Source organism: Esox lucius, chromosome 1 (genome assembly GCF_011004845.1).
Source record: "Esox lucius isolate fEsoLuc1 chromosome 1, fEsoLuc1.pri, whole genome shotgun sequence".
NCBI classification, from domain to species: domain Eukaryota; kingdom Metazoa; phylum Chordata; class Actinopteri; order Esociformes; family Esocidae; genus Esox; species Esox lucius.
Window position 1 is genome coordinate 40,300,576 of NC_047569.1, and position 72,089 is coordinate 40,372,664.

Sequence of the window (72,089 nt, forward strand, 5' to 3'; positions counted from 1 at the left end):
TCATGTACTCTACTGCTTTGACAGCTGATCAAGAATTACTGCAGCTGGAGATAGATGTTTGGACACTACAAGGGTCTTTATTACAACTGAAACTAGTTTTAAAGGCAAAGAAAGCACATTTTATCATTTTTAATAGGTCCAAAAAGCTGGTTGAAAATACACTTGCACTCATGCTTACATGGCAAAATACATGTTGATGAACTCTGTAAAAGGCTAAACCTCAAACTAGGCTTCTTCTATAGAAACAGAACATGTTTGTCCTACAGAAATAGAAAACAGGTTGTGCACACTCCTTTTATGTCAGTTATAGATGATGGGGATATTATCTACATGCGACTTCATCCACACTTAAACCTCAGGATGCTAATTATCATAGTGAGACAGCGGTCCCAGCCAAGGGCTAAACCCACTGGGACAACTAAAAGAAAGTGGTTCCAGGCAAGGGCTAACACCACCGGGACAACTGAGAGAAAGCAGTCCCAGCCAAGGGCTAAACCCACTGGGACAACTAAAAGAAAGCGGTTCCAGGCAAGGGCTAAACCCACTGGGACAACTAAAAAAAAGCGGTTCCAGGCAAGGGCTAACCCTTTGGGCTAACCGTTTGAAGAAATAGTTTTCCGATTCCATAGCGCTGACCTAACAAAATCTAACTGATAGTCCAAACACTTTGCTGGAGAGGAAGCTGGTGTAGCGGGACATTAGCTGGTGACGCAGGATTGTGCATGGAAGTATGTAACCACAAACATCTGTCAAAGTAGCGATCGGGTGGAGAATGTGTCCAGACAAAGCGTGACAAAAGCTGAAAAACGCTTGAGCCAAAGGCACTATAAAGAGTAGGTTGAAAACATTAGCTAGAAGGCAGGAACTATTACAATCTCAGGTGGAGAAGCAGCAGACAAACTGCGTCAGCGTCCTCTCACATCCAACAGGAAGTAACGGTCAAAAACTTTAATGCAGAAGTCTATTCAAAAACCTGTTAATGCAGAAGTCTAGTCTTATCTAGTCAAAAACATGTTAATGCAGATAAGAACAGAAAAGGTATTACGTCATGGGCATAGGAACATAGGTAAAGATACTGAAAGTAACTTTGTGTGTTTACAATGTTAAAGATGAACAACAGAGTGTTTGGTCTGGTTATTGTCTTTTTATATATTGTTTTGGGCTGTTGTTTATTTAGCTTGCCCCACGCTTATGAAGTATTAACAATGACAAGAAAGGTCTTGGTCGATACCGATAGCTAATATTCATGTACCACAATCGATCGGTTCAGATGTTTTGTCATTTCTGTAACCTGGCATACATTTTATAAAACTTTGTACTTTTGATGATGCATTTTATTTCTACAATTGTAAATTCAGTCATAAAAAAGTTATCTTTCTATATACCTTATATTTTAATTACAAAACACTTTTCAAAATAAGTCTGATAATAAATATTAAATGTATAAATTAAAGGATAAATACACACCCTGAGCAAAACAGACGGTGAAACAAATTCTTAATTTTTTCTCCTCTTGATCTTAAGGGCAAAGTACACATTACCTTTAATTGCACAATGGCTGGGTATAAATCTAATAATATTATAAAAACTGCTTTTACTAATGCCATTGTTCATCTTTGGATAGGGAGTCATTTGTTTGCATTAGCTGTGTTTATGAAGATCGTAAAGTGCTCTGACATAGCCTTGGAAGCACTTCATTCTTCTAGGCATGGCATCAAGTTAACTTTTTAGTACACCAGCAAATGTGCCAGGGAGATTCAAAATCTACCAGCCACTCATTTTGTCAGCCAATCCCTTTACATCATGAAACACAAAACTTATGAATATGCCTGTAACAACTCATTATTACACTGCAATAACCTGACAAAATGTAATACATTTTCACTTCATTGTCTAATAACACCAGCATTTTGCAATAATCTGCTGCATTTTCTAATAAACAGCTTGAGCTCTATAAGTAATTCATTTTGTTTTGTAATAAATTAATACCTAATGTGATGGTTATTACAAAATGTGGGAGTTGAACTCTTTTTTTAAGGAAATTTAGTAATATGGTGCATTATGTAATAACCCAGTGCTCCCCAAACCTCTCCTGGGGCCCCTCCAGCCATTCCATTTATTAGATGATTCCCAGAGTTAGCACACAGGGCTATTCATAAAAGAACCGGCATCTTTCACCAACAGATCAGTGATTCAACCACTAAGTTTTAGGTGAAATATAATAAGTACATTAGTAAAGTCATCATAAGAAAACTCAGTTCAGTCATTGTAACAACCAGTTAGTTCAAGAACAATGTAAGACAGGGTTTTCAAAATGACTCTTGGATGTTTTATAACTCTTGATGTACACTATACATCACAATTGACAGATTTTTTCTATCCCATAATGGTGTAGTCAATGAAGACATTTTCTACAATCACAATAATTAAAAATGGTTTTTTTTGTCTCATCAAATGTAACAAATATTGTCTGAAAGAAATGATAGAAATCTTGATGTTTAGCACACCACACTAATTTGTATTGATACTTTCTTCTCCATTTGGACATGATGTCTTGTCCACGTCACAATTAATATCTTCATTGTTCATGCACTGCAAACAAAATCTTTTGGCCTGGCAAATCCAAACTTGCCATTGGTCACCAGTGATGTCATGTCATGGGTTATCCACGAGCTGTAGGAGGGTGACATGCTCATGGGGATGGTGGTCATCCACCATGATGGAACAGAGATTATGGAGGCAGGTCTAGGGTCCGCTCACGTGAAACCTACTGGGACATTGTAATGAATACTATAGACAAGTCAGGTTGTTGTGCTTCCAGGCAGTTTATTCCCAAGGTACAAGGATCAGGCAAATCGAGTAAACAGTTCACACAGGCTAGGTAGAGAACTCAAGGTGTTCAGGTCGAGACAAACTCATCTCTACAGCACGGTTTATAATTAGGTGTAGCCTGGCCCGGGGGCGTGAAGGTGACCAGTAGGCTTGATACTGTCCACCCTTGCTGTATTGCCAGGTGGGCTCTCGTAACCACTGGGATTCCCTCCCTCCAATACCATTTGGGGGCGGAGTCACTGGCTTGTTGTTGTCTCTCTGTTGCGCACTTGTGCAGTTGGGCTGTACGCTGCTGGCAATACTCGGCCCTCATTCAGGGGGGTTGTGGTTGGTGGGTGTCCCTTTGGTTGATGCCTGGCAATGTGGGTGGATTGATTTCCTGCCTGTTGGGCCCTGTCCAGGGCCTCCCCTGGGTAGGGCCACAGTGTCGCCGGACCTCCGTCTCAGTTCCAAAGTGTTACGCTGCTATATTATTGTGCTGGGGGATATGAGGAATGCACTTTCTAACTTTTCTCAGTCTCCTCCAGTTTTACATTTTAGGAGATGAGGTCCTGGTCCACACCTGCGGAGTACCTGGTTTGGGGGGCCCGTTGCTGTCCCTGTCCTTGTCCACCTGGTCATACTTTTGACCTAGTCTAGAATCAAATAGACTCTGGATTTAGCCCAGAGAAATGTATTTATTATTCTAATTGGACTCTTAATATCTCACCCGGCACAGCCAGAAGAGGACTGGTCACCCCTCTGAGCCTGGGTCCTCTCTAGGTTTCTTCCTAAAGGTTTTTCCTAGCCACTGAAATTCAACACTACTGTTGTTTGCTCCTTGGGATTTAAGGCCGGGTGTCTCTGTAAAGCACTTTGTGACAACTGCTGTTGTAAAAAAGGGCTTTATAAATACATTTGATTGATTGATTGATATTAATTGAAATGTTTACATTTTGATAATTTATGCAGACTCTTATCCTGGGTGGCATACGGTGGTGAGTGCTTAAATTTTTCAAATCCTCACACACAGATGGGAATCGAACCCACAACCGTGACATTGTAAGCACCAGGCTTTATCCCCCGAGGTACACAGGACCATAAGATTTTTTTTTTTTTACAGAAAATCACTACAGTCAACTCCAGAAGTATTTGGTCAACATTTTGGGCTCCGGTTTACATTCATACAATAATGTATTAATGTTTACTTCATGGTCACATATTATGACTGATGTCTGTGACCACAGAGATTCCCAGATGCCGGCTGTCTCCCCTAGTGAGGCTCTTCCAGACCTGCTGGATCTGACCTTCTGTCTCCCCTAGTGAGGCTCTTCCAGACCTGCTGGATCTGACCTTCTGTCTCCCCTAGTGAGGCTCTTCCAGACCTGCTGGGTCTGACCTTCTGACCTTCTGTCTCCCCTAGTGAGGCTCTTCCAGACCTGCTGGGTCTGACCTTCTGTCTCCCCTAGTGAGGCTCTTCCAGACCTGCTGGGTCTGACCTTCTGACCTTCTGTCTCCCCTAGTGAGGCTCTTCCAGACCTGCTGGGTCTGACCTTCTGACCTTCTGTCTCCCCTAGTGAGGCTCTTCCAGACCTGCTGGGTCTGACCTTCTGACCTTCTGTCTCCCCTAGTGAGGCTCTTCCAGACCTGCTGGGTCTGACCTTCTGTCTCTGCGATATATGTGGTGTTCCAGCGTGGGTTCAAACATGACTTATTGCCTTTCAACCAAAAATTCTCTCTTCTATATTTTCCCATTCATTTCATGTTCAATAAAAAAAGAAATGGCTCAAAATAATTGTTAAAGGGGCACTGTGTAGAATCCTGCCTCTAAACAATAACACGACTTGCCTCCTGGCCTTCCCTTAATGAACAGACCCGGTTTGTTACTGGCTAGCCCAGAGTTAAAGTCTATTCACTGTACATGGAACTGTGTGTGTGTATCTGTACTTACCTGTGGTTGAGTTGTAGGCTCCTCCTGTGTTAACGAAAATGCTATTATACTTCAGAATAATATCGCTGTTGACCAACATCTCCAGCGTTCCCCAGAGATGCAGCAAACGCCACATCTTTCACTTCACAACACCAAAATAGAATGTTACCGAACAGCAAACAATGGTTTTATCATTGTAGTTCTGGCTGTTTTAGTGAACATATGGCAACAATTATGCAGCTCACTTGAAATTACTTCTTGGATGCTAGAATTTCCAGGGGCATCTAAAGGCATCTCCTGAGAGCTAAGATGAGCACTGAGTGTTTAAAGGGGTAATCTGTAGTTCCAATGTTAACAAAATCATTACTCATTTCTATTTTAGTAGAGGCACAAATGTTTCGATTCTCAGCTAAAACTTCTTCTAAATTAATACAATAGTAATGTTATTTATTTAAAAGGTTATTATGGTACCATTCACATATGCCCCTTTAAAACTAAAAGTGAAAGAACAGTTTGACTACAAGGATTTAACCTATGTTGAAAATGCTGTCTACTTTTTCATTACGCTACTTATAATTATTTTATTTATAACTACACAGGCACAGGTGTTTTGTAGTTTCAGTTAGTAAATAATTGGAAAAGGTAATGTGTAATTACAATTTAAATAAAAGGTAATGTGTAATTACAGTTTAAACCTGGAACTAATGATTTGTCATTAAAGATTTGTTCATTTAAAGGGGGCTAAATCAGTCACACAGGAAGTTTTAGGTACTCTTAAACAAATCGATTTGGAAGAAATGGTAAATACTTTAGACACATGATTACAGCCCGCTAATACCTCCTCATCGTCCCTTATCCAACTCTAATTTTGCACAAAACAGTGGCGCTGGACATGTAATACTTTAATAGCATAGAGCATGACTGAATCTAAAGGGGGGTGATGAAGGAAATAGGAAATGCTGACCAGATCCTCTGGTTCTGGAGCACTAACTGTGTGAAACTGCAGTGCTGCCAGTCTAAACTGTTGAAAACTTGCTCTGCCCTCCGCTTCTCGATTGGTTCCATCTCTACTCTGCCCTCTGGCATAGATAAAGTGTTTTGTCAGCCTGTCAACATGGATGCCCTGTTGTCTGTTTTTTGTGTCATTATAACATCTATGTTTTTATACGACAGGGCACTTCTAACTCAGAACTGAATGTCTTATCAGTGTTTCCAACACATTGATTACATTTCCCACTTTGAAAGAAGTAATTATTCTTGAGGTTCACATACTTTTCCAAGCCTTTGCTGCTTATCTTTGTTAAATCACAATGTGTTCATGTATTGTTGGGTGATTTAGATGAAGATTACTGAAGACTATTTTAGGAGCCATTTTGGCAGGAAATGCAGAAGGGTCCCAAAAGTTCTCATAACTGTATTTTATAGCTTGGTTTCCAAAATGTCTGCCTTGGACTGCAAAGCTGCTTGGGTCACAGTGTCTATGCAGTGTTTATTGCATACCTGTTTGTCAAGGGAGAGAGAAAGTATATTATTTATTGCAGCGTTAGAAAGTCTTGTTCATTAGGTTACGGACATGGTCTTCCTTACACAACCTCAATCTCATCTCTTCTTACTGTAATGTTGGTTACAAGCTGATATATACAGGTGCTGGTCATACAATTTGAATATCATCACAAAGTTGATTTATTTCAGTAATTCCATTCAAAAAGTGAAACTTGTATAATGTATACATTAATTCCACACAGACTGATATATTTCAAGTGTTTATTTCTTTTAATTTTGATGATTATAACTGACAACTAATGAAAACCCCAAATTCAGCATCTCAGAAAATTAGAATATTGTTTAAAGGTTCAATAATGAAGACACCTGGTGCCACACTATAATCAGCTAATTAACCTAAAACAACTGCAAAGGCCTTTAAATGGTCTCTCAGTCTAGTTCTGTAGGCAACACAATCATGGGGAACACTGCTGCCTTGACAGCTGTCCAAAAGACGACCATTGACACCTTGCACAAGCAGGGCAAGACACAAAAGGTTATAGCTAAAGAGGCTGGCTGTTCACAGAGCTCTGTGTCCAAGCACATTAACAGAGAGGCGAAGGGAAGGAAAAGAGGTAGAAAAAAATTTACAAGCAATAGGGATAACCGCACCCTAGAGAGGATTGTGAAACAAAACCCCTTCAAAAATGTGGGCGAGATTCACAAAGAATGGACTGCAGCTGGAGTCAGTGCTTCAAGAACCACCACGCACAGACGTATGCAAGACATGGGTTTCAGCTGTCACATTCCTTGTGTCAATCCACTCTTGAACAAGACACAGCGTCAGAAGCGTCTCGCCTGGGCTAAAGACAAAAAGGACTGGACTGCTGCTGAGTAATGTTCTCTGATGAAAGTAAATTTTACATTTCCTTTGGAAATCAAGGTCCCAGAGTCTGGAGGAAGAGAGGAGAGGCACAGAATCCACGTTGCTTGAAGTCCAGTGTAAAGTGTCCACAGTCAGTGATGGTTTGGGGTGCCATGTCATCTGCTGGTGTTGGTCCACTGTGTTTTCTGAGGTCCAAGGTCAACGCAGCTGTCTACCAGGAAGTTTTAGAGCACTTCATGCTTCCTGCTGCTGACCAACTTTATGGAGATGCAGATTTCATTTTCCAACAGGACTTGGCACCTGCACACAGTGCCAAAGCTACCAGTACCTGGTTTAAGGACCATGGTATCCCCATTCTTAATTGGCCAGCAAACTCGCCTGACCTTAACCCTATAGAAAATCTATGGGGTATTGTGAAGAGGAAGATGCGATATGCCAGACCCAACAATGCAGAAGAGCTGAAGGCCACTATCAGAGCAACCTGGGCTCTCATAACACCTGAGCAGTGCCACAGACTGATCGACTCCATGCCACGCCGCATTGCTGCAGTAATTCAGGCAAAAGGAGCCCCAACTAAGTATTAAGTGCTGTACATGCTCATACTTTTCATGTTCATACTTTTCAGTTGGCCAACATTTCTAAATATCCTTTTTTTGTATTGGTCTTAAGTAATATTCTAAATTTCAGAGATACTGAATTTGGAATTTTCATTAGTTGTCAGTTATAATCATCACAATTAAAATAAATATATCAGTCTGTGTGTAATGAATGAATATAATATACAACTGAAATAAATCAACTTTTTGATGATATTCTAATTTTATGACCAGCACCTGTACAATACGGGTGTGTCTACCTAGCAAAGATCAGGTTTCCAAGACAGTAACCCCCATGCCAAATGGACAGTAACCTCCATGCCAAATGGACAGTAACCTCCATGCCAAATGGACAGTAACCCCCATGCCAAATGGACAGTAACCTCCATGCCAAATGGTCAGTAACCTCCATGCCAAATGGACAGTAACCTCCATGCCAAATGGACAGTAACCTCCATGCCAAATGGACAGTAACCTCCATGCAAAATGGACAGTAACCTCCATGTCAAATGGACAATAACCTCCATGCCAAATGGACAGTAACCTCCATGCCAAATGGACAGTAACCTCCATGCCAAATGGTCAGTAACCTCCATGCCAAATGGACAGTAACCCCCATGCCAAATGGACAGTCACCCCCATGCCAAATGGTCAATGTGAACATTCCTCTGGTTCTCAGAGCGCAACCTACAGAGAGAAAATCTAAACAGAGAGGTTTCTGTTGTTCTCATTCTCTAGGCACATTCACCTACAATGAAACGTTCATTCACATTGTAATTGTTAATGCTCAGATTCCACACAACCCTTTCAAGTCCAGGAAAGTTTGTCAAGCCCTGCTACATACAGCGGGCATCAGAACCCGCGTAACCAGATTCAGTTGGTCCAGCACCGACACTCTGGTTTTGGGCTTGTCAGATCACATAGCAGTTGGATCTTTGTGTTGCTCCTTGAAAGCAGACAAATGGGCATGAGGTGCTAGTTTTGGTCCAAGGTGATGAGCACTTACAATTCTGCACATTACAGTAACATTCCGACAGGTGACGTATTTAAGGAAACACTTGAATAAATGGAACATAACAAATGTAGATGCTTCCATACAGGTGAACTGGATGATACAATTCAGCAATTGACATTTTATCATGCTCTGTGGCAGGTACAGTACCAACATGCTGAGCAGGCCCAGTTTACCTTGATTTCTGATGAAGAGGCAAGAGGAAAGAATCTAAGTGTTAGACTGAGCTTTCCATCACCACCATCAAATCACCAAATGAGGGAATATCTATTGGAATAATGGTGTTCCATCCCTCCAGTAGAGTCTAGAGACTCATAAAATCTATACCAAGATGCAGTGAGATTTTCTGGACGTGTCTCCTGGCCCAACACCTACCTGAGTCACGTTATTTGGGGATTTTTCTTTAATTTCTCATCCGTCAGTATTTTTCACCAGTAAAATTATGAGATGGATTCGTTTGGTTCATTTTCAGAAATGTATCAGAATTGCCACAAAATATATGTACATTGAACTTACAGTGGACAGACAGGCCTACAGCCCAAACCAGCATGAAAGCAGACAGCAGCCCCAGACACATCGCACCAACTAGGAACGGTCTCTTTCATGCATTTTGTGTACCAGAAAATAAAATAGCGGTTCACAAAAATCAAGATTCATATAAACTGTATGCATTGTAGATAATATCAAGATGTTTTAACAAATTATTATGGATTAACTACTTCCACAGATTTGTTTGTTTACTCAGCTTTTTGGGTTTAAGTAAATAACATTGTAAATTGCCCCAAACTATCAATTCCATTTAGCATTCAGTGTTTACTTGTCACTAATGTTCAATCAAATACAGGTAACGATTAAGGTATTTTCACCAAAAATGTTGTGGAATTTAATACTAAATAATAATTTGCTGAATAATTATATGTTGAGGCCACCAACACAGTCTAGTTAGACATATGAGATAACAATCTATTTGATGAGAGACATTCCAACACCTGACAGCAAACTAACAACAAACCACATTTCTCTACCTGTAACCACACAACTCGGTAGTAGTAAAGAGATCCTACTCAATTATCTGCAAAAGTCTGTGCTGAAAAGAGGCAAAAGTGCGGCACAACAAAAACTATGTGCAGTACAGTGATTATAACCTTACAACTGAATAACCCTGGAAAAAACCTGCTAATTCACATCATACAAGATAAGATCACCTTAATTTTCATACGTAACAATGCTGCATCGTAGGTGTCCAGCACCTCAAATTTGTTCTTGTTGTCCATTAGACTTTGGGGTCTGTGTCCATCAGTCACCAAACTGCACACATGGACTTCAGAACTTCAGAACATTTATCCTGGCAGTACCACTGCCACGTGAAGTCAAACCATGCATCAACAAACTGAACGTGAGCGCATATGTGTGTGTGTGTGCTTAAGGGGGATCACAATTCAACAGGATCTCAGTAGAATGATTAAAAGATTGATGAAATACACTGCGGGAAGTGAAATCCCAAACGCTTAGCACAGAACCTAACTTATCTTGTACCCTAACACCTTACCTTTCTGATGGTACCATCGAGCTGCATGATTTCGAGGCCAAGTTGACTCTCCAGTGGTTACAGCAGAAAAGGTGAAGGTTCTGGAGTGGCCATCACAGTCTCCTGACCTTAATATCATTGAGCAACTCTGGGGAGATCTCAAACGTGCGGTTCATACAAGACAACCAAAGACTTGGAGGCATTTTGCAAAGACGAATGGGCAGCTATACCACCTGCAAGAATTCCGTGCCTCATAGACAACTATTACAAAAGACTGCTCGCTGTCATTGATGCTAAAGGGGGCAATACACAGTATTAAGAACTAAGGGGATGCAGAACAGGGGTCAGTTATATTTTTTCTTTGTTGCCATGTTTTGTTTTATAATTGTGCCATTCTGTTATGACCTACAGTTGAATGTGAATCCCATAAGAAATAAAATACATGTGTTTTGCCTGCTCACTCATGTTTTCTTCACAAACCAAAATTTCAATCAAAATTTATTTATAAAGCGCTTTTTACAACAGCAGTTGTCACAAAGTGCTTTACAGAGACACCCGGCCTTAAACCCCAAGGAGCAAACAGCAGTGTTGAATTTCAGTGGCTAGGAAAAACTCCCTAAGAAGGTCGAATTTTAGGAAGAAACCTAGAGAGGACCCAGGCTCAGAGGGGTGACCAGTCCTCTTCTGGCTGTGCCGGGTGAGATATTAAGAGTCCAATTGGAATAATAAATAAATTTCTCTTGGCTAAATCCAGAGTATATTCGATTTTAGACTAGGTCAGAAGTATGACCAGGTGGACAAGGACAGGAACAGCAACGGTCCCCCCAAACCAGGTAATCCGCCGGTGTGGACCAGGACCTCATCTCCTTCTAAAATTTAAAATTGGAGGAAACTGAGAAAAGTTAGTAGTACATCCCTCATGTCCCCCAGCACAATAATATAGCAGCGTAACACCTTGGAAACTGAGACGGGGGGGTCCGGTGACACTGTGGCCCTACCCGGGGGAGGCCCCGGACAGGGCCCAACAGGCAGGAAATCAATCCAACCACATTGCCAGGCATCAACCAAAGGGACACCCACCAACCGCAACCCCCCTGAATGAGGGCCGAGTATTGCTAGCAGCGTACAGCCCAACTGCACAAGTGCGCAATAGAGAGTCAACAACAAGCCAGTGACTCTTCCCCCGAAGGGCATTGGAGGGAGGGCATCCCAGTGGCGACGAGAGCCCACCTGGCAAGACAGCAAGGGTGGACAGTATCAAGCCTACTGGTCACCTTCACGCCCCCGGGCCAGGCTACACCTAATTATAAACCGTGCTGTAGAGATGAGTTTTTAGTAGACACTTGAAAGTTTGCACTGAGTTTGCATTTCTAACCTTAATTGGCAGATCATTCCACAGGAGTGGAGCTCTATGAGAAAAGGCCCTGCCGCCAACTGTTTGTTTAGAAATTCTAGGTACAATTAAAAGGCCTGCATCTTGCGATCTAAGGTTACGTGTAGGTATGTATGGCTGGATCATTTCAGCAAGGTAAGTAGGAGCAAGTCCATGTATTGATTTATAGGTTAAGAGTAAAACCTTAAAATCAGCCCTAACCCTAACAGGCAGCCAATGTAAGGATGCCAGGACAGGAGTAATGTGTTCAAATTTTTTTGTTCTAGTTAGGATTCTAGCAGCTGTGTGCAGCACTAATTGAAGTTTATTTATTAATTTGTCTGGATAACCAGAGAGAAGAGCATTGCAGTAATCTAATCTAGAAGTAACGAAAGCATGAATTAATTTTTCTGCATCAGTTTTTGATAGAAAGTTTCAAATTTTTGCGATGTTTCGAAGATGAAAATAAGCAACTCTTGAGACATATTTTATATGTTCTTCAAAAGAGAGGTCAGGGTCAAGGGTAACGCCAAGGTTTTTTACAGTTTTTTGGGATACGACCATGCAGCCGTCGAGGTTCACAGTGAGATCTGCTAACAACGCTCTTTGTTTTTTGGGTCCTAAAAGGAGCATTTCTGTTTTATTTGAGTTTAAGAGCAAGAAATTCTCTGTCATCCACTTCCTAATATCTGAAACGCATGCTTCCAAAATAGCTAATTTAGGGGCTTCTCCATGCTTCATTGAAATATATAACTGTGTGTCATCAGCATAACAGTGAAAGTTAATATTGTGATTTCGGATTACATCGCCCAGAGGGAGCATGTATAGTGAGAAAAGTAATGGGCCCAGAACCGAGCCTTGAGGAACTCCAAAGCATACCTTTGACTTGTCAGAGGATATGCCATCCACACTAACGAACTGATATCTTTCAGATAAATAAGATTTAAACCAGGCTAGAACATGTCCACGTAGCCCAATATTGGTTTCCAGTCTCTCTAAGAGAAGGGAGTGATCAATAGTGTCAAAAGCAGCACTAAGATCAAGAAGCAACAGGACGGATGCGGAACCTTTGTCTGAGGCCATTAGAAGGTCATTTGTTACCTTCACGAGTGCAGTCTCAGTACTATGATGAGATCTAAAACCAGACTGGAATATTTCATAAATGTTTTTTGTCTTTAGGAAGGCATTCAGTTGTTGGGAAACACATTTTTCTAAGATTTTTGAGAGGAACGGGAGGTTCGATATTGGCCTATAATTGTTTAATATGTCGGGATCTAGATTTGATTTTTTTAGAAGAGGCTTAATTTCCGCAATTTTTAATGAGTTTGGTACGCATCCGGAGGAAAGGGAGCAATTTATAATGTTCAGCATTGGCTGACCTAGCACAGGAAATAACTCCTTAAGTAATTTCGTAGGAATCGGGTCTAGCTGAGAGTTTGTGGGTTTAGAACTCATTACAAATTTTGTAAATGTGTCGAGCGATACAGTATCAAAAAACTCAAGTGTCCCCATAGACACCTGATCAGGGAGGTTCCGGAAATTTTTTGGACAACTGAGATTTTTAGGACCATAACTATTTAAGGATTCAGTTATTTGTTTTCTAATGGTGACGATCTTTTCATCAAAGTAGTTCATGTATTCATTACAACTAAAGTGAAGACCCACTTCACTTGCTAAGCTTTGCTTTTTTGTTAACTTTGAAACTGTATCAAAGAGAAATTTTGGATTGTTTTTGTTCGCCTCAATCAGGTTGGAGAAATAAGCTGATCGAGCAGACGTGAGTGATTTTCGGTATTGTACTGTACTGTCTATCCAGGCTAGTCTAAATACTTCCAACTTGGTGGAGCGCCACTTTCGCTCCAATTTTCTGGAGGCTTGCTTAAGTGCTCTAGTATTGTCGGTGTACCAAGGAGCAAGTTTCTTATTGCGTATTTCTTTAGTTTTTAGTGGTGCAACTATGTCTAATGTATTTCGCAGTATTGAGTTTAGATCCTCGATTTGATCGTTTACAGATTTATTTACTCTGTCATTTATGAGCGAACTAGTAATTTAATTGTACCTAGAATTTCTAAACAAACAATTGGCGGCAGGGCCTTTTCTCATAGAGCTCCACTCCTGTGGAATGATCTGCCAATTAAGGTTTGAAATGCAAACTCACTGCAAACTTTCAAGTGTCTACTAAAAACTCATCTCTACAGCACGGTTTATAATTAGGTGTAGCCTGGCCCGGGGGCGTGAAGGTGACCAGTAGGCTTGATACTGTCCACCCTTGCTGTCTTGCCAGGTGGGCTCTCGTCGCCACTGGGATGCCCTCCCTCCAATGCCCTTCGGGGGAAGAGTCACTGGCTTGTTGTTGACTCTCTATTGCGCACTTGTGCAGTTGGGCTGTACGCTACTAGCAATACTCGGCCCTCATTCAGGGGGGTTGCGGTTGGTGGGTGTCCCTTTGGTTGATGCCTGGCAATGTGGTTGGATTGATTTCCTGCCTGTTGGGCCCTGTCCGGGGCCTCCCCCGGGTAGGGCCACAGTGTCACCGGACCCCCCCGTCTCAGTTTCCAAGGTGTTACGCTGCTATATTATTGTGCTGGGGGACATGAGGGATGTACTACTAACTTTTCTCAGTTTCCTCCAATTTTAAATTTTAGAAGGAGATGAGGTCCTGGTCCACACCGGCGGATTACCTGGTTTGGGGGGACCGTTGCTGTTCCTGTCCTTGTCCACCTGGTCATACTTCTGACCTAGTCTAAAATCAAATATACTCTGGATTTAGCCAAGAGAAATTTATTTATTATTCCAATTGGACTCTTAATATCTCACCCGGCACAGCCAGAAGAGGACTGGTCACCCCTCTGAGCCTGGGTCCTCTCTAGGTTTCTTCCTAAAATTCGACCTTCTTAGGGAGTTTTTCCTAGCCACTGAAATTCAACACTACTGTTGTTTGCTCCTTGGGGTTTAAGGCCGGGTGTCTCTGTAAAGCACTTTGTGACAACTGCTGTTGTAAAAAGCGCTTTATAAATAAATTTTGATTGATTTTGATTGATAGTAAGAATATCAAGGAATTTATTTGTAATCCGAGAATTTATAGTACGGCTTTTGAAACTCATTGTTTGGGGGGCAAGTGGATTTCTTGTTTTAACGGTAAATGTAATAAGACAGTGATCCGATAATCCAGGATTTTGGGGGTAAATTATTAGATCTACAATATCTATTTCTCGTGACAGGACTAAATCTAAGGTATGATTGTGGCAATGTGTTGGACCTGAGACATGTTGGATGAAACCCATTGAGTCGATTATGGCTTGAAAGGCTTTTTGAAGAGGATCATTGGGGTTTTCCATATGGATATTGAAATCGCCAAAAATTAGAATACTATCTGCCATGACTACAAGGTTAGACAAGAATTCTGGAAACTCATTGAGGAACAATGTGTATGGCCCGGGGGGCCTATAAATAGTAGCTATGTAAAATGATTTATCGGCCTGGTTAACTTTCATGAGTAAAGCTTCGAAAGAATGAAACTCTGTGATATGTTTGAGAGTAAGTTTATATTTACTGGCATAAATATTAGCGACACCCCCTCCTTTTCTGGACGCACGAGGGATATGATCACTAGTATAGCCAGGAGGAGAGGCCTCATTTAAGGCAGTGAATTCATTAGGCTTTAGCCACGTTTCACATAAACCAATAGCATCTAGTTTATGATCAGAGATTAATTCATTTACCGCAACTGCCTTTGGAGCAAGAGATCTAATATTTAGGAGTCCCATTTTGAGATGCGAAGTGATACAATTATTTTTATTTTTGACCGAGGTGGAGGAAGGCTTTATCTTTATAAGGTTGTTTTTGTTAGCACTACCTTGTTTAACTTTTCTCAGCCTGGAACGAGTCACAGTGGCAATAGGTAAAGCTGTACTAACTACTCTGGCTATGCTATTGACAGACTCCACTATGCTAGCAGGCTGGCTAACAGCCTGCAGCCTGACCTGCACCCTATCTCATGTTAAAGCTATAGGAGTGAGACTCCTGTCAATGTTCCTAGACAAAAGAAGAGCACCACTCCAGCTAGGATGGAGTCCGTCGCTCCTCAGCAGATCAGGCCTGGCCCTATTTCTGGGAGAGTCCCAAAAAGAAGGCCAGTTATCTACAAACTCTACCTCCTGCGACGGGCAGAACTCCGTTTTCAGCCAGCGATTGAGTTGCGCAAGTCTGCTGTAGAGCTCGTCACCACCCCTAGCTGGGAGGGGGCCAGAGACAATTACTCGATGCCGACACATCTTTCTAGCTAATTTACACGCTGATGCTATGTTCTGCTTCGTAACCTCTGACTGTTTCATCCTAACATCGTTGGTGCCAACGTGGATAACAATATCTCTGTACTCTCTATACTTGCCAGTTTTAGACTTCGCTAGCACCAACCCCAGATTTGCGGCTACGTCGGTGGCTCTGCCCCCCGGTAAACAATGTACGATCGCCGGCTGATTCTTTAGTCTAATACTGCGTGTGATGGAATCGCCAATGACTAAAGTTTTCAGTTTTTCAAGTCCACCGGTAGAACATGCCTGCCGACCATTCCCCTCCGAAGACGGCTCGGGCCTTGACTCCGACTCCAGTGGGGAAAACCTGTTAAAAGTCTCAGTTGGTTTTAGCAACGATTCAGGTTTAACTGGTCGACGGCATTTCTTCCCAGTGACCAAGAGAAAGTTATTGCCCGGCTGCAGGAGCTGTGCCGGGGGGCTAACAAAACTATCGTTTCTACCTGGTGGCACTGACGCAGATTTTTCTATTTCTACACTAGCATAATCCTTGCCTGGCATTTGCGTCAGAAGCCGAGCCTCTAACTCTGCTATCTTTAACTTAAGACGAACATTCTCCTCCGTGTTGTTGCTACAACAATTACAGTGAAAAGGCATTGTAATGATACTTAGCCTCCGGTGTTCAGGGGTGAGTAGTTCTGTTAATTATGTCCAAAAAGAGTCCCGGTGTAGAAAAGTTGGGTAAGAGGTCAACAGATAAATATTGCGTTGGAAAAACTCTAAAATAGAATTTTGACCAATTAGTTTATATCGAGTAAATTCGAAAAAGTTTGGCAGGTAGCCAGGTAGGTAACAGCAGGCAGAGTACAGCACGTCAACAATGAAGGCAAAGGGAGAGTGATAGAGCAATCAAAAGTAGATACTGTATATTACCAATTCACCAATATACACATTTTGAGTGTACTTGTTAGCCACAAATGAGCTAACTGTGGGCAGACCTGCTTCAGATCCCAGCCAGCATGAGAACATAAAGCAGCCCCGGAAACACTGCTGTAATTACTGTTGTTGTTTGCTCTTTGGGATTTATAGGTTGAGTATCTTTTCTAAGCACTTTGTGGCAACTGATGATGTGAAAAGTGCTTTATAAAACACTGGCGCAGCAATTTAGACGATCCAGTCTGGATCTCACCTCCCCAGGGCAAGAGTGCCAGGTTCAGGACCCAAGGGGGGGAACTGAAAGAAGTCAGCAGTTTCGAGAGGAAGCTCCTCCCTCACCCAACTTCATTTGTTGGGTGTTGATCTCTTGTTGGGTGAAAATCCTTATCTAATCCACAATTTGTAATAAAGACATTCCAAATAAATGACACAAACAAAAACATAACTTGGAGTAAACATTTCCTACAGCCCCTAATCAATCTCTTCTTGTTATTTTTCTTGTGGCTCTTGTGGGCAATTTCTGTTACTGCTAGCAAAGAGTTGGTTACTTACCTGGGATTTAAATTACCATGGGACACAAAGTCTCACAAAAAAGGATGTAATAACTAACAAAATATTTATTTATAATAACTTTGTGTTCATTCTCCTTATTTTGTAACAAACACCAGGACCAGAGTTGTGTGGGTCCAATTGCAGGAGTGCAATGGTAGATTTATTTTTCGTCGCACAAGGGAGTAGGCTAACACACAAACGATAAAGCCAGGCAGAGAGTCGGGAACCAGAAGATCAGTCCTAGAGGGCGAAGGCACAGGCAGGGATGAGCAGAGACGTGAAACCGAAATGCAGGCCAGCAGGTCAGGAAGCCGGGTGATCAATCAGCGGAGACTACAGTACAGCTGGGAGAGACGGTAAGGATATCCAGGGGCAGGCAGAGGTCGGTGATCCGGGAAGGCAGTCCGTACAAGTAACTACACAGGGAGGGTAGGCAGGGAGAGACACGACGGGGCAGACGAACAGGTCAGGACGCAGGATACTGTAAACGAGGAGAGAGGACGGGACAAGAGGGTAGAGAACACAACAGGCTGGGAATCAACAACGTAATGAGAGCGTGCGATCGATTGCTTGGCAGGTCCACAGGGAACAATACCTCACGCTGGAGGGGAGGAAGAGCACAGGCTAAATAGAGGGGTTAACAGGGCACAGGTGTTCAATATTCAGGTGATTGGGATCTGGAGTGTTGGGTGCGTTCATGCGTGCTGGGAAGTGAACTGGTGGCAGGTGCGGAGCGTGGCAGGGAGGAGTCGGACCGGGAGTGATGGGAAGACCTCACAGAACCCCCCTCCCTACGGCCGGCCCCCGACGGCCGAGACCGCCGCGGTGGACGACCCCGCGGACGGGGAGCAGGACGATCCGGGCGCGCAGCATGGAACCGCGCAGTGAGGTCCGCGGCCAGGACGTCGCGAGCGGGCACCCAGGCCCTCTCCTCCGGGCCATAACCTTCCCAATCCACCAAGTATTGCAGGAGCCCGCCTCGGCGGCGGGAATCCAGGATCTCCCGCACCGCATACGCCGGTCCCCCATCAACGTCCAAAGGAGGCGGGGCAGGATGCAGGGCGACCGGTGGATGTAGGGGGCTGCAATGAACCGGCTTGAGGAGAGACACGTGAAATGTAGGGGAGATCCTGTACTGGCGGGGCAACTGAAGACGGTAAGTAACGGGGTTTATGCGTCGTGTGATCTTGAAAGGCCCGATGTACTTGGGGGCTAGCTTACGGCACGGGATGCGCAGGCGGATGTCCCGAGTTGACAGCCAAACCCGCTGGCCGGGGTGGTAGAGGGGAGACGGGCGCCGGCGCCGATCAGCGTAGGTCTTCTGCGCACTTGACGCCTGTTGGAGATGCCGGTGCGCCGTCTCCCAGACTCTCGCGCTGCGTCTGAACCACTCGTCTACTGCAGGGACCGGACCGGGTTCTGTATCCCATGGGAAAAGAGGGGGTTGATAACCGAAGACACATTGAAAAGGAGTGAGCCTGAGGGAGGAGTGAATGAGTGAGTTTTGTGCGTATTCTACCCACGGGAGAAACCGGCTCCAGTCGTGTGGCTGCTGATGACACTGTTGTCGCAGATACTTTCCTATATCCTGGTTTAGTCTATCCGTCTGACCGTTGGTCTCAGGATGGTACCCGGAGGATAGGCTTACTGATACCCCGAGTCGGTCGCAGAAAGCCCTCCATACACGGGAGATGAATTGGGGTCCCCGGTCCGACACGATGTCCTCGGGAATCCCGAACTGCCGGAACACCTGTTGGAAAACAAGGTCTGCCAATTCTGTGGCATTGGGCAGGTTAGCTAGGGGTATCAAACGGCACATCTTAGAAAAACGGTCGACTACGGTTAGAATCGAGGTATATCCATTGGAGTCCGGTAGGTCCGTTATGAAATCCATGGCGATATGTGACCAGGGGCGGTGAGGAGTAGGTAGAGGCTGTAGCAGCCCCTCGGGTAGGTGACGGGGACTTTTCGATTGGGCGCAGACAGGGCAGGACAGGCCACAGTCTTGCACGTCGTCGGACTGAGACGCCCACCAATACCGCTTACCCAGGATTTTAGTTGTGCGGGTGATGCCCGGATGCCCAGTCCCCAAAGTGTGGCACCATTGCAATAATTGTGGACGAACGGCTGCAGGAACATAAATCTTCCCTGGTGGGCAGGTAGGAGGGGCCGGATCCGTCAACAGGGCCTCCTCGATGGTGTCCTGGATGTCCCAGCGTATCGGTCCGACACGGCAGGTGGAAGGCAGAATTGTTTCGGGCGACGGAGGGCAGGTCGGTTGCTCGAACAAGCGGGAGAGGGAGTCAGCCTTGGCATTATTTTTCCCTGGTACGTAGGAGACTGAAAAGCGAAAGCGGTTGAAGAAAAGAGACCATCGAGCTTGACGGGGATTTAAACGTTTAGCCGACTGCAAATATTCCAGGTTGCGATGGTCCGTGAGTACCAGGAAGGGATGAAGGGCTCCCTCCAACCAGTGTCTCCATTCTTCCAGGGCCAGTTTAATCGCGAGGAGCTCTCGATTCCCGACATCATAATTCCGTTGGGCGGGGGTGAGTTTCTTGGAGTAGAAGGCGCAGGGGCGCAATTTGGGGGGTGTGCCAACGCGCTGTGACAGAATCGCCCCTACTCCCGTTTCCGAGGCGTCCACTTCCACTACGAACGGGAGTCCGGAATCAGGCTGGTGGAGTATGGGAGCGCTGGTGAACAGGTCTTTCAGTCTCTCAAACGCTGATTTGGCCGCGTCTGTCCAACACAACGTCCGGGTTTTCTGGCTGGTCAGAGCGGTCAATGGGGCAGCGATGGTGCTGAAGTTCCTGATGAACCGTTGGTAATAGTTAGCAAAACCCAGGAATCGTTGCAACTCCTTGACTGTTTTTGGGGGTGGCCACTGACGTACTGCCGATACCTTGCTCTCGTCCATCTGGACACAGCCCGGCGACAGCACCGATCCTAGGAAGGCCACCTTGGAAACGTGGAACACACTCTTTTCTAGTTTTACATACAGTTTGTGTTGCTGCAACCGCTGTAGAACTTGTCGGACGTGACCAACGTGCTCTGTTAGGTTTCCGGAATAGATCAGGATGTCGTCGAGGTATATTATTACAAACCGGTCTATCATGTCCCGGAATATGTCGTTCATGAATGCCTGGAAGACAGCAGGTGCATTGGTAAGGCCGAAGGGCATGACTCGATATTCGTAGTGGCCGCGTTGGGTGATGAAGGCGGTTTTCCATTCGTCGCCTTTTCGTATGCGCACGAGATGATACGCACTCCGCAAATCCAACTTGGTGAAGATAGAGGCCTGTCCGATTTGTTCCAACGCTGCCGAGATGAGAGGTAAGGGATAACGGTTCTTGATGGTTACTGCGTTCAGTCCTCTGTAATCTATGCAGGGGCGTAAGCCGCCGTCCTTCTTTCCAATGAAGAAAAAGCTGGAAGCAGCCAGGGACGTCGACGGGCGGATAGCCCCTTGACGCAGAGACTCATCGATGTAGGTATTCATGGCCTCGGTTTCCGGGACGGACAGGGGATACACGCGTCCCCGCGGAAGCGGAGCTCCCTCGATCAGCTCTATGGCGCAGTCCCACGGGCGGTGTGGTGGTAACTCTGATGCTTTCTCCTCGCTGAAGACCTGTCGGAACTGGGAGTAAGCGGACGGGGGTTCCGGCGGGGTTGAGGGCGTGGCGCTTTCCACTGAGGTGGCTCTGCAGGGAACACTCAAACAACGAGATAGGCAGGTCGCATTCCAGGCCGTCAACTCACCTTTACTCCAGGAAATGTCTGGGTCGTGTAGGCAGAGCCAGGGATGCCCCAGCACCACCGGCTCATGGGGGGAGGAAACCACTAGCAACTGAATGCATTCTGTGTGCAATGCCCCCACCTGCATGTCTAGTGGTTCCGTTTGATGGCGAACGTAGCCGGATCCAAGCGGACCCCCATCCAGGGATTTCACGCGCAACGGCGGTTCTATGGGGTACAGTTTGATCCCTAGCTGTTCTGCCGTGTCCAAGTCCATGAAACTCCCTGCGGCTCCCGAGTCGACCAAGCCCTCCAGGCAGAACGGATTCCCCCTGACAGTGAGACACACAGGTAGATGCAACTGCTTATGAGTGACGTTGAGGAGGTGGGTGCTTCCTACCTGGTGGTGCGCTGAGGTCTCTCTCTCTCCGGGGCGAGGCGGCCTGATAGGGCACCGGGAGGCGATGTGTCCTCTTTCACCACAGTATAGACAAAGGCCCTCGGAACGGCGACGATGGTGCTCCGCGGCGGACAAACGGGAACGACCTAGTTGCATAGGTTCGGGCTCTGGTGGTGTCGCTGGGGGCGTCGACACCGAGGAAGTCGAAAGGGGCCGGTCTGGTTCGTAGGGTGGCCGTCCTCTTTCGGTCCAACAGCAAGTTGTCTATGGCGATGGACACGTTGATGTATTCACTGAGGGAGGCTAGGTCACCCCTGCAAGCCAGCTCTGCCTGCAGCTCCCGATTTAGTCCCCTCCGGTAAACCGTGAGCAGGGCGGCCTCGCTCCACCCACTCCCGGCAGCCAAGGTGCGGAATTCCAGGGCGTATGCTGCCGCGGTGCATGTCCCCTGCCTGATCTCGACCAGCTGATCCCCGACATTACGACCCGAGACGGGGTGGTCGAACACTTCCCTGAATAGGGCAAGGAACTGAGCCTCCGAGCCTAGTTCGGGGCTGTTTGCGGACCACAAGGCTGTGGCCCAGTCCAGGGCTTTGTCAGTGAGCAAGGAGATGACGAAGTCCACCTTGTTCTGGTCACGGCTGAACTGGCCCGGGTGATAGGCGATGTACTTCGAGCACTGCATCAGGAACCCCTTGCACTTTCCCGGAGACCCGTCGTATTTGCTAGGCAGGGATATGTTAGGAGCGGAGGCGGAGACAGCAACCATACCGGACGGAGGAGGCGTGGGCACTGGATGTCGAAGCAGCCGCATCATCTCCTCAATCCTCTCCTCTTGCTGCGACAGGCGCGCATGCAGCTCTGCTGGATCCATCGATAAGGTGAGGTATTCTGTAACAAACACCAGGACCAGAGTTGTGTGGGTCCAATTGCAGGAGTGCAATGGTAGATTTATTTTTCGTCGCACAAGGGAGTAGGCTAACACACAAACGATAAAGCCAGGCAGAGAGTCGGGAACCAGAAGATCAGTCCTAGAGGGCGAAGGCACAGGCAGGGATGAGCAGAGACGTGAAACCGAAATGCAGGCCAGCAGGTCAGGAAGCCGGGTGATCAATCAGCGGAGACTACAGTACAGCTGGGAGAGACGGTAAGGATATCCAGGGGCAGGCAGAGGTCGGTGATCCGGGAAGGCAGTCCGTACAAGTAACTACACAGGGAGGGTAGGCAGGGAGGAACAATACCTCACGCTGGAGGGGAGGAAGAGCACAGGCTAAATAGAGGGGTTAACAGGGCACAGGTGTTCAATATTCAGGTGATTGGGATCTGGAGTGTTGGGTGCGTTCATGCGTGCTGGGAAGTGAACTGGTGGCAGGTGCGGAGCGTGGCAGGGAGGAGTCGGACCGGGAGTGACGGGAAGACCTCACATATTTAATCAAATTCCAAAACTCGGCTAGATTTAAAGGTTACTTAATAATCCAGAGTATTTTAATAACTTATTGGTTCAGAAGCTTTGGGATTCATTTTTTGCTGCAATATCCCTTTGCTGTGGATAGCCATTCTGTCAAATTATTGAATTACCATAAACAGGCTCTGGTATGCATGTCTTTACTTTGAAAATATTTTTTCACCACAATGAAGTTTTACTTTGAATAACTGTGACATTAAAAAAACTGAAACAAGATACTCGTTGTTCATATTTGTTTCTATAATGATATTAGTAATTTAATGAATTAACATTTAAGGCCATTCATGAAGTTAAAATGAATTTTTGGGAAAATACAACCATAAGACACTTCACAAGGAATTTGATTAAACGTAATTAATGCTCAAATGGGATTACAACATTTGTCTGAAGCTCAACTTTTTGTTAACACAGACATGCATTTTGATAATATCATGGGCTTCCATGTAAACAGCAAATTATTTTGTGTTAAATTAACACTGTTCAGAGTGAATGCAAATGTTAAATTAAAAAACTAAGCAGTGTTAAAACATATATGCCAGACATATATTTCCCAGAGTGCCTTGTCTTTCAGGTGTATTTTAGAGATTGCACCCATGGCTGTATTTCTTAGTGACAGAGACATGGTTGTTGCATTCATTCCACAATTTATTCATTTTTTATTATTTTATTAATTAACATAGGAATGCTTTGCTGAGTACTGTGTTAATGTAACAGTAACACCACAAAACTGGTGGGCAATGTGTGCACATGGAAATAGTTATAAGTTGAGTATGCTAATGAAGCATTTCCCACGGTACTAATTTGATGGATCATAATATGACTGTCATAAAAACTACAGCTAAATGCTTTAAATATATAATTAAGACATTCTGAAACTCAATCTATCTAGAAACTTTAAAATTGAATATGTCTATGAACGACAGTAAAAAATAAATATTGTGTGCCAGTACAAGGGTGGGATTTATTTTGTGACAATTCAATGAATTTAGAAGGTAAATGGAAATAAAAAAACTGAATTGTTAAGTTTTAGTATTTCCAGAATAATTTGGACTAATTTGGACCCCAACCCAACCATTATGCAAGTTGGCCAATCAGCTGCCTCGTTCATCTGGGAAAGTGTAAGTGGCCAATCAGATCAGAGAGTGAAAAGAAGTTGACCAGTGAATGTGATGTTGCTGGTACTGTCGTCAAAGAACCAGGTGTATGGATACAGCTGTATATAGACCTGATCTCCCACCTCCAGTGCCAGGGAGACGCTGTTGGAGCCTGTTTCATAGCGTCTAGAAAAAGCTCTAATAAGGTTGAAGATTGATACCACTTGAACGCCGTTCTTCATCAGCCACAATCCCACAACTCCCATGGATAGGCTGTGTCCAGAGTGTATGAAGAAGTAGACTCCTCTGACAGGAGCTGTGAAGACGCCTGAGGGAAAACAGGTCAGAGGGGACATCATATGGAGATCTTTGAATTAGTCAGTTATTGAACTGAATGGTAATAGTTGAATCTATGTGTTGAATTAAATCATTACGGAATTCTAGTGAGTGTGTGTGATCCTGGTTTTAGTATGGTAAAATCTGACTGCTCAGTCCCGTAAATATTTGTTTATCTGGTGCCAACAAGGGAATAGACTAGAACCAGCTTTCACTTTTGAATTTTAATTGATAGCTATCCACTGTTGACTCAGTTATTTGGTTAAGGCAAGGGTTGGGGGCACTGTAACTGTGGTTAGGGTTAGGTTATGTGTGGGACGAGGTACTCGTGGTTAGGGTTAGGTTAACTTAAGGGTTTGGGTGAGGTACCTGTGGTTAACGTTAGGATAAGGTTAGTGTTGGGGTGAGGTACCAGTGGTTAGGGTTAGGTTAAGGTGTAGGGTTGGGGGTGCTTTACCTGTGCCTGGGTTATAGGCTCCTCCACTGTTAATGAAGACATTCTTGTAGACCATGGTGCCATTATTACTAAATGGACCATAGTTTCTAGGGTTTCCCAATGAAACAGAAAACGCCACCTGACTCACTTCACATTAAAGGACAGAATAAGCAAGACTTAAACATTAATACATTATCAATATATATAATAACAATAATGATAGCTATGATATAACAGTTGTGTGATTCACTTTAAAGGATGACCTCTTGGATGCCAAAACATGGAGGGGTTACAGAAATGTTAAACCTAACCTGTTATTGCACATAATAATGATTTAATCTTTCAACATCTTACAACATTACTGAAGTGGTTTCTCCGCTTCTATTTTGGTAGAAAAGCCACATTGAAAAACAATGGAGGGGAATGCACTTTTGTTTTTGTTTCTAATGGGCTATGACAGTTGAACGAAAGCTCATTCTGTATATAGTTATATCATATAAAAAAAAATTAATATCTTGGAAAAGGTCATTTTATTCCATAATTCAAATAAAAAATGTAGAACTTCAAATATTCTAAATTCATTACACATAAAGTCAAACATTCCAAGCCTTTTTTTGTTTCATCTTGATGATTACGGCTTACAGCTCAGCCTATCGTTGCAGTTACCTTTGGATTTTCGACTACGACCCTTGCTTTGGAAGTTTTCGCCGACTATGCTTTTTTGCCTTCGCCATTTCTGTACCCTCGCCTGGTCCCATATGGAAAATAAATGTATTTTAAATATATTTTTCAATACATTTGGAAAATATATTTCCGAACACATTTGGAAAATATATTCCTGAATACATTTGGAAAATATATTCCTGAATACATGTGGTAAATATATGTCAAAATGTTTGAAATTGGCTGCTTAAATATATTTATATTTAATATGTATATATAAAGTGCACATCTAACAGGTGGTGTTTTGATCCTGCAACCTTATGTTTCACAGTCAGGCACACTAACCATTACTACAAACAGGATTGTAATGATGGAAGAGGCAATTAGTGGTCTTATCAAGTTTGCCTTAGAACATTAGACTATATTTTTGACTGTAAGATGACATTTATTTTGGTAATGTATATCTATAAAATGTTTTACCCAAATGTGATATAACCTATATGTCAGTAATTACATTTCAACTTTTTACTTTCACAGGATCTGAAAAATGCATTTAAATATTGGCTTCAAAATACATTTTGTAATGTATTTTCTATAATGCATTACAATTGTAATGAGAGCTTTGTGAAATACATTTGAACAAAACTGAAATGTATTTATACATTTTTAAATACATTTCAGAATAAAAGGTGAAATACATTTTTATACCTGAAATGTATTTAGAATAAAGATACATTTATTTATACATTTTTAAATACATTTCAGAATAAAAGGTGAAATACATTTTTATACCTGAAATGTATTTAGAATAAAGATACATTTATTTATACATTTTTAAATACATTTCAGAATAAAAGGTGAAATACATTTTGATACCTGAAATGTATTTTGAATTAAGTTAAATGTATTCGATATATATTGATCATATATTCGACATACATTTTGCATTGCCAAAATATATTTATTTTCCATATGGTGATTCACCGTCCTCGCCCGTGTCTGATCCCTGCCTGTCCTCCACCTGGTTATTGCCTCGACCTACTTGTACCTCTGCCTGCTGTGTAGGACCCTGTTTGAAAACCACCATGTCTGCCTCACTGTGTCCAGTAATCAACATAGTGCACTCTGCACTTGAATCCTCTTCCTTGATCCCTTCCTTCCTTCCTTACTCTCAGCACCTCAGTGAAACATTTGGGATTTTGGGTTGTGATGAAATAAGCTGAGATAATGAAGGACCTATGTGGTTTCACCTCACCATTATTCCTGGTCTCAAGAGCAGCAATGTGTCTCTCCATTGCCGACACCTTGTCCATATTAACCATTAGTTTGGCTGTCAGGTTCTGCACCTTCATCTCCAGAGCCGCCCAAGTCACGTCAGCATTCGCGTCTTCGGTTTGAGTGTGAGGGTACGAAGGAAGGGAGCAATGCAGAATGACACAAAGTATGCTAGTCAGTCCAGACTCATTTATTCCACTTTGGTTCATGTGTTGCTTCTCAACTCACATAAACATTTAAAATACAACATTTACATAATTTGTGGTCGGCTTGCCAGCTTGTTTACAATGGAAATAATGTTGTGTAAGACTTTAAAGCTGGGGTCATGTAACCATTTGAAACATTTGAAAAGTTGGATTGGTTGTCTCTGTCAAACTGGTACAAGAGATACTGTTAGTGGTTACATCTCTTGAAAGTATTCAAAAGAATGTAGTCACAGTTGATTAAGTTTGAAGAATGTAAAGTTGGTGGAATACCTCCTGACTTACCCAATGCTTTTGTGCCCAGTTGGAGAAATAATTATTAAATACAATCCAGTCTTTTAAGAAAAAGATCATGGAATGGCCTACACAGTCCTCATACTCACACCCCATCGAGATGGTTTGTGATTAAATGATTAGAAGGGTGAAAGCAAAGCTACCTACAAGTGCAAGACATTTGTGGGAACAGTACTGGGAAGAACTTTCCGAGCAGACTTTGATTTCCATTGTAGAAAGAATGTCACAAGTGTGTTTGCCTGTTATGTCTGCAAAAGGAGACTACTTTGATGAGTCAAAAATGTTGATTACATTTTGTTAAACAAAACGATTCCATGATTTCGTTTTGTCTCCAATTGTTTATTTGTTCTATGCTTTCAGAGTACATTAAGACATTAAACTGTGTGAATGTCTATAATACCTGGAGAAATTGAGGTGTTCTAAAACTTCAGAACAGGAGTGTTAATCCCTTGTTAGAGGTTTTTATATACCATGATGAAGAATGGTCTTCTAAACAAGAAACCAGGCAAGCCTAGTTCAGCTGGCCCACAATAAAATAAAAAAATGGAGATTGCCCACTCGAAAATTGAACCCTTGTCGCCCACACAAAATACATTGTCATTACCCGGTACCCCACCAGCTGGGCATTAGTATAGCGTCTTCCCATTATATTATTTTCACTCATTAACGTCAAGCCAAGGTTGAATATTTTGTGAGACACCATTAACCAGCGTGAAACTAAGTAACGTTTCTTATTAAGTTTACCTCCACCACAGATAGTATCTATGAACTGTATGACTTTTGCCACTGGCCACTTTAAAAGCTTATTAGCAAGAAATATGTCGCTAGCAGGCATTATATTGTGTTAAAATGAGTAACGTTTCTTAAGTTTACCTCCATCTCAAATAACATCTATGAACTTTATGGCTTTTGCTACTGGCTGTTTAAACAGCTTATTAGCCAATCGTGAATGACATTGATACAATAACTACTGTAACAATATAGGCGACGATAACAGACTTTTTCGTCAAGTGAAAAGACAAGAGAATCGTGTAGCCAGCGAGGTTTTTGTCTATCCTGAACAAATCCTCTTTTGCCACTGGCCGTTTTAACAGCCAATAAGCCATTTGTGAATGACATAGATACAGTATCTATCAATATAGGTGACGGCCATTCGGTGGCTTCCTTAGCGTTATTTTAGTAGCAGGATATTATGCTGGCGGCACTCAGATTTTCATGATCACACTAAGACCAGAGAATCGTGTAGCCAGCGAAGGGTTTGACTATCCTGAACAAATTCCAATATCCACAAGAACCGCTTTATTTTAGGCTTCCTATTACGTAGCTACGAACCTGAACCTCAGGCATAATGCGTTATGCGTTATGACTGTTGCGGGAGTCTAACGCAGGACCTGTTGTTCCGGAGCCTGCATCTCTGACCACTACATTATTTAACAAGGGGTGGGTGGGCGGGTAGTCAGGCAGTCACTCAATCACTCAGACATTCGCTCTTCTTAACCGGCTCCGCTTACGCGGTCCAGCAAAAACAAGTGTCGGAGGGTGGGTTTGTCTCTCCAGACGATGTTGAGGTTCCATTTGAGCTTCTTTTGGTCAAATATATTAGATTACATTATATTTTGAACTTACAGGTGACATACAGGCCGATGATCCCTGCCATCAGGAGAAGGCACATGAGCCCCAGGCACACTGCAGCAACTAGAAAGCACCTCCTCCACAAGCCTTTATTGTAGGCACCAGAAATCCCTGAAAGGACAGTGGAACAACACCCTGCTCCTCAAGAGGTACGTTCATATACAAATGTTTCTGAAAACGACATTACGTTCAGTTTCGATATATGAGGACTGTATCAAAACCCAGACTCTCGGGGGCAGTTGTGCTCTTAGTTAAATAGAGCGACTGTCTCCTAGGGCCTTGTGCTCAGGAATGGTAACCCGTGACTTTCACTCTGATGGTTTCATGCTTAATTCCATCAAGAGTCTGGACTTGTTTTGTTGGGGAGAGGTGACACTTTTCTTCTGTTTTTGTAAAGTTAACCATCCTAACCTTAATCCTAAACTCAGTACTGTGATGTCTATCCTTAATCCTAAACTCAGTACTGTGATGTCTAACCTTAATCCTAAACTCAGTACTGTGATGTCTAACCTTAATCCTAAACTCAGTACTGTGATGTCTAACCTTAATCCTAAACTCAGTACTGTGATGTCTAACATTAACCTAACTTTAAACCTGAACTCAGTACTATGATGCCTAACCTTAACCTTACCTTAATCCTAACCTCAGTATTGTGATGATTAACCGTAATCCTAAACTCAGTACCGTGATGCCTAGGTTTTTGGGGGTTGTGGACACAGATCTCCAAACAATAATTGTAAAACCTGACAATTCAGTCCAAACAAGCTCTTTTTAGCCCGTCCCAACCAGGATTAATTATATTATAAACGGTTTAGGGAAAGTCCTTTTTCTAGTCGTAACAACTGAAATAGAAAAACAAATGTGTGTGTGTGTGTGTGTGCTCGCCTTACCTGAGATTTTAGGCTGTAGAGGGCTTGGAATCACTGCAACCTTAGTCTTGGTGTTTTCATAAATAGTCTCCCCCGTCCTCATGTCTAGTGAGTCCATGCTGGGACTTGTTAATGGTGAAAACTGACAGGGAACTATCATACAATATAAGGAAGGTAATAGTGGCAGGCAGAAAATGGAAATCAGTTGCAGGTTTTAAATTCATTTGTAACAGCCCTAAACCAATTCAAAGGGTTTGCGAGTGTTTCATTGGATTTCCATAGGTATTGGTTGTATATACAATCATTTCACATATACATGAAATCAGAGACTTATCCAAAGTGACTTACTATTTGTACAGTCAAAAAGATAAGCTAGGTTAATCGACCACACAACTTATTTGAGCATAGCAAATTCTCTATTGGTAAATTAACAGTATTAAAAGCGGACCCACAGTACCAGTCAAAAGGTTGGTCACACACCTCATTGGCTCACACTTTGCAATCACTCAACAACAGTGGGACTACGATTTGGTTTTCAACAGTGCAGTTAGCAGTAAGGTAAGAAATTGCATAATTCGAATCAGACTGGCTTTAGGACCACACGCTACTAGCAACTGTGATCTCTGGCTCATGTAAGTTTGGTCAGATCAAAGTCAGATCTGAGGATCGGCTTTCCATGCGTGCATACCGCTTTGCAAATTTTCATCCCAGGGTGTGTCCATGTAAGGACACTTCGGCCTGGGCTCACCACGCTACGCCTGTGTTGAAATCAAACCTACGCCCCTGACCCGACCTCAACCAAAGTGAGATCGTTTGGGATTATTTGGGCAGCAGAGTGAAGGAAAAGCAGCCGACAAAGGCTCAGCCTTCAAGACTGTTGAAGAGAAATTCCAGGTGAGTATCTCATGAAACGGGTTGATAGGTTTACGATTTGTATGGTCTTCTTTCCAGCAGTGATCTATGCCGATAACTAATTAATAAAGTAGTATGCTACTACTAAACTGTCTGGTTGTTCACATTTTATGTGAGGCACGGTGGTTGGGATATGAATGAATGGTCCAAAACAATAATCTGCATGAAATGGTTTCATGTGAGCTGTGGCTTCAGGGACAGATATGGAAATTATCTGTTAGTAAAAGAGAACTGACGATGCAACAATCAAGACCAAGCGAACGCCCTTAGTTGCTAGACAATGAAATAAAGCTATTTTTAAAACAAATAGAACAGGAGAGTGCATAAAAGGAAGTGTATTATAAAATATTTCCCCAACCTTTTAAAGACAGATCATGCATTGTCAACTATGAAACAACACAAACCACTCTGTCAGAAAAATCTATATTATTTACATCAATCCAGTCGCCATTTGATTTCCCAACTGCATTTAATTTGAAAGGGAAGACCATTTGTCTATTGGCAAACACAGGGTCCAACCAAAACTTTCCTTTTGCATTTGATTGAACCCAGGTCCTTGCAGATTAGAGCATCCTGCTCATTACCCACATATCCAAGCAACACAGCATACAGTTACAGTTTACAGTAGTTTGATAAATAACTCTGTAAAAATACTGTAAAAATTGCAGAGTTAATATAACTCTCCCTGAGAACAGTTAATGCCAATAAATTATTTTAATGTCATATTTAATGTTTTCAGAGTTGTTTTTAACTCTGTTAAAAGTTGTATTACTCTATTCAAATTCAACTCAAAATACTTTTGTCTACCATGAAAAATAGTAAAAGAAACATATTAGACACTGAATCCACACTAAAATCTGTCTTTAATAGCACTGCTTAGTGTTAAATCAAACATTCCCCAGAGTGACCCATCCTTTAGTAATGGACATAGTTGTGGTCAGTGACAGTCTATTGTAGTGGACATATTGTGGTCAGGGACACCCTGATGTTGTGGACATATTGGGGTCAGGGACATCCTAGTGGACATATTGTGGTCAGGGACACCCTGATGTTGTGGACATATTGTGGTCAGGGACATCCTGTTGTAGTGGACATATTGTGGTCAGGGACATCCTAGTGGACATTGTGGTCAGGGACATCCTGTTGTTGTGGACATTGTGGTCAGGGACATCCTGTTGTAGTGGACATATTGTGGTCAGGGACATCTTAGTGCACATATTGTGGTCAGAGACATCCTAGTGGACATAATTTATGTATAAAATGTAAAAAAAAAATCATAAACCCCATTTTGTAATAAAGACATCCCAAATAAAGGACACAAACAAAAACATATGACATCCTTGTGTATTTAACAAAAGTGGTTTATTTCACAAAAGGTCTGATTTCATACATGCCAAAATATGTGAACCCCTTGATCCAATAACTTGTGAAACCTTTCATTAGCAGCGATAACTTGGGGTAAATGTCTCCTATTGCCACTAATCAGACTCAGCTTTTTGACCAGTCCTCTTTACATAACTCAGCTTTTTGCCCAGTCCTCTTTACATAACTCAGCTTTTTGCCCAGTCCTCTTTACATAACTTAGCTTTTTGCCCAGTCCTCTTTACATAACTTAGCTTTTTGCCCAGTCCTCTTTACAGAACTCAGCTTTTTGCCCAGTCCTCTTTACAGAACTCAGCTTTTTGTTCAGTCCTCTTCACATAACTCAGCTTTTTGCCCAGTCCTCTTTACATAACTCAGCTTTTTGAGTGAGGTTTGAGGGGTGTCTGGCATGCACTGCCCACTTCAGGTCCTGACATAGCATCTTGATTGGATTAGGGTCTTATACTTGGCCAATCCAAAAAAAAAAATCTTCTTTCGCCTGAGCCATTCTTTGGTAGATTTGCATGAATGCTTTGGGTCATTGTTTTATTGGAAGACCTATTTTCATCCCAGCTTTAGGTCCTTGACTTTATGGCCTGAAGTTCTGTTCAAGAATCTCCTGGTTTACCTCAGAATTCATGGTTCCTTTGATGATGTGTAGTCGACCAGGTCCAGAGGAGGAAAAGCAGCCCCAGATCTTGACATGCCCACTACCATACCCAAGGGTTGGGATACAGTTCTTTTGGTCGTAGGCAGTGTTGTGTTTTTTGATTTTGAGTGTGAATATAAATGTAAATTTTTGGACTCATCTGTCCAAAGAATGATTTCCAGAAACCTTGAGGCAGGTCCAGACGTTCTCTGGCAAAGTTAAGACAGGCATTTTTTTTCACAGAGGCTTCTTCCTAGCAACCCTCCCATGAATGCCTTTTCGATGCAGTGTTCTGATTATTTTTGAACCATGCACAATAACCTGTGATGCAGCAAGGGAGCTGTGCCATTCTCCTGATGTTATGTTTGGGTTGGAATTTACCTGATTTATTATTTTTCTTGCAGCTCTTGGGGATATTTCGGAAGGGCGTCCATTTCTAGGCCAAGCTGCTGCCACATAAAAAAGACTGGTGCTGATTAAATAAAGACTTCACGGTGAACACTACACACATCAAATTGCAGAAGGGGTTCACATACTTTCAAGCAGCTTTGGATTTTACCAGGTAAGCACGAATGAGAACACATTTGCATTTCCAACAGGACATCCTTCCGCCCCAAGACTGTTGAAGGTAACCTAGGTAACCTGGTCCGTAGACATCTGCTCCAATTCCTTCATCCAATCACAGGGAGAATCCTCTTCGAAGTCCCTGGAGGATGTTAGAAATGTTAGAACTGTTCTATAAACAATGGAAGCACAAATGTATAATATCCACCTGTCTGTAAATAAGGCCAACAGACACTTGGCTTTAATTAATGCTAATAAACACTTTTCTGTGACTGAATGAATGGAAGAGCTCTAAGCAAGATTATCGATCTACTGCATTCAATGATCCGCCTGTGGTCCAAACAGCACCCGTTTCCCAACAGGTCGCGCTACATTTGACCAAGGCTGTGTATTGGGAATAGTTTGCCATTTGGGAGGTTGCATCTGTTTGGTCTTCTGGGAGGACTCACGTGTCCTCGTCATCAGAGCGCGGTTCCAGCCTGTCCTCGTCCACAGTCATGTCCTCCTCCACCTCCATCCGTCCGTCGGTACTGTCACCTCCCCTCGGAGACAGGGGACCCACCAGAGGATCCTCACCTGGGAGGAGGACACAGGGTTTGAGAGACACACAGTCCCCTTTGGAAGCTCAATCCAAATGGTTTTATGCTTTGGCTTTCGGTGTTACTGGAACCCTGGCATTCAGAACCCAATTGACCCTTGTAAATAAGAAAATAAACAGAGAAATGGCATTGACAAGATCACTGACACCCCAGACTCAGTATTTGGTGGCACATCCTTTGGCTGTAACTACTGCAGTCAAATGCTTCCTCTAACCTCTGTACGGGCAATTTGGCCCACTCTTTTGCACACCGCTCCTGTTCAAAAAGCTGTCATTTGTCCACCACAGGAGATAGTGGCAAGTGAAGGCGTGTTTTGGAAAATTGCAGCCAGGCTTTCCTTACGTCTCTCTCAGCACTGGGATCCAGGGTGTCCCATCAGACAACCGCCCTTCGCTGAGTCGAAAACCGGTGGCGGTCAGCTTGAATCTGTGTGGCAGTGTAATCAAGGTTCTTTCTCCACCATTAGAACAAAGTTTCGCTGGACCTCAAACCCCTTGCCAATAGGAACATCAGGGTTTCAGAAGTTGGCCTTAAAGCGTTCAGTGTCCACGCTTGGCCACAATCTTGTGTCTGACCTCCGCAGACAGTTCTCTGTCTATCTTTCTTTTATCCAAACTCATTTCGGTACAAAGAGACACAACACAGAAGAATGAGTCTTTTTCTCTGTTCAAACTGGCTGAATAGAGGATTGTCATATGGTAGGCTCCTGCAACTCACCTCAGGTGACCTCAATTCCAAAATGTCTAACTACTTTTAGAAGGTGCGATAATACTGCCTGGACAGTTTTAGGATTTATTTGTTGAATGAGTCAACATTCAGATCTGCTCAACTGCAAACCAAAATAAATCTTATGGTGATTTTGGAATTTCAACTATTTTCTAGAAGAATGATTAGAATTATGTGCAATGCCTTTGGTCATGACTGTAACTAATTCAACATAATATATACAACATTTATTTAAAAATAAATTAAGTCTATAATAAAATCCGGAGAAAATGAAATGTAGAATTAATTGTGGAAACATGAAGACAGATTTGCCGTTTACAGGGCCTTGGGAAAGTATTCCAGTATGTTGAAACTCAACAGTCGTGTTCCTACCATGCCTGTGTATGGAGTATGTCCTGAATGCAGTGCTGAGCTGGGCTTTCTGTAGAAGGCTGAGGAGTCTCTCTGGGGGACTCCTGTCCCACTGCCTCCTCCCCCTGGTCTTCCCTGGTGGGTCCTCGTCAGACACCTCTGTGGAATCAATGGATTTTTATTGATCCCTCTAACATCTATGAATCAACAGGGACGTCTGGAGCGATTTTCTAGGACTTGATGTGTTGATGCTTTGGTGAAACAAAATGTTTTGTGTCACAACAACCTGCTCTGCTTCGGCGTGCCTGTATATCTTGTGATGTTGGTTAGTACTGAGTTTCCCTTCTTGTTAACTCTATTATAGATAATATAGTGGCCAATATTGGTGGATCCGTTATTTCATCTTAAGGACCTTTATGACTTTAGACTAGAAGTCTCCTCCAGTTAATCTTTTGTCTCTGGCCGTCTAACGGGAGAAAATCTGTTCATGATGGTCTTGTGGCCTGGTCTTCTCAGCCCATTGACGATGTTATGCACTATTTCCTCCACCCTGGCCAGTTTGCCAGTGTACCTTTTGCCATATGTACCTGGGTGTGTGGGTGCCAGGCTCCCAGAGGTGAGGAGATCAGCATTGGCTAACACCTGTAGAGCTGTGTTTGAAGGCCCGGGGACCCACTGCTTTCTCCTGCTGTCCTCACACAGGGCCTCGCGGGACACAAGACCTTCATGGGGGAATAGGGGGACATGACGGATTACATTAATAACATTTAGCAGATTTTTATTCTGTCATCCAGAACGCTAGTGCCTGGGTTTCACTGGAGGGGATTAAAACATTTCATCACGCTATGATACGTTATAGGAGTTGGCACCAGCATGGAGGGAAAAGTATTTTAAAATAGTAATAATTTATTACTGTTAGTATTGGTGTGTGTATCACTTTTGTTGGTCAACACTGACATTCACAGCAGCTTTAATCCCAATCAACCATTCCAAGCAGGGCTGCCAAACTTATATACCATATTTGAATTATATTCAAAACCAAGGGGGAACAATTACATTCAAATGCTAAAAATGATTTTGAAGTGTAAAAACATCTGTCAAATTGTGCTCCACAGTAGTGTGACAAGTTACTCAGTGGGCGAACAAATGAATAAAATTTCCCTCATGTGTGAGTGACGATTTTAACCCCAAAACAACAGCTAAGATGCTGTTTCATAAATATTGCCTCTGAATTGTTTAGTTTAGCTTTGTTTCTGGAATATTTAGTCAATGTGCCAACTAGCCCTGGACACAGTCCTGTAACAGCAGCTACTTCGGGTGAAAATGATATTGCCAAAGAAACTGGATGAAAACTCTAATTGTATGGCCTTATTCGTTGGCCCCATTGAAGGCTTTAGATACAGCTGTGTTGTTGGGCTTAGCTGTGGATACAATTACACATGAGGCCACAGTGTTTCGGCAGCTGACATTAACATTGCGTCACGTAACATTGCCCTCTACTGGACACAATGGGCACCACACTGAACATAGACAAAAATACATTTTCACACATAAATTATAGATATTTAAATATCATTCACAATAATTGAATGAATATTCTAATGTTGTTTTAGAAGCATCTTGACAGCCCTAGCACCTAGGTGTTATATTTCAGAACATAAAGGGTTACCGCCCGACATTCGAAGAAAACGTGATACATCCACCTACTCACATCCTTCTCATGGTCATGTTACCTTCGCACCTTCACACTCATTTTTAAACAAGACACACTCCATTTCATCCGATAACCAAACAAGTAACGTCTCCTTACCGGGATCTTCCATGGTAGAGGCTGTCATGAGGGTCTTCTGGCCCAGCATCGAGGCTACCTTCTCCCCCTCCTCTATCCTCCATCTCCCTGTTCTCCTTTCCTCTTGCAGCTCCTACACATCAGAGCAGGATAGCAACGTGGTGGTGTGTGAGTCACAATACAGACATAAACACAGTTATGGGATCACATTAAACTCTAATCCAATCCTTGTCATCTACCCCCAGTTCTGACACTAACCATAACTCCATAGTCAACCCTTCGAACACTAATCCCAATTATACGCTTTAAGCCAAACCCCTACTCCAGAACCCTAATCCTAACCAACCCTACTCCAGAACCCTAACCCTACTCCAGAACCCTAACCCTACTCCAGAACCCTAACCCTATTCCAGAAGTAGCCTTTCTCCTTGCAGAAACTGGCAACAAATCTTATTACACAGGTGACTGACCTAGTCATCATAACACGTTCTGGTTGGCCAGGTGACTGTGATCCTGTCATCATAACGCTACCTGGTTGGCCACGTGACTGTGATCCTGTCATCATAACGCTACCTGGTTGGCCAGGTGACTGTGATCCTGTCATCATAACGCTACCTGGTTGGCCACGTGACTGTGATCCTGTCATCATAACGCTACCTGGTTGGCCAGGTGACTGTGATCCTGTCATCATAACGCTACCTGGTTGGCCACGTGACTGTGATCCTGTCATCATAACGCTACCTGGTTGGCCAGGTGACTGTGACCCTGTCATCATAACGCTACCTGGTTGGCCAGGTGACTGTGACCCTGTCATCATAACGCTACCTGGTTGGCCAGGTGACTGTGACCCTGTCATCATAACGCTACCTGGTTGGCCAGGTGACTGTGACCCTGTCATCATAACGCTACCTGGTTGGCCAGGTGACTGTGACCCTGTCATCATAACGCTACCTGGTTGGCCAGGTGACTTTGCAGTAGCCTGGCTACGCGGTGGGATGTCAGAATAGTGTGGATGGATGGGCGGTCCCTGGGGTTGGTCTTGAACATCTGTTTGATGAGGTATTGCAACTCGTAGGGCAGGTGTGGGGGTAGGGGGGGGTATGAACCCCGACACACCTTCATTATCAGAGACTTCCAACTAGGAGCCTGGAACTGAAACAGAGAGGAAGAGAGTGGGAGGGGAGTTAGTGGAAAAGTATGAAGGAACAGGGAAGCAGAAAGCAAGGAGGTGGGGTCAGAAGAGTGGGGGAGGGGAGGACAGAGAGACGGACACAGGGAGGTGGGGTCGGGAGAGAGGGGGAGGGGAGGACAGAGAGACGGACACAGGGAGGTGGGGTCGGAAGAGAGCGGGAGGACAGAGAGACGGACACAGGGAGGTGGGGTCGGAAGAGAGGGGGAGGACAGAGAGACGGACACAGGGAGGTGGGGTCAGAAGAGAGGGGGAGGACAGAGAGACGGACACAGGGAGGTGGGGTCAGAAGAGACAGACACAGGGAGGTGGGGGCAGAGAGACAGACACAGGGAGGTGGGGGCAGAGAGACAGACACAGGGAGGTGGGGTCAGAGGAGAGGGGGAGGTGGGGTCAGAACAGAGCGTGTACCGGATGCTGGAGGGTACAGAGCTCATAAAGGACACAGCCAAGGGACCACACATCACTGGAAAAGATAAAAGATATATTATCACACACAGAAGAGAGAACACACACTGTAGAGTCATTTATACCAAAGCGTTTGTTTAGGCCAGAGGTACACAACACTGGTCCTGAAGAGACAGAGGACTTAGATTGAAGCTAGCTGGAAGCCCAGTTGTTTAGAATTACATCCGTCACTGAACGGATCCATAGCTTAAGTTGCCATCTCCTGCTCTAGCCTAAATAATAACTTTTTTTGTCCATACATTTGGGATGACACATATACAGTATCTCACAAAAGTGAGTACACCCCTAAGTGAAAATGTCAAAATGTGGTCCCAATTAGCCATTTTCCATCCCCGGTGTCATGTGACTCGTTAGTGTTACAAGGTCTCAGGTGTGAATGGGAAGCAGGTGTGTTCAGTTTGGTGTTATCGCTCTCACACTCCCTCATACTGGTCACTGGTAGTTCAACATGGCACCTCACGGTAAAGAACTTTCTGAGGATCTGAAAAAAGGAATTGTTGCTCTACATAAAGATGGCCTAGGCTATAAGAAGATTGCCAAGACCCTGAAACTGAGCTGCAGCACGGTGGCTAAGACCATACAGCGGTTTAACAGGACAGGTTCCACTCAGAACAGGCCTCGCCATGGTCAACCAAAGAATATGAGTGCACGTGCTCAGCGTCAAATCCAGAGGTAGAATGCAAGAGGGTTAAGGCAGTGCTGGAAAATAATGGTGGCCACACAAAATATTGACACTTTGGGCCCAATATGTACGTTTTCACTTAGGGATGTACTCACTTTTGTTGCCAGCAGTTTGGACATTAATGGCTGTGTGTTGTGTTATTTTGAGGGGACAGCAAATTTACACTGTTATACAAGCTGTACACTCACTACTTTACATTATAGCAAAGTGTCATTTCTTCAGCGTTGTCACATGAACAGATATAATCAAATATTTACAAAAATGTGAGAGGTTAAACTAACAGAACTCTACCTCTTGTTGTTGTATGGCTGGTTATCCCAGATCTCTGGAGAAACGTAGTAAGGCGTTCCAACATATGTATGAGCATAGACCTTCGCGCTGGCATAGAAATGATCCGAAAATTAGTTTCCTGTATAAGCACACCCAATGGACATCAACATCTACAGCCCCATAAAGGAACAAAAGATACTTCTTTTTATTCTCTTTATTCTCAATACCTATTCAGAACACACGCAGAACCAAAGTCCCCAAGCTTGACTGTTCCTTTGTCAGACAGGAAGATGTTCTAGGAGTGGGAGATAAAGGAAGCGATGAACAGAAAGGTACAGTACTTCACATCCCTTCCATTATTCATGCCAGTTACTCTGTCCCTGACTTAAATTAGAGAGATACTAAATCTATTTTTAAAATACTGTTATTAAACAACATCACGTTTTATTATTATTATTATTTAGCCACTTTTACCAAACTAAATAAACAGATTTTTTTTTTGGTGGATGTCAAAATAAAGCTGTAGCCAGCCACCGGACGTTAAAACGACACGAGTCCAACACAGATGGTAAAGCCAGGATCCTGCATTTACCTGTAACTAAGTGATCAACCCGGCGGTTCTATTGTCAAATCTCAGGGAGGGGATGGAGAAATGGACCTGCATTCCTTTCAAAACACAGCACTTCGAACGCAAAGCCTGACCTTTCAAGATGTAATCTTATCTATGACTTATTAAGGGCAATCAATGGGCATACAATACATTAATCAATAGTCCAAAAGTCCAAAAATGTGAAATTCTACTAAATATTCCAGCTTTAGAGGACATAAGTCGCCAACCGGAAATGTAGCCATTTAAAACCTTAAATTTGTGAGCGTACCTTGGACTTCAGATCCCTGTGTAAGACCCGTTTGTCGTGAATGTGCTTTGTACCAGAACACATCTGGGCAAACCACTTGAGAACCTGACAACAAAGAGACAGCCAGAACGGTGTGTGAGATGGGACACGGGCCTCACAAAGTGATTCCCAAACAACGCGGTCAGTTACTGGTCTAGTATTTTAGATCGACCAATGGCTGAATTGGGTTATTAATAGATTAATTTGTGCATTAAAGAATATGCCACACTGTGTCCTGTGGGAAATGCTTGTTCTTCTGCTGCAGGATTCTCTGGAGCAGGTCTCCTCCAACACAGAACTCCATCACTATGTAAAGATGACCATCACCTGAAGGAGACAACGCAAAAGCAACACTTTGTTTACCATTTGAATGTCCCCATTTTTTAACAGGTAAATGAGAGTTTATTTACAGGGGAAACAATAAGGATGAATGAGCCAGCTGGATGCTGGGTACGGCCATCCGCAGTCACTCCTACTACTACAATAAGTGTTGTGGGATATTTCAGGACAGCAAAGTCTAGACAGCTGTTAAATGTCCCATTGGAGTAGCCCACAAGGGCAATATCCCAAATCAAAGCTGTAGGATCTCCTTAGACCAGAGGAGATGACTGCCTCCTAACAGGGCAGTCACCAGGAATTCTGGGCCACCTGAAAAGATGTATGCCTGGTATACACTCTTAATTATAGACGATGGTGATATTATTATGATCAGCCCCGTGAATCATACCCACCTTTCCCGCATTAGCTATAGTCCTGCCTTCTACTAGGCCTCTAAAATAACTTACAGCAGCATCCAGGAACTAGAAAAGAGCTAATTTGCTTATCTCCAGTGACAAGCTACCAGTGGGAAACGTGCCATGTTGTTGGCCTGTATAGCATTTACTTCGTAACACTGGACAAATATCACACTATCAAAACAATCATTTAATTCAAGAAAATCGTCAGTGAAAAGGACCTTCGAAAGAGGCCTTGAAGGACACGATGTTGGGGTGCTTCATCCTGGACAACAGGACCGCCTCTCTTCTGGCATTCTCCATTTTTGACTGAGTCTGAAATAGGGAGATATTATTTAGCTGTGGTCCAGGATGTTGCATGACCTGAATGTTCTTAAAGAAACCATGAAGAAGGCTCAGCCACGTGTAGACAAAGACACAACGACATTACATTCTCTGGTGATTGTAACCTACCTTTGGGAGGCGGATCTCTTTCATTACATAAGTCTCCTGGTTGGATCTAGATTGGACCAGCAACGCCCGACCGAAGGAGCCTTCACCAACCACATTATGGACTGTGTACCCATCCATGGTCACACTGGCAGTGGTCTGTAATAAGATTACCAGCATTATCTGTTGTGGTGGGCAGATTCAAGACACTGTAATAGAAAATTACAAACTTAAGTGAGAGACTTTCTAGCAATCTCAATAATATGTTATGGCGCCTGCTTTGAACTTTAAAATACACAAAAAGCATGTAACTAAAAATAAGAAAACTGAATGTATCTACACTGAACAAAATTATAAAGGCAACACTTTTGTTTTTGCCCCCATTTATCATGAGCTGAACTCAAAGATCTAAGACTTTCTCTATGTACACAAAAGGCCTATTTCTCTCAAATATTGTTCATAAATCTGTCTAAATCTGGTTTAGTGAGCACTTCTCCTTTGCCGAGATAATCCATCCACCTCACAGGTGTAGCATATCCAGATGCTGATTAGACAGCATGATTATTGCACAGGTGTGCCTTAGGCTGGCCACAATAAAAGAGAAGCTGCACACAACTGAAATAAACTACCAGAAGATTTTAGACGTGCCCCAAACTTATACATTTTTAAATCCTGATTCAATGTATTTTTATATTTCTCATTTTTCTTTTTATTCTATTTATAATTTTCTTTGTTTTACCAATCGTTTAATAATTTTTCTGTAATGCAAGTTCTGGTGCTATCAATAGAATAACCTCTGTGTAAATTTAACAATCTGCTGATGACGGATAATGCAAGTTCTTGTGCTGCTGTTTAGACATGGATGTAGGGTTTGATTTCACAAAAGGACTGGCGAGTTTATCCAAGCGCTGGTGTGAGAGAATTGAGATACCGGGGTGGTTAATTAAACAGTTCTGGGAACTGTAATTAATTGAGTATACCCCTCACATTTTTGTAAATATTTGATTATATCTGTTCATGTGACAACACTGAAGAATGACACTTTGCTACAATGTAAAGTAGTGAGTGTACAGCTTGCAGTGTAAAGTTGCTGTCCCCTCAAAATAACTCAACACACAGCCATTAATGTCTAAAACCGCTGGAAACAAAAGTGAGTACATCCCTAAGTGAAAATGTCCAAATTGGGTCCAATGTGTTAGTGTTACAAGGTCTCAGGTGTGAATGGGGAGCAGGTGTGTTAAATTTGGTGTCATTGCCCTCATGCTCCCTCATACTGGTCACTGGAAGTTCAATATTTTGTTGCCAGCAGTTTAGACATGAATGGCTGTGTGTTGTGTTATTTTGAGGAGACAGCAAATGTACACTGTTATACAAGCTGTACACTCACTACTTTACATTGTAGTAAAGTGTCATTTCTTCAGTGTTGATATTTACGTTCAATTATCAGTTATAAACATGTCTTTATGATGTTCCTGCCTTGATAAAATTGTCTCTGCGAATGCACATAGATGATCGGAGAACTGAGCTGGAGGACCTGGTATGAAGCATGTGATCATGTTGTAGTAATCCGCCGTCAAACGTTCGAGACCATACGAGTCACTAGAAAAAAGGACTCGTAAGTCCCGAGTCACTAAAAAGATTCGTTCAAAACGAACGAATCGTTCGCGAACTGCACATCACTAGCCATTTCACACCCGCATGTCGGGCCAAGGGGCTTGAGTGGAGGTTGGTTTCTAAGCATGCACTAGGCGGTTGATGCACCCCGCGGGTTTGTTCTTAATCACTTCAATGCATTCTATATCCACGTTAGTATTCGCGCAAGTTCGCGTGTAGTGTGTTTTACCCTTCAGATGTTTATTATTTCATTCAACAGGTAACGGCTAGGGAGCTTAAGTGGTAACTTTCCCTTTACTTGACATCTATCTGTTCTACTGGTTCTTACAGAAAAAATCGCATCTTTAGTCGAGGGGTCATGTAAAATCACTTTAGCCTTGGTTTTACTGTAGTTCACTCAAGGAAAAATGTCAGTGCCGACGCATCGTAGATATTTAGCGAAAAATTAAATGTACATACTTTTGCTTGTTATTTAACTGGGGTTGTGACCACACGCGTTTGCTCTTTGTCCAACACTGCTTCCGTATTATTCTATGACGTGTGGAAGGCGTGGTCTGCACGTTCAAAACAACTCGAACATTTTTAAAGAACAACGTCAGCGTTATTCCGGTCAGAGCTCTCTGACCCCCCCTTTGTAGTTGCATGTGGGTTTAATCGACTGGTTAAGTTATTTGTTTGTAGTTAGAGATAGTTTCCACCACGTTTGAAGTTGTCTTGAATCCACTGGCATTGGAATTGGTAATGGAATAAATACAATTTTGTCTGTTTAATGCAATTTGATCATTATATCAAGGTTAACTACTCTAAATCCAGCATTTTGTCATGAAACACAATTTTATGAGTGGACCTTTCTACATTCAGGGTCATAAGTAAGTAATAGGGCATGATGGGATGTGATATGTGACCAACATACCATGGCTAAAGCCTTGTTGACATTACAACATACCTCTTATTCACGCAATCTCGTTCCACTACTGGTTGGATGTGTACAGTGCATAGAGGAGAGCTCATCTCTCATGAGACATTGCATTGACCTTTTCAGTTTGCAAAATATGACCTTTGCATTCAACAAAGGAGTGATTAATTATTTCAGACAATAGTAAAGTATGTTTTGTAAGGTTACCAACAAATTGTTTTGTTACCTGGAACCTGTAAACATGACTGCCAATGTTTCTAATGCCATTTCAGTTCCATATCTATAGCTTCTTAACTGGAACAATTATTTCAGCAATGGGTGCCAAAAGTCCAAGTAACATATTTAATGTGATTTGAACGTGTACATCACTTAACATTTCTGTAGTATGATATTAATTTATCAGTAAGTTAAAAGTACCATTGTAACCTATTGGCTCCATCCACCTCACTCAAACCAGTCATCCACCTCACTCAAACCAGTCATCCTCTGCACACAATGACGACGGTCACCCACAAAGCCCGTTGCAGCGTTAACAGCTGGAGACAGGGCTGTCTCCCAAAGAGCTCCATTATTTCGGAATGATCGGCTGACTAATGTGAGTGACCCAGACTAGGGCCTGGGGAAGAAACATGCCTCAGTAACCCCCGGCCGTGTGTGACTCCCTGGGGACACACCTATTTGTACATACTACCATCTTTTAAAGCATTCATGTTTATTTCCCGTCAAGGACATGATGATGTCCAGTGGACCGTGGCTCTATGCTATTCCAGTGTTTCCTCCATGCTGCTTCTTGTGACCTGAGCTAAAACAATCATGCTTGGGCCGATCATCCCAAATGACCCCCTATTCCCTAGGGGTTCTGCTCAAAGTCAGTGTGCTGAATAGCGATTAGGGTGCTCTCAGTCTATAGCACAACTAATGTTGGATGTGCCTGTAGGTTCTATGTTGTTCCACTAGATGGCAGTAAAATCACTTGCTATGTACTAGGAACAAAGATCAGCTTCCACTACCCTAACTATAAGGAGTAAAATCACAAAACTGATCTTGGATCATAATTGAAAAGCTACAGCCGGGTGAAATGTCCAGCAACCTATTCAATACAGAAAGACCAAATTCCAACGCTACCGTCTCATTGAAAATAATTTATTTGTCAGTTTATGCCATTATGTGACCAGAAAGGTTATGTGGTCAGAGCTTTGCACCCCAGAGGGGGACTACAACCTCAGACGGACAAAGGCCTGTTCAGTGTTCAGGGGGTTTTCTGGATCAAAAAGGGTATTAGGTGGTGGGCGTGGTCAAACGCATAGCCAGGAGCGTGGCCAAGGCAACAGCAATAGGCAATGCCGACCCATCACCGCACAGAATTGGCCTCTTTTTGAGGCAAATTCAGCAAATTTCTTCAAGGAGATAATGTTTGTCATTGTAAAGCGCATCTTCTGGAAACATTGCAAACATTGCTCACACATTTAGCATTCAGAAGTAGCTATCCTGTGTAATTATGCTCTGGTGCTCTTATGCAGAGCAACTTGGTGAGAAATCAATGAATAAAGTTAAGTGTTTTTTTAGTTAATATGCCTTTGCAATACAGCTTTCAATTCATGAATTTGGACAGCGCTAATAATGCCAATTCCAGTTGAATAATGGCTTGTTGCAACTCACCTAAGAGTTTCTATGTCACAAAAAAATAACTAATGGTACCGCATTATGATCTCAATGAAGAATGCAGAAATAGCAGCTCTGAGGATTTGTCAAACCTCAAAGTAAATGTCATTGCCTATTTCGGTCTGCCAACGTCAGAATTCAGTTGCAGAATGAAGGATGAAACCACACATATTGGCCAGTACATTGTGATGTATTTTGTGACACATTTTACAGTATGTCAGTGTAGCATCCATGATATCTGGTACCTTGCTGCACAGGCAGTCCTGGTAGCATCTTTACTGTTACTTCATGGTTGCAGGTTCAAAACCAGGCTCATTCTCCTGCCTCGCTCCATCAGAGAGGGTTTGGTTGTGTGACTCACATCCCTTGCCCTGCTCCTCTCCCTTCCCCTCACCCGTCCTCACCCTTTCCTCTCCCTTGTCCCCCATCCCCCTGTTATGAAGGAAGCAGCAGACAGCCCAAGGCCTTATCTTAGACACACACTGAATCCCCTTGGGGTGAAACTCAAGGAAACACTTGTTAGAGTCACGCTTTAATTCCTCTTTATGCTGTACCTCAGCTATATTGCAACACACTGATTTTGTCCAGGAATCTCTAGGCTGGTTTTCCTAGAATTGGTTTTGACCAGACCTCTTAGCTGCTACAGGCACTGGAGAAAAGAACTGCACCATACAGGAGGTTTGCTCAGCATTAACTCTAGGTATTAGACTGTAGTCTTGCTTTGTGTTGGTCCGTCATAACAGACATACACCGCCCAGGTCCTTCAGAACAGACATACACCACCCAGGTCCTTCATAACAGACATACACCACCCAGGTCCTTCAGAACAGACATACACCGCCCAGGTCCTTCAGAACAGACATACACCGCCCAGGTCCTTCAGAACAGACATACACCGCCCAGGTCCGTCATAACAGACATACACCGCCCAGGTCCGTCATAACAGACATACACCGCCCAGGTCCGTCAGAACAGACATACACCGCCCAGGTCCGTTAGAACAAACATACACCGCCCAGGTCCGTCAGAACAAACATACACCGCCCAGGTCCGTCATAACAGACACACATTGCCCAGGTCCGTCATAACAGACACACATTGCCCAGGTCCTTCAGAACAGACATACACCGCCCAGGTCCTTCAGAAGAGACATACACCGCCCAGGTCCGTCAGAAGAGACATACACCGCCCAGGTCCTTCAGAACCGACATACACCCCCCAGGTCTCCGGTGGTTCTGGTTCTAAGAGTATAAATCATTTACTGGAGATCATTCAGTTGTGGGCATTGTGTCATTTAGTTATGGGAGCAGCGTAGACAACCTGGCAGATTGACATCGCAGTGTGTTTCCTGAGCAGGCGGGAACAGTCGTCACGTACCAAGCAGGTTCAGTACCATTATGAACACTCCTTAAAGCCCCCACCTAAAGCCCTGACAGGTGGTTAAAAGAGTCCCCAATTGTCCCTGGTTACTTAAGATGTACTACAACACCAAGCCCGGACTGCAGTACCAGATACGTGTTATAGAATTACATTTGTGGCTGTTATTTTGAATGACTTTTGAATATCTTCAATAAACGGCACATTTGAGGTCATGATAATGGAAATTAATTAATCTTGTATTCAATCAAAATTTCAATCAATCAAAATTTATTTATAAAGCGCTTTTTACAACAGCAGTTGTCACAAAGTGCTTTACAGAGACACCCGGCCTTAAACCCCAAGGAGCAAACAACAGTAGTGTTGAATTTCAGTGGCTAGGAAAAACTCCCTAAGAAGGTCGAATTTTAGGAAGAAACCTAGAGAGGACCCAGGCTCAGAGGGGTGACCAGTCCTCTTCTGGCTGTGCCGGGTGAGATATTAAGAGTCCAATTGGAATAATAAATAAATTTCTCTTGGCTAAATCCAGAGTATATTTGATTTTAGACTAGGTCAGAAGTATGACCAGGTGGACAAGGACAGGAACAGCAACGGTCCCCCCAAACCAGGTAATCCGCAGGTGTGGACCAGGACCTCATCTCCTTCTAAAATGTAAAATTGGAGGAAACTGAGAAAAGTTAGTAGTACATCCCTCATGTCCCCCAGCACAATAATATAGCAGCGTAACACCTTGGAAACACCTTGGAAACTATTCATCTGCCATAAACAGACATTGCAACATGCGCACTCTAAAACTTTTCCTCAAGAGTTATTTGGGAAGGGTGCTGGTTCTCTGTGAAAATTATAATAACTCAAATTATTCTTTGAGCTCTTCTTTTCAGATCACAAAAATGGTCTTTGCAGTTTTAGTGACAATTGAAATGTAGGGTAGATGCTCATTTATAATATTTTCAGGCATTTTTTGCTCACCCTTATTTTTGTCCAACCTTGAGTGATTCCAGTCTTCATCTGTGACTTTTACTTGTACATTAGGCTTTACACAACCAATCCTATATTATCTTTCAGCCAGGGGAAGCCTGGGTTGACACACCCAATCCTTGTGTCCTTTTTATCTGAGACAAGGATAAAAACACACTTTATATGTCAAAGGGGAGTTAATACATCTTAATTTTCTAAAAATCGATGTCTCTGATCTCTAAGGATCTCTGTCAGTCATTATTGTCATTCCCCAGGGGAGGTTGCACATGAGCTACTCAGACATGGGCTCACAAACAAAGGTCCACAATATTATCTTTGTCAAAATGACCAGATCCTTTGGTTTGCACGATTTGTGGTACCATGGAATACCACATTTTCTGTTTGATTTAGAAACCGTGTTCGTTTGGTTCTTTATGGCATGTGGCAGAGTTCTGCTATGCTTCCAGGTAGTGCCTCGGCTAAATGGTGGTTGGAGGGTTGGAAGAGGGATTGTGGGTTGTTGCCCTGCACCACAACACTATATGCTGTAAAACATTATAATCTGAAAATTGGTGTAGGAAATGAAAACATCTGACTGATCTGATCAACAGTTGTTTTTTGACAAAAGCCATGTTTCACAGGACATCCACAGATACCACAGTCAGCCATCATAGAAGCTGGAATGATGCAACACACCAGATTTTCTAGAGTTAACTGACGGTTACAGAATATTTTAATGATCATTGATTGAGCACTTTTGGGCATGCTTAGACAGTCTGCTTTAATGACTGAAATGGTTCTTTGAGTTATTAGGGGTCCTCAGAGTATGAACCCTCTTCGCTTAGCTGGTAGGGCTTTCTTAACTACCTAGGCCTGACAGGAACTTGCTTATTTCTGACTTCCTGTGAGGTGAAGCTTGCAGTTAATTTTTCCTATATTGCTGATTTGCAGAAGGGCTAATCTTGCTACAATTACAAAGACGAATGATAAATGTGTGAAACAAGCAGATGTGTGAAACAAACACCAACTGTTTTGATGCCTCAGATAAAAGGTGAGAAATCTTGCCATTTATGTAATACGTCTTCAGTTCTCTGAACTTTTAAATCGGTTGTTACATTAAGATACATGGCTCGTTTTCTGCAGGTGTAAATTACAGTTGGTGGTTAGAAACTAAAGTGAAACAAATGCTATGGTGATTTTCATGTGAGCTTAGTCTCACAACAAGCCACTAACTGCCTCATACATAAAAACAGTTTCTGTTGCCATAAACAGACTTATAGTCATACTGTGGACATAAATAGACTTAATGTGGACATACAGTCTTATTGTTGAAATACACACACTTATTGTCGATTTAATCTTACTGGTGACATACACAGACTTATTTAAACAGTCTTACTGTTAATATACACAGACTTACTATGGACATATTTTTTTAAAAGGGCTGCAGTCATGATGGGGTAAAAGGGTAGGAGTTATGATGGGGTAAAAGGGTAGTAGTCATGACGGGGTGAAAGGGCAGTAGTCATGATGGGGTGAAAGGGCAGTAGTCATGACGGGGTGAAAGGGCAGTAGTCATGACGGGGTGAAAGGGCAGTAGTCATGACGGGGTAAAAGGGCAGTAGTCATGACGGGGTAAAAGGGCAATAGTCATGACGGGGTGAAAGGGCAGTAGTCATGACGGGGTGAAAGGGCAGTAGTCATGACGGGGTGAAAGGGCAGTAGTCATGACGGGGTAAAAGGGCAGTAGTCATGACGGGGTAAAAGGGCAATAGTCATGACGGGGTGAAAGGGCAGTAGTCATGACGGGGTAAAAGGGTAGTAGTCATGACGGGGTAAATCATCTGCTGTGCTGTTTTCATCCTATCTGACCTGTTGGGGTGATGATGGTCCTAAGGTACTGGACTGAGTGTGTCCTCCATCTCAAGGAGTGACAGAGACTGTGAGGACACACACATTAGTGACAGAGACATTGAGGACACACGCATTACTGACAGAGACATTAAGGACAGAGAGATTAAGGACACACACATTAGTGACAGAGACATTAAGGACACACACATTAGTGACAGAGACATTAAGGACAGACACATTACTGACAGAGACATTAAGGACAGAGACATTAAGGACACACACTAGTGACAGAGACATTAAGGACAGATACATTAAGGACAGACCCATTACTGACAGAGACAATAAGGACAGACACATTAGTGACAGAGACATTAAGGACAGAGACATTATGGACAGACACATTAGTGACAGAGACATTAAGGACAGACACATTACTGACAGAGACAATATGGACAGAGACATTAAGGACAGAGACATTAAGGACAGAGACATTAAGGACTGAGACATTAAGGACAGACACATTAGTGACAGAGACATTACTGACAGAGACATTAAGGACACACACATTACTGACAGAGACATTAAGGACAGACACATTACTGACAGAGACAATAAGGACAGGCACATTAGTGACAGAGACATTATGGACAGAGACATTAAGGACAGACACATTAGTGACAGAGACATTAAGGACAGACACATTAGTGACAGAGACATTAAGGAAAGACACATTACTGACAGAGACATTAAGGACAGACACATTACTGACAGAGACATTAAGGACAGACACATTATCTCACCTGGCACAGCCAGAAGAGGACTGGTCACCCCTCTGAGCCTGGGTCCTCTCTAGGTTTCTTCCTAAAATTCGACCTTTTTCCTAGCCACTGAAATTCAACACTACTGATGTTTGCTCCTTGGGGTTTAAGGCCGGGTGTCTCTATAAAGCACTTTGTGACAACTGCTGTTGTAAAAAAGGGCTTCATAAATAAATTTAATTGATTGATTAGTGACAGAGACATTAAGGACAGAGACATTAGTGTGTATTTTTGTCTGTCCCCCCCTTAGTCCTTCCATCAGTCTGTGGGTCCATCCGTCCTGGGCCTCTCCTCTCTTATAGTCTGCCTGGCATCAGGAAGAGCTCCGTGGCTGGTGGATGACCTAGTGATCTTGGACCAATGCTCAGGACGGACATTTATTAACCAGCAGCCCTCTTTGTGTCAGATAAGGATGATGGACCAGGCCACTGTGGTAACATGAGATAGCAACATCAACACTGACAGTTCATAAGGCCATAGTCCCAAACTGGAGATTGGGGGGGGGGGGGGCGGGGGGGGGGGCGAGAGAGAGTAATGAATACATGTTTAAGCATAACTCACACTAACTGACTGGGATAAATGAGCAATAGTAGTAATCTGTGAATGATTCGGGCAATTAGACCATAAGCCACTGTGTTAATAATGCAACACAACTTAAATTGAATTGAGCCGCAGCATCACAACAAGTTCAGGCCTATTTATAACTGTGCCTGTTTGAGTCAATCGTTGAGCTGTGCATGCAGTTTAAACAAACCTCATTCAGGCCTCCGAAAGCACTGTCTACCTGTTCTGATTCCCTAACTGCTATGGGCTTAAAAAAGAAAGAGAGAAACAAAAAAACAAAAAAAATGGAGGAGACAAGAAGAGGGAGGTAAGGAAGTAGAGATTGGTTCTATATTTAGTCTGAAGGAAATTGTGGAACATGCTACTATGAGTCAGTCACTGATTTAACCCCCAATAGTGTTTCAGTTCTAGATAGAAACAGCTCTTCCTCTGAATAACAAATAACACAGGGTGGCCCAAATCCCATTGTGTATATAAATATGCTTAGTAACTGTCATTGTCGCCCAAGTCCCATTGTGTCTATAAATATGCTTAGTAACTGGCACTGTATTTATTATCTGCAGTCTAACCCCTGCCCCCCATATATCTTCTGTAGTTGGCCCTGAACAGAACAAAAGAGGGCGCAACCCAAATCAACCCCTTATTCTCTATATTGTGCACTGCCAATACTTATGAACAGAGCTATGGGCTAAAATAACACACTATATGATATGGGGTGTTAGTTCATTTATGCGTGACAGTGTGTGTGAAAGGCAAATAGGTTCTGTTTTAATCCTTATAGGAATGGTTCATCAAACCTTAAAATAAAAATAAAAAATAAGCGCTTGTGAATAAAAAAACTGAACATCTCCCAGTCAGGTAGGTACCTGGGACTTCGCAGTGGGCAGGGGGACGGTTTTCACGGCCTTCGAACCAGAGCCCGGACCATGATGAGTCCCAGGCCCAGGAAGCACGTCTTGGGGGCTAGCAGTAAGCCCGGCTCGCCGGAGCTCCTGTAGTACCTGCTGTGCCTGGTGTTCCTCCCAGATCCCGGTGTGGATGACATCATTCAGGTGGGCGGCGGCATGGTCGCGATGGAAGGCATCAGGCATTAGAAGGAAGTGGTGGCTCCATGGAGACTGAAGGGCAGGGCCCTGTACCACCAAGGTGTGCTGAATGCAGTTTGGTCCTTGGCTGCACTTTCCAGAGGGTTACCCAACTAAATCTATCCAGTAGATAGACAGTAACCCGGGGAACAATCCAGCACTTTTTAGAGTGTGAAGGTCCAAATGTTTTAATTGATATTGTAGTTTATCACAACACCATCCCATGTTGCTAGCACCTAATACAATACTCACCTACAAATACTTTACTGGGGTTATTACCTTACACGGGTTATTACCTTACACGGGTTAATACCTTCCACAGGTTATTACCTTACACGGGTTATTACCTTACACGGGTTAATACCTTACACGGGTTAATACCTTACACGGGTTATTACCTTAAACAGGTTAATACCTTAGACGGGTTAATTCCTTACACGGGTTAATACCTTACACGGGTTATTACCTTACACATGTTATTACCTTACACAGGTTAATATCTTACACAGGTTATTACCTTACACAGGTTATTACCTTACACATGTTATTACCTTACACATGTTATTACCTTACACAGGTTCATACCTTACACAGGTTATTACCTTACACAGGTTATTACCTTACACAGCTAATTACCTTACACAGGTTATTACCTTACACGAGTTATTACCTTAGATGGGTTATTACTTTACATGGGTTATTACCTTACATGGGTTAATATATTACGTGTTAATACCTTACACAAGTTATTACCTTAAATGGTTTAATATCTTACATTTGTTAATACCTTACATGGGTTATTACCTTACACAGGTTATTACCTTACACAGGTTAATACCTTACACGGGTTAATACCTTACACGGGTTAATACCTTACACAGGTTATTACCTTACACAGGTTCATACCTTACACAGGTTATTACCGTACACAGGTTATTACCTTACACAGGTTAATACCTTCCACAGGTTAATACCTTACACAGGTTATTACCTTACACGGGTTAATACCTTACACAGGTTATTACCTTACACGGGTTAATACCTTACACGGGTTAATACCTTACACAGGTTAATACCTTACACGGGTTATTATCTTACACATGTTATTACTTTACACAGGTTAATATCTTACACAGGTTATTACCTTACACAGGTTATTACCTTACACAGGTTATTACCTTACACAGGTTAATATCTTACACAGGTTATTACCTTACACATGTTATTACCTTACACAGGTTCATACCTTACACAGGTTATTACCTTACACAGGTTATTACCTTACACAGGTTAATATCTTACACAGGTTATTACCTTACACAGCTTATTACCTTACACGGGTTAATATCTTACATGGGTTAATATCTTACATCTCCTCACCGTTCTCGGCCGGTGCACTCTCGTCCCCTCCTTCCGGTGCACTCTCGTCCCCTCCTTCCGGTGCACTCTCGTCCCCTCCTTCCGGGTTTCTCTCGTCCCCTCCTTCCGGTGCACTCTCGTCCCCTCCTTCCGGTGCACTCTCGTCCCCTCCTTCCGGTGCACTCTCGTCCCCTCCTTCCGGTGCACTCTCCTCCCCTCCTTCCCGTGCACTCTCATCCCGTCCTTCCCGTGCACTCTCCTCCCCTCCTTCCTGTGCACTCTCCTTCCCGTGCACTCTCGTAACTGACCAAGGGAGATGGGGTCAGGATGGGGTCAGGTCCAGATGTTTGCTGGTGGGAGGATGCTCTCTGAATGTGTGAGGGATGAAGTGGGTGAGGGATGAGAGACGGTCAGAGTCAAGATGCTCTTCATCACCGTTTCACTGTTTTCCAGCCTCCTGGAATGTGTGTTGAAACAAGTGGACAGTTTATTTCCACAAATCACTGTTCAAGGATTCAGTCTCAGAAGTCTCAGATTATTCTGAGTAAGGAGTGCTTTGGATTGGATTGAGAGCTGCATGACTTCATTACCACACACTAAGGTCAACATGGAAGATTTGTGGCGTGATTGGTGGACTCCCTGGTTTACTACGCTGACAGACTTTGTTTATCCACCAATGCTGTGTCGTTTTACACCCTACCAGACATACGCATCTCCAAGTCAGGTTTATGTCATCATATGCATCTCCAAATCAGGTTTATGACATCATATGCATCTCCAAGTCAGGTTTATGTCATCATATGCATCTCCAAGTCAGGTTTATGTCATCATATGCATCTCCAAGTCAGGTTTATGTCATCATACACATCTCCAAGTCAGGTTTATGTCATCATACGCATCTCCAAGTCAGGTTTATGTCATCATACGCATCTCCAAGTCAGGTTTATGTCATCATACCCATCTCCAAGTCGGATTTATGTCATCATACGCATCTCCAAGTCAGGTTTATGTCATCATTCACATCTACAAGTCAGGTTTATGTCATCAGCAGACAGCATAGAATCTACTGATTAGACTCAGTTTCTTTATTTGATACTCTAAAGAGTGTCTCCCTCCAATGGCACCCTAGTCCATACTACTCCACCCTAGTCCATACTACTCCACCCTAGTTCATACTACTCCACCCTAGTCCATACTACTTCACCCTATAGTCCACCCTACTCCACCCTATAGTCCATACTTCTCCACCCTATAGTCCATACTACTCCACCCTCTAGTCCATACTAGTCCACCCTACTCCACCCTAGTCCATACTTCTCCACCCTATGGTCCATACTACTCCACCCTCTAGTCCATACTACTCCACCCTAGTCCATACTACTCCACCCTAGTCCATACTACTCCACCCTATAGTCCACCCTACTCCACCCTAGTCCATACTTCTCCACCCTATAGTCCATACTACTCCACCCTCTAGTCCATACCACTCCACCCTCTAGTCCATACTAGTCCACCCTACTCCACCCTAGTCCATACTAGTCCATACTAGTTCACCCTACTCCACCCTAGTCCATACTTCTCCACCCTATAGTCCATACTACTCCACCCTCTAGTCCATACTACTCCACCCTATAGTCCATACTTCTCCACCCTATAGTCCATACTACTCCACCCTCTAGTCCATACTTCACCCTAGTCCATACCTCTCCACCCTATAGTCCATACTACTCCACCCTCTAGTCCATACTACTCCACCCTAGTCCATACTACTCCACCCTATAGTCCACCCTACTCCACCCTAGTCCATACTTCTCCACCCTATAGTCCATACTACTCCACCCTCTAGTCCATACTTCTCCACCCTATAGTCCATACTACTCCACCCTCTAGTCCATACTTCTCCACCCTAGTCCATACTACTCTACCCTAGTCCATACTACTCCACCCTATAGTCCACCCTACTCCACCCTATAGTCCATACTTCTCCACCCTATAGTCCATACTACTCCACCCTCTAGTCCATACTACTCCACCCTATAGTCCATACTAGTCCACCCTACTCCACCCTAGTCCATACTTCTCCACCCTATGGTCCATACTACTCCACCCTAGTCCATACTACTCCTCCCTTGTCCATACTACTCCACCCTACTCCACCCTAGTCCATACTTCTCCACCCTATAGTCCATACTACTTCACCCTATAGTCCATACTACTCCACCCTATAGTCCATACTACTCCACCCTAGTCCACCCTAGTCCATACTACTCCACCCTATAGTCCACCCTACTCCACCCTAGTCCATACTTCTCCACCCTATAGTCCATACTACTCCACCCTCTAGTCCATACTTCTCCACCCTATAGTCCACACTACTACACCCTATAGTCCTTACTACTCCACCCTAGTCCATACTACCTAGGGTGCCTGTGCCTAATAATACAGTTTTTTTTATTTGCGGTGTTATAGGTCTATAACAACACATACCCAACATCATGTAAAGAATAGTGCTTTGATAACAGCGATAAAAGTCCTTAAACTGTATAAAAAAAACTAATTCTAAGAACAGCTATTCATAGAGGGTTCTGGGTTGACCAGTGAGTAAAACCCCTGAACAGGCTTTTTACCGAGCACTAAAACATGGTTCACCTTTGGGCACCAAATGAAGAACCATATATGGTTTCATGTAGCACTTTTTCTGTTCTTGGAGTTTACAGAATGACCAGTCTGGACACGCTGCTGGCCAGAACAGAACAGTCGTTAGTGTCGTTTACGGCATGCTCAGGTCTTTCCCATGAGGGGTGCTGTTTCCATACAGAGTAATCACCCACAGGCCTATCTGCTACAGCATGAAGCCTGCCAGAAGCCTGGCTGCTTATCAGAACATACTAACAGGCATAGCTGACCTACTCAGCTTACTTTCTTAATGTGACACGCAATGCCTAAACCACAAAGTACAGTAAGAACTTAATGTTTTTATTTAGGAAATCTATCCTACTGTATTTCCCTTTTCTCTAAGGTTGGAAAATACAACGTCTAAAACATTGGACATTACTCAGTCTTAATCATCGCCGTTTTTTACAATTCAGGACGTTTATTAGCATAGAGTCATGTGTGAACAGGAGTTGGTTTTGCAGCTATGACAACGTGAAAATGATATGTTCTTACTATAACCCTCTAGACAGAGCATTCCTGAGGAACTAACTATCAGAAATGCCTGAGGGAATTTCTACAGGAATACAAAAAAAAAACGTTCTAAATTGAACTAGATCGATTGTAAACATAGCAAAACACTTTTTTGAAGCTTCAATAATGAACCAAGTTCATATGGATCATGAGGTATAGAGCTATGAATAATTATTTACCTGGTTTTGTAAAATATAGATTCCCAAACAGTTTTCATCACAGATTAGAGTGACACAAATACTATATTGGCCCAGTAATTGGGCCCCATTTTGCGCTGGATGTGTAATATTTGGTTCATTTCAAGTGTTCATATTCTAAAAGTAGAATAATTATCTTACCTCGGTATTCGTCTACGTTTGAAAGTGAGTGGTTTTGAAGCCACAGAGCTCAAATAGGCACGTATGCACAACATTGTTGTGTAATAGGCAACATTGACAGTACACAATGTTAATGGATACTCTTTCACCCAACAAAATGACAAAATTCTGCATTTGGAGAACCCACCCCAAAAGTCTGGGTTTCAATCAGAAGTTGCACATGGCTTTGCAAGTTATCACAGGTAGGGTTGCGCAATTCTGGGAAACTTCTCTGGTTATCCAGGATTCCATAAAAGAAAAATGTTTTCTTTTGTTTTTTTTATTTACTCTGGGAATTTCATAATATCTTATGGAATTTTGCCACCCTACTCCCAAACTGATGGGGCTGTAAGCCATTCATTTCAGGATATGAATCGATCATTACAAAAGCAAATATATTTTTTCTGTTCTTTTAGCCTCCCAAATATCTCCTTGTTCCCTAAGTAGTTCACTACTTTTGACCAGGCCCCAAAGGGATAGGGTACTACAAAAGGCAGCCCTTTGGGATGCAAAAAGGGTCACCTCCAGAAGAATCAACAACGCCCTGTTGCATGCTGGGTCATGCTAACTCTTCAGTTACATTAGCGTTCAAGTTATTTAGCAGACGCTATTATACAGAGTGACTTAAGAGTAGCAATTGAATACATCATTTATTTTGTCGCTGCTGCTGCATGCACTGTGCTCGGTCAAATGTGCTTTAAATGTGCGTTATTTAAAAATATATTCTGAATTAAAAAGTTACAACAGAACAAGTATTAACAACAGAGACAACAAAAACACTTATAATAGTATTTTACATTATATACAAAAGACAACAACACTGATAGTAGTATGTAACATTATATAAAAAACACTATAACACTAATAATAGTATATAACATTATATTGAAAAGACTACAACACTGATAATAGCATTTAACATTATATAGAAAAGACTACAACACTGATAATACTAGTTGACATTATATTGAAAAAAAATACAACACTGATAATACTAGTCGACATTATATTGAAAACACTACAACACTGATAATACTAGTTGACATTATATAGAAAAGACTACAATACTGATACTATTAGTTGACATTATATTTAAAACACTGATAATACTAGTTGACATTATATTGAAAACACAACAACACTGATATTACTAGTTGACATTATATAGAAAGGACTACAACACTGATAATACTAGTTGACATTATATAGAAAAGACTACAATACTGATACTATTAGTTGACATTATATTTAAAACACTGATAATACTAGTTGACATTATATTGAAAATACTACAACACTGATAATACTAGTTGACATTATATAGAAAGGACTACAACACTGATAATACTAGCTGACATTATATATTACCATTCTACTGTGTTGTGCCTTTGCAGGGCTGTGCTCACTGAGCCTGTCTTTCCTCAACACTTTCCCCAGTACTCGTGTTCAGAGTTTACCATTGTGTACTGTTGATTTAGGACAAAAATTAACTGAGGAACAATTTTATGAACTAAGCAAAGCTTGATTTTCAACATCAAACATGTTGCAATACGTTGGGGAACCGTCATGGCCCTCTGCACCTTGAGAGAGGGCCTAAGGACAGATACAAATCTGTGTATATTTATATTTATTATAACTTGGAATTTTGTTTTCATTGAATAAATCTATTTTTGTCCTAACTGTAATAGTCTTCCTACTGAATTTCTTCAGTTTGTGTTGGAAAAAGAAGGATTAATTTCCAAAAGATAAAACATTGAATACAGCAAAAACTTTTTTCTCACAAGCATTTACTGTCCATGGTCTTGAAACAATGTGAGTAGTTGTGTGGTTGAATTTATTACGCCACTACTTGAGTGACTGTTTTGGCAAATGTTTCTTTGAAACGCACACACACGCTCACACTTGCAGACTGTCTTCAAATAATATTAAACAGAATTATCTACTGTTTGTCTCTTTTTCCCTCTCTTCTATCTGTGTGTATATTTTTAATTGTCAGAAGGAGTTATCTGCTTTCCAGCCCAATGATAAGCATTCTGTCGCACTCCCCGTGTTCAGACATATACAGAATGAAAATATGGTATTTCCTGGGTTTATTTACAGTGAAAAACCTTTTACTTTCATTCCGTATTATTCATGTTGTCATTTATACAGGGATAAAAGCTCACTGCTACTGAGGACAGTGAGTCAATGGGCAGATTCTTCAAGGTGATATGAAAGAGATGTTGCAAGTTGTTATTTTGTCCCCATACAACTGAGTCACACAAGTAGCTTGAGAAATATAAACTCCACTGGCAATCCTGTTTATGTTGACAACTCACATACATTCAAAACCTGCAAGGGTCTTGGGTTTTTATGCATTAAATATACAGAGTTTATTTTTAAAGATGGATTTTATTAAGATTTTTTGTATCACAGTCTAATCTGGACTTACTTCTTTTATCTGAACCTTGGTTATTTAAAAATACAAATTATACACATATTGCACTTGATGGGTCCAATGTGTTTAGGGCAGGTTGGGAAAAGGTGGAGGTGTGGCTGTTTTTACAAAATGTCACCCTTCAGTCTCTCTTCTTAAGTCTGAATGTATTCATAAATAATTTGAATTGCTAACCAGAAGAAAACAGTTGTAATATAACAGTTGTTGGAGTACATCGCCCAGTGTCTGCCAAGAATGATATGCTAAATCACATAATGGACAAATTGGCCAGCTTTATATCACATTAACCTAGACTGGGAATCACAGGAAGCAGACTGTGATAGGTCCTGTGTTGGCCTCAACTCAGCCCTGCTAATCACCAAGCCTAAAATTGCCAAAGCCTATGAAGTCTACATTAATGGATTAAATATTGACACATTTTCCATAACAATATAAAGCAAACATTGTATTTCCTCCAGATATCAGTGACAATTGCTGATTGCATGTATTACCAATGAAAGACTTCTGTCATAGGGGTAACCACTGTCTGTTACTCACTTCAGAAGCTGAACCAGCTCTACAGTTTTTCACTAGTGTTTTCAACAAACTTGCCCCTTATATGGAATATCTGATGCTATTCAAAATAGAAATCCAATGGCTGATACCTTTATTGCAGCAGGTGATCTTTTCAGAAAAAAAGATTAGATTACATTGAACTTTATTGTCATTGAACAGTACGAGTACTACCCCAAATGCAGGGGGGAGCTGTCAGGGCCCTCTACACCCTCAGGTTTAATATCCAAGAGAAAAAAATATCCAATCAGAATTTTTCTTTGGTAGTATCTTGGTAGACATTATCTAGCTGTGCTCAACACACATTGGCTAGACCCTCAGGGTTTGAATAGAAGGCACCAGCCACCATCATTAACACTGACTTACGTTAGAGCAGCATTGTGGAATGACAGTAGAATCAACCAATCACAAATCGTCTTGTAATAGGTGGGACAATTGTAAGACGTCTCAAGGCCCTCTAGACGGCCTAAGTATACATCACTAATTTGGAGCCAATAGCGAGCCTTGTCTTATTTTCTCACGCTTTAGTTTAACTAGCTGGCTACCTTTTTCAATCGAATGTATGTAACGAAGGCAGTGGCCCGGCTCTCAGCCCTGGCTTTGTTCTCAATCGAAAAATAACTAAAAAGATGCTACATGAACCTTCCATTATCCATTTAATAAAGAAGGACAGGAGAATGGATTAGGTTTTTAAATGATAGTGAGTGGACTTCTTGTTTTCATCTACAGCTTGCTTTTTGTTGCTAACGGGTTCATATAACTTTGAATGCATATAATGAGTCACATTAAGAGTTGCCATGATTAAATTCATGCAAGTTGAAACAGCCTGTGATTTCAATGGTTTCATACATTTTCGGTGTGAGTTTGAATCCAGCCCTCAATCGGTCGGTGATTTTGGTTTCCACTGACCGTTGCTACATCATTTTGTTGTCAATTAATTACACAATGTACAGTAAAGATTTTGATATTTAATATATTTCGTTGAGCAAGTCGTGACTTGTGATTTAAGTGTTCTCTTACTTTTTTTGAGTACTGCATATGTATGATGTCGGATCTTTTTCTGCAACTGAGGGCTTAGCTCCAATAGTCACGGTTTGCCGCTGGCAGAGGAATAAATTATAGAGGAATACATGAAGCCACATGGAGATCGAGTAATTACGCTGGAACGCTCTGATTTTAAGTTGAGGGTTTTGCTGAGGACAGTTTGTTAACTGACAAAAAGGTAATTGATTCATTGCTAATTAGAGACTCTAAGAAAACCACAGGGCTGATATGCTTAATCCAGGCTGATTGGTTAGAGCTGCTTGAAATGTTTCTTAAGCTTTGTTTCTGATGTCAAGTCTGGATAGAAAATATATTGTGCAAGCAACTTTTCTGTCACCGCTAGGTTATGGTGATATATGCAAACCCCCGGTTCTGTACTGAAATCTCTGGATGCAGTCTATCATTCAGCCTTGTGTTTTATCACTTGTGCAAATGTTCACACTCATCACTGTCTGATACATGGTCCAGTTGTCTGGGAGTCACTGACATCTAGAAGGTTCAGATATTGGTTGATGTTTTTTATGAAAGGCAGTGATGCAAAAACGTGCTCACTATCTAACAGAAAAATTTGTTTGAAAAACAGCAGTTAGTAAACACACTCTCAAGACTGGATAGTGCTGAAGATACATGAATCAATCAAAAAATGTAATGTACCAGGAGAGTATCAGAGCATCAAGGGTTCCAAAGTTGACCTTGCTGCTGTCATCACTTCATCCCTAATAAGAAAGAAACAGACAAGCTGCCCTCATAGAATTATCATGAATGTCTGTTCTAGTAATTGTATTTCTACAGCTTACATAAGCGTTCATATGAGTGGACAGGGAAGGAGGTGGACATGGACAAGGTGATGGGAGAAGATAAAGAAAGAAAACAAGAGTACAGGGGTGACTGGTTCTGTCTCTTTTGTTATTCACCCGAACCACCCACACACACTCCCACACACACTCCATCACACACTCCCACACACACTCCATCACCAGCCCATTCTGTTGCCATCTCAGTGTTATTGGCCCTGTGATGCTGGAGATTAGCTGAAGACAGGAGAAGCTATTGGCCACTGGTGCCATGTGGAGTCTTGTGTTCCTGATAACTTCCTGGAAGAGTGATGACTTAACAACATGTTCTGTCTCCCACATCGTTAAATATGTTTACTGCTCCGTCCTTCCTAGCTGCAGTGGGCCCCAGGCAACTCTCTCCCACTGTCTTGTTTTTTCTCTGTCTGTTTCTACCTCTCTCTATCCAGTGTTTCTGTCCTCCTGTCTGTCTTTCTCTTTCATTCTTTCCCTCCCTCTCCCTCACTCTCTTTGTAAATCTACTCCAGTGGATTGTGCCAGATGTTTTCATTAACTGCTGATGTCCTGTTTACACACTCACATGGAGAAAGGGGGAGAAGAAGGAGTGGAGGGGAGGGTGGTGTCCCATGGCAAATTCAACCAGCTAGCAGACATTCAACAATTCTAATCTTTGAATAGAGCTGATCTGAAGTAAAGATGGATGATATCAGTAGAATGCTGGCTAGTTCCTCCATCTGCCCTTCCTGTCATGCGGTTGGAGGACGTGAAGGGCTGATTGGGTCTACTGAAGTAGGGCTGATCTCTTCAGTAGGTCTATGATTAAGTGTTGTCTGCCTCGGGGTTGTGAAGGGGAACAGAAATGCACTGGATTTACAAGCCACCCTTGCTGTTTTGGCCTGGTGGTCTCCCTTCTCCACACGGAAATCCTCTCTCCAATATTATTACAGAGGCTGAGACCCTGGGTTAATAGTGTTACCCCCTGCCATCGCTAATCTGATGGGAGTGAACTCTATTCTATACTCAGCCCTTTATCAGGCTGGTTTGCATTTCCATTTCCTGACCACACGTCTCAGTCTTTTCTTGTACTCAGGGGACTGGGGTTAGTCTGAATTACATGCTGAGGTGTCATTTTGGATCTAAGGAATGCTCTAATTCCTTTGCTATCTTGTTGAATCTGAGGACTTTTGAGTCCTTTGACCACACCTGGGCAGAACCCACCTGATTGTCTCTGTCCTTGGTTGATGGACCTGACCTGAGCCCCTGTATTTATGTACCTGACCTGAGCCCCTGTATTTATGGACCTGACCAGAGCCCCTGTATTTATGGACCTGACCTGAGCCCCTGTATTTATGTACCTGACCTGAGCCCCTGTATTTATGGACCTGACCAGAGCCCCTGTATTTATGGACCTGACCTGAGCCCCTGTATTTATGTACCTGACCTGAGCCCCTGTATTTATGGACCTGACCTGAGCCCCTGTATTTATGGACCTGACCTGAGCCCCTGTATTTATGGACCTGACCAGAGCCCCTGTATTTATGGACCTGACCTGAGCCCCTGTATTTATGGACCTGACCAGAGCCCCTGTATTTATGGACCTGACCTGAGCCCCTGTATTTATGGACCTGACCAGAGCCCCTGTATTTATGGACCTGACCAGAGCCCCTGTATTTATGGACCTGACCTGAGCCCCTGTATTTATGGACCTGACCTGAGCCCCTGTATTTATGGACCTGACCTGAGCCCCTGTATTTATGGACCTGACCTGAGCCCCTGTATTTATGGACCTGACCTGAGCCCCTGTATTTATGGACCTGACCTGAGCCCCTGTATTTATGGACCTGACCTGAGCCCCTGTATTTATGGACCTGACCTGAGCCCCTGTATTTATGGACTTGACCTGAGCCCCTGTATTTATGGACCTGACCTGAGCCCCTGTATTTATGGACCTGACCTTAGCCCCTGTATTTATGGACCTGACCAGAGCCCCTGTATTTATGGACCTGACCAGAGCCCCTGTATTTATGGACCTGACCTGAGCCCCTGTATTTATGGACCTGACCTGAGCCCCTGTATTTATGGACCTGACCAGAGCCCCTGTATTTATGGACCTGACCTGAGCCCCTGTATTTATGGACCTGACCTGAGCCCCTGTATTTATGGACCTGACCTGAGCCCCTGTATTTATGGACCTGACCAGAGCCCCTGTATTTATGGACCTGACCTGAGCCCCTGTATTTATGGACCTGACCTGAGCCCCTGTATTTATGGACCTGACCTTAGCCCCTGTATTTATGGACCTGACCAGAGCCCCTGTATTTATGGACCTGACCAGAGCCCCTGTATTTATGGACCTGACCTGAGCCCCTGTATTTATGGACCTGACCTGAGCCCCTGTATTTATGGACCTGACCAGAGCCCCTGTATTTATGGACCTGACCTGAGCCCCTGTATTTATGGACCTGACCTGAGCCCCTGTATTTATGGACCTGACCTGAGCCCCTGTATTTATGGACCTGACCTGAGCCCCTGTATTTATGGACCTGACCTTGGCCCCCGTATTTATGGACCTGACCTGAGCCCCTGTATTTATGGACCTGACCTGAGCCCCTGTATTTATGGACCTGACCAGAGCCCCTGTATTTATGGACCTGACCTTAGCCCCTGTATTTATGGACCTGACCAGAGCCCCTGTATTTATGGACCTGACCAGAGCCCCTGTATTTATGGACCTGACCTGAGCCCCTGTATTTATGGACCTGACCTGAGCCCCTGTATTTATGGACCTGACCTGAGCCCCTGTATTTATGGACCTGACCTGAGCCCCTGTATTTATGGACCTGACCAGAGCCCCTGTATTTATGGACCTGACCTGAGCCCCTGTATTTATGGACCTGACCTGAGCCCCTGTATTTATGGACCTGACCTGAGCCCCTGTATTTATGGACCTGACCTTGGCCCCCGTATTTATGGACCTGACCTGAGCCCCTGTATTTATGGACCTGACCAGAGCCCCTGTATTTATGGACCTGACCTTAGCCCCTGTATTTATGGACCTGACCAGAGCCCCTGTATTTATGGACCTGACCAGAGCCCCTGTATTTATGGACCTGACCTGAGCCCCTGTATTTATGGACCTGACCTGAGCCCCTGTATTTATGGACCTGACCTTGGCCCCCGTATTTATGGACCTGACCTGAGCCCCTGTATTTATGGACCTGACCTGAGCCCCTGTATTTATGGACCTGACCTGAGCCCCTGTATTTATGGACCTGACCAGAGCCCCTGTATTTATGGACCTGACCTTAGCCCCTGTATTTATGGACCTGACCAGAGCCCCTGTATTTATGGACCTGACCAGAGCCCCTGTATTTATGGACCTGACCAGAGCCCCTGTATTTATGGACCTGACCTGAGCCCCTGTATTTATGGACCTGACCTGAGCCCCTGTATTTATGGACCTGACCTGAGCCCCTGTATTTATGGACCTGACCTGAGCCCCTGTATTTATGGACATTATAATGTACTGTATTTAGCAGACATTCGTAGTTACTGTATTCAACAGTCTTTTAGCAGACATTATAATGTACTGTATTTAGCAGACATTTGTAGTTACTGTATTCAGCAGTCTTTTAGCAGACATTATAATGTACTGTATTTAGAAGACATTCGTAGTTACTGTATTCAGCAGTCTTTTAGCAGACATTCTCAGTTACTATAGATAGGATTAGATTCAACTTTATTGTCATTGAACAGTATGAGTACAGTACAACAAAATGCAGTTAGCATCTAACCAGAAGTGCAAATAGAAAACCGGAAATATAGTATTTTAGTAAGTATTTTTTGTTAAGTATAATTTTATTAAGGAAATATACAAGTATGATATTTAGCAGACATTCTTAGGTACAGTATTTAGCTGAACGTCTTAGTTACTGTATTTAGCAGACTTCTTAGTTGCTGTATTTAGCAGACATTCTTAATGACTGTATTTACTGGTAGCAAACATTTAGCAGACATCATTAGTTACTATATTCAGCTGACATTCTTGATTACTCTATTTAGCACACATTTAGTAGTCAATCAAATTTATTTATAAAGCCCTTTTTACAACAGCAGTGAGATTTTGAGGACCATAACTATTTAAGGAGGAGTCATATTTGATTTATAATGGTGACGATCTTTTCATCAAAGTAGTTCATGTATTCATAACAACTAAAATGAAGACCCGTACTTCACTTGCTAAGCTTTGCTTTTTTGTTAACTTTGCAACTGTATCAAAGAGACATTTTGGACTGTTTTTGTTTGCCTCAATCAGGTTGGAGAAATATGCTGATCGAGCAGACGTGAGTGATTTTTGGTATTGTACTGTACTGTCTATCCAGGCTAGTCTGAATACTTCCAACTTGGTGGAGCGCCACTTTCACTCCAATTTTCTGGAGGCTTGCTTAAGTGCTCTAGTATTGTCTGTGTGCTATTGTCTGTGTACCAGGGAGCAAGTTTCTTGTTGCGTATTTCTTTTGTTTTTAGTGGTGCAACTGTGTCTAATCTATTTTGCAGTATTGAGTTTAGATCCTCGATTTGATCGTTTAAAGATTTATTTACTCTGTCGTTAATGAGCGAACTTGTAAGAATATCAAGGAATTTATTTGTAGTCCGAGAATTTATAGTACGGCTTTTGAAACTCATTGTTTGGGGGGCAAGTGGATTTCTTGTTTTAACGGTAAATGTAATAAGACAGTGATCCGATAATCCAGGATTTTGGGGGTAAATTATTAGATCTACAATATCTATTTCTCGTGACAGGACTAAATCTAAGGTGTGATTGTGGCAATGTGTTGAATCTGAGACATGTTGGATGAAACCCATTGAGTCAATTATGACTTCAAAGGCTTTTTGAGGAGGATCATTGGACTTTTCCATATGAATGTTGAAATCGCCAAAAATTAGAATACTATCTGCCATGACTACAAGGTTAGACAGGAATTTTGGAAACTCAGTGAGGAACATTGTGTATGGCCCGGGGGGCCTGTAAATAGTAGCTATGAAAAACGATTTATCGGCCTGGTTAACTTTCATTAGTAAAACTTCAAAAGAATGAAACTCAGTGATATGTTTGAGAGTAAATTTATATTTACTGTCATAAATATTAGCGACACCCCCTCCTTTTCAGGACGCACAAGGGATATGATCACTAGTATAACCAGGAGGAGAGGCCTCATTTAAGGCAATGAATTCATCAGGCTTTAGCCACGTTTCACATAAAACAATAACATCTAGTTTATGATCAGAGATTAATTCATTTACTGCAACTCCTGTCAATGTTCCTAGATAAAAGAAGAGCACCACTCCAGTTAGGATGGAGTCCGTCGCTCCTCAGCAGATCAGGCCTGGCCCTATTTCTGGGAGTGTCCCAAAAAGAAGGCCAGTTATCTACAAACTCTACCTCCTGCGACGGGCAGAACTCCGTTTTCAGCCAGCGATTGAGTTGTGCAAGTCTGCTGTAGAGCTCGTCACCACCCCTAGCTGGGAGGGGGCCAGAGACAATTACTCGATGCCGACACATCTTTCTAGCTAGTTTACACGCTGATGCTACGTTCTGCTTTGTAACCTCTGACTGTTTCATCCTAACGTCGTTGGTGCCAACGTGAATAACAATATCTCTGTACTCTCTATACTTGCCAGTTTTAGACTTTGCTAGCAGCAACCCCAGATTTGTGGCTACGTCGGTGGACAGTGTACGATCGCCGGCTGATTCTTTAGTCTAATACTGCATGTAATGGAATCGCCGATGACTAAAGTTTTTAGTTTTTCCGGACCACCGGTAGAAAATGCCTGCCGATCATTCCCCTCCGAAGACGGCTCGGGCCTTGACTCCGACTCCAGTGGGGAAAACCTGTTGAAAGTCTCAGTTGGATTTAGCAACGATTCAGGTTTAACTGGTCGACGGCATTTCTTCCCAGTGACCAAGAGAAAGTTATTGCCTGGCTGCAGGAGCTGTGCCGGGGGGCTAACAAAACTATCGTTTCTACCTGGTGGCACTGTCACAGATTTTTCTATTTCTACACTAGCATAGTCCTTGCCTGACATTTGAGTCAGAAGCCGAGCCTCTAACTCTGCTATCTTTAACTGAAGACGATAGTTCTCCTCCGTGTTGCTGCAACAATTACAGTGATAAGGCATTGTAATGATACTTAGCGTCGGGTGTTCAGGGGTGAGTTGTTCCGTTAATTATGTCCAAAAAGAGTCCCAGTGTAGTAAAGTTGGGTAAGAGGTCAACAGATAAATATTGCGTTGGTAAAACTCTTAAACTCCCCAGGGCTCCCATGTAAAAGAGATTTGATTATCTCAATGGGACATCCCCTGGTAAAATAAAGGATAAATAAAAATTAAAAAATTAAGTAGAATTTTGACCAATTAGTTTATATAGAGTAAATTCGAAAAAGTTTGGCAGGTAGCCAGGTAGATAACAGCAGGCAGAGTATAGCACGTCAACAATCCCACAATGCAGTTCGTCTCAATCAAGCAAGATCAATCAATCGAGTAGTCTCATGCAGAGACACAGTAGTGAGTTGGTACATGTTTGTATTGAACTTCACATCACTGGTGCCCAGCTCCCAGCCATCGTAGACCTCCAGCGCAAGAGATGTATGCGCAAGGCGCACGGCATCATCAGAGACCCTTCACACCCATGCCACAAACTGTTTGCCCTCCAACCATCAGGCAGGTGGTACATGTCTCGTTTCCACACCAGCAGGCTCAGGAACAGTGTCTTTCCATCTGCTGTAACCCTGCTGAACTCTGTGACCCATCACTAACCATACCCACCCGCCCACCGCTTAGTACATCCTCTCAGGGACCTTGTTGCACTACTCCCTTGTACTACTCCCTTGAATTACTGGACTCTGACGCTGCCTTGCAAAGTATGATAAGTATGTTCTCAGTTGTTGAATATATGTGTAACTTGGGATCCTCACTGCTGCTATCCCTGCATTTCTGTTGCACATGCCCCCCTGAGCCTTCCTAACATTAAACTTAGCAAGCACTTGTTTATCAAAGTTGTTTGTTGAACGTTTGTTGATAGTACTACCATCTATAGAACATCTACAGATAGAAATTGGGACTCTCAAAATAACAGTGCAACCCCCATTTGTGTATGTAATTAATAAAATGTATGTGGTTTTATTATTTATGTGTTTTCTGTCTCTAAATGTTGTCCACCACACCACTGGCCCATGACACCAAGTACATTTCTGAGAATGGGTAAATGTACAAAGCAAATAAATATGATTCTGGTTCCTCTCCATGTTAGTGAGGGCATTCCTAGCATAATAAAGTAGAAAAACACTAATGTGATATCCCCCCTTCTGGAGTATCAGGAGTTTAAACTATACCGCACCCTTGAGGTGCTTTGCAGCTCTCATATATTAGCAGTAAATGTGGTCTACACGCCCTGACTGAGAAGTGTTTGAAGTGACACCTAAAGCGCAGCACCACTCTCTGATTTCAGCTGTTTGTTTTGACAGCAGAGAGAGAGAACTGACCCCGGTCCTTGACACAGACACACAGCCGGTCCTTGGCTCAACTCGCATATCCAGGCCTTTGATCCAACAGTCAGAGTTTCAGAAGAGAGATATATGCCATTGAAAACATTTTGTCCAATTTCAGAATTTCTCTATTTTTGCATTTTTTTGTCGCTGAATGTTTTCAGATCTTCAAACAAAAATTTATTTTGATTAAAGGGAAACCAATATAAAAAAATAGCATGAGATGTGTAAACTTTTGCAAAACCAAATTCAACCCATTTTTTCAAATTTATCAGATTAATTGTAAGCTTACATCCATTGTCCAAGCATTTTCAGAGCAGGACAAAAGCAACTTAGCAAAAAATGTATTCATTTATTTAATTATATAAATTGCAGGTTTGGTAATCTTTATAAGAAATGTTATGAATTTTTATAAATGTTTTCAGTTTTACCAAAGTTAATATCTTGTAAAGATTATAATTCTGCTCCCCCTTCCTCTATCATGTGGTGATATGTATGTTTTTATCCAGGCATAGCTTTAGTATTAAAGCCTCTTCAGTTACTTCAGTGGCAGTTGAAATTGTGAATAATTGTAAAGTGGTATAAATGTTGGCAAAACAAAGACAGAAAAAGATGAAGGCTTCTTAACACTGTCTCGATTGGTTATCTAACCTTGTTTTATTATTATTATTATTATATTTATTTTCATATTTAATCCTGCACTTTTGTAGCTGTGTCAGCTAGGTGTTTGTTTGCTATCCCTGTTCAGTCCTCGTCAACCCCTCTGCTGCCTCCCTTCTAATCCTGTTTCCCCTGTGCATACAACCCACATGAAGTTCAACAAGGACCTGATCATCTAAGTTGCCCTTCAGGCCCTTGACTTTCTGGCCCTGACAGAAACATGGATTACCTCAGAAAACACTGCTACTCCGAGAGTCCCTCTGTGTTTTTCCATGGTCTGAGAGCCCCCGTCGTAATGATGGTTGCACATAGCTACTAATTTCTTCAAAGTTTAGATTTCTCTTTTGCTCACCTGTCTATAGTATTTCTTCCTTTCAATTCCATGCCGTCAAAATCACTTGTCTAGTCAAGCTTAAAGTTGTTGCAATCTTTTGGCCACCAGGGGCCATTGCTGACTTCCTCAATGGACTTGACACCTAAGTAATTAACTCAGCCCCTAGGGTTATCGAAAGAGCAATAGAAAATATTTCTAAATCTAAACCTTTGGCTGTATCTATCTAAACATTTGGCTGTACCTATTGGAGATCCTTAAGGTTCGATTCTTAGTCTGGCCCTAATCTCAGTCTATATAAATAAAGTTGCTCTTACTGCTGATAACTCTGTCATCCACTTTTAGGCAGAGAAATATCTTACAGCGGCACTCTGGATACAACCCCACCATGCTTGAACGCTGTGCTCACCACCCTGTGACACCCAACATGCCTTCTTTGACCTCCACCTGTTACGCAATATCAAAGAGAACAAAAATATATGCTCTTCAATTTCAGCAACGCAACGTGCCTCCAAAATCCTCACCCTAAGTGTGTCAGAGTGAGAGTATGTCGAGCCTACAAATAACTTGGTATTTGCTCTCCAGAAAGGCACCTTTCACCCACGCTGCTAAGTATACTCTTGTATAACTGACCGTCCTGCAAATCCTTTTTAATCTGTAATAACACAGGCTTGCAGTAAGAATGCTCCTTAATGAGTTAGATGTAGTTTGCCACACAGACCCGTTCAACGCTGCTTGTCAGCTCACCTTTTTACTTCCCTACGTTGTCTCTTCTCTTTCACTCTCCTCCAACGATGGTCGAATTTCAATTTCTTTCCCTTGTTTTTATTTCCTGTATAGTCTTATCCTCCCTACCATCTGCTGTCTCCTGTCACTTTTGTCTACTGATCCTCCTCACTGTCTCCTTTCCTCCCAGAGACCCTCAACCCTCCCCTCATGCTCAGGCCACAGACTCACTTCAAGCTCACAGAGCAGGATTGCAGGCATCTGAGTAAAATTGGAGCTAAATGGAACTAAATGTTCAGATTATCCATCATGCTTTCTCTGCCTCCTCACCACCACATCTTCTCTAGCCACTGCTCAGTTACTATCTAAGGGGTTTATTTACATTATGATAAATGTTCTGAGACATCAAATAAGACTCGAGACACTCAATTGTTTGGTTGTGTAAACTTGCAGATATCGACAGGTTGAGACACCACTTTCTGAGGCAGCCTATGTCACATCACCTTCCCTCTCGGCTGATTACTTTGCAAAAAAGTATGATGGGATGTCCCGGGACAGCACCCAGCTGTTCCCCATAGGCATCATGGCAGTCACTTGCTCCTGACCTCACACAGGAAGCGTTGCTGGTACAAATCCAGGTAGCTGGAAGGTACAGGCACTCATTTGGTCTACTCACTGTTGGCAGAGCTCCCTGCTCGTCCTATTAGGTCAGCTCGCCTGGCGTTTGACCAACCCATTCCTTTGCACTGTTCACTGGTTTCTAGTTGAAGCTTGCATCCGCTACAAGACTTTGGTGTTTGCCTGTGGAGCAGCAATGGGAACTGCACCTCCTTATCTTCAGGCAATGTTCTCCTTGGGTCCCCCCTCTAC

The 72,089-nt window shown here is 42.8% G+C and overlaps 1 protein-coding gene and 1 long non-coding RNA gene across 3 annotated transcripts; one reads left to right on the forward strand and one right to left on the reverse strand.

The window, feature by feature from the left end:
* The first annotated feature begins 30,247 nt into the window (after window positions 1-30,247).
* Window positions 30,248-33,167, forward strand: LOC109615975. Its single transcript, XR_002197000.1, has 3 exons — window positions 30,248-30,321; window positions 30,475-30,657; window positions 33,091-33,167. It is a non-coding gene; the product is annotated as an uncharacterized LOC109615975 (long non-coding RNA).
* Window positions 32,016-43,558, reverse strand: nek3 (NIMA related kinase 3). 2 transcript variants are annotated; one of them, XM_013135787.4, is made up of 14 exons: window positions 43,457-43,558; window positions 41,408-41,542; window positions 41,176-41,269; window positions 40,450-40,547; window positions 40,203-40,286; window positions 39,552-39,619; window positions 39,346-39,432; window positions 38,316-38,370; window positions 37,667-37,867; window positions 36,737-36,848; window positions 35,514-35,648; window positions 34,948-35,085; window positions 33,700-33,826; window positions 32,016-33,392 (listed from the first exon to the last, which is right to left on the reverse strand). In XM_013135787.4, the coding sequence occupies exons 2-14, from the start codon at window positions 41,522-41,524 to the stop codon at window positions 33,320-33,322; spliced, it is 1,389 nt and encodes a 462-aa protein (XP_012991241.2). In that variant the 5' UTR covers window positions 41,525-41,542; window positions 43,457-43,558; the 3' UTR covers window positions 32,016-33,319. The 2 variants fall into 2 exon arrangements, with proteins under 2 accessions (XP_012991241.2, XP_012991240.2); XM_013135786.4 differs by having other exon boundaries at window positions 41,408-41,592; window positions 43,457-43,537.
* Between the last annotated feature and the right edge of the window lie 28,531 nt (window positions 43,559-72,089).

What these genes read in the sequence shown, in the direction of transcription:
- nek3 (XM_013135786.4), bottom strand. Translation starts at nt 41,563, where the DNA reads ATGCTGGTAATCTTATTACAGACCACTGCCAGTGTGACCATGGATGGG. An exon ending in CAGCCATACAACAACAAGAG is followed by an intron (nt 38,371 to 39,345) that starts GTAGAGTTCTGT and finishes TATCTTTTCCAG; the next exon opens with TGATGTGTGGTCCCTTGGCT. An exon ending in TCTGTACCCTCCAGCATCCG is followed by an intron (nt 37,868 to 38,315) that starts GTACACGCTCTG and finishes TCTCTGTTTCAG; the next exon opens with TTCCAGGCTCCTAGTTGGAA.